This window comes from Hibiscus syriacus, unplaced genomic scaffold (genome assembly GCF_006381635.1).
Source record: "Hibiscus syriacus cultivar Baekdansim isolate YM2019G1 unplaced genomic scaffold, ASM638163v2 tig00111427_pilon, whole genome shotgun sequence".
Taxonomy (NCBI): domain Eukaryota; kingdom Viridiplantae; phylum Streptophyta; class Magnoliopsida; order Malvales; family Malvaceae; genus Hibiscus; species Hibiscus syriacus.
In genome coordinates this window covers 5,670,718-5,742,806 of record NW_024063088.1, presented here as the reverse complement: position 1 = coordinate 5,742,806, position 72,089 = coordinate 5,670,718, and the positions used below count along the sequence as shown (strand labels likewise).

Here is a 72,089-nt window from a genome sequence, read left to right as displayed (position 1 = left end):
CATTACAATTTTAAAATTTTCATCATAATCATCTTTTCAACATACATGAGATTAAAAAAATGATGCATAATCATTTAAAACCAAAACACATGCATGCTTAAAATCAAATGAGCAACCAAATAATCCAAAGTTAAAAGTATTAAGCTTAAAGGTTACCCATTCCTTTTTCATGTGTGGCTAGAGCATCTTGAATATCATCATTTTCATCACAATTGCTTCCACACACCTACAAGAGACATTTAAGTAGATTTGGTATCCAAATTGCTTTGGATCCTTGAACGTTAGTTATAATGCCCCTTGTTCCTTTTGGAACCCATACTTGACTAATTTTAAAACGTTTTTCTTTCTTCAAAGGACAAGTATGTTCCATATGACCATGATAATGGCATTGTGAGCATTTTACCATTTTTAAACATAATAGATTGTTTTTAGAAATTAATTCTTTTTCTTTTGTTAAGCTTTCAAGCTTAACTTCTAACTCAAAATTTTTCTTTTCTAAATCATTTATTTTGATTTTTGAAAGTTCTAAATCATTTTTCAAAATTTCATTTTGATTTTCAAAATCAACTCTAGCTTTCAAAATCGATTTATTTTCAATTTTGAGTTTTGAAATTAATTTCATATATTTGGAATTTATGGTCTCAAATCCCAAATACAACCTATTATAAGAATCTTGTAACTCATCAAAAGTAAATGAATTAAATTCATTTGAGTTAGAAGATACCTCGGGCTCTTCAAGAGCCATTAGAGAACCACCTTTGTTGGTTCTTCTTTCTTGTTTCCATGGATTTCATCGAGCTTATTCCAAAGCTCCTTAGCACTTGAACATGAAGAAACTCCTTCATAGATTTCAGGACCAAATGCACATAACACCATGTGCATGGCCTTGGCATTAAGTTGAGCTTTCTTCCGTTCTTTGTCACTCCGCTTCTTCTCCTTATTCTTTGGAGAAGAGTAGCCGTTCTCGATTATCTCCCATGCATCAAGATCATTGGATTGGATGAATACCTTCATTAATTTCTTCCAATGACGATAGTTGTCTCCATTGAAGTATGGAGGCTTGTCTGTTGGTAGGGAGTCTTCCATGTGGAACGAGCCGGAGATGGAAGCCATCTTCTCGATTGTGTTGAGAATTGATAGAGCTTCTTTGAGGACCGTCTCAAGGTGGTTAAACCCTTTTAACGAGTTAGGCTCTGATGCCAATAGTTAGGATTTTCGGAAGCTCAAATCGATAACCAGAACAGTTTGCAAAGAGGGGTCGGAACAGTTTTGTGTTTAGCGAGTAAGGAGATTGAAAGATAGAGAATTGTACAGTGATTTATAGTGGTTCGACTTTCTCAACCAAAGTCTACGTCCACTACCTTAGCTCCTCACCAAGGATTTTCCAACAAATTCACTAATTTGTTCTTTCTTTTGAGGATAAAGAGTAACCTTACAAACTCCCTAGTTTTTCCGGGTTAAACTAGAACATTTCCCTAGATTTTACTCGGGATTAGCTAGAACCTTTCCCCTTTACAAAAGGATAAGAAATGTAAACAAGAAAACCTCTCTAAGGTAGGTGTTTACAAGATTGAGCTCATAAGAACAAAATATATACAAGAGAAAGATGAAATAAGAATGAAAAACTCTTCTCTTGTGTTTGATTGTTTGGATAGTTGTTCTCTTGCTTCTTAAGTGTCCTTAGCTTGTATTTATATCTTGGAATATGTTTGAAGTCGTATATAGTCGTTGGGGATGTTTTGGAGCCGTTTGGGGATGAGAAACAATTAATAAAACAACTTGGAACGTGAGGGGAATCGGTACCCCCTCATGGGGAATCGGTTCCCTAAGTGCAATCTGTCTTTGACCGTTAGACAATGGGGAATCGGTACCCCCTGGGGGGGAATCTGTACCCCCTGGGCAATCTGATTTTTCTTGAAACACTTTAAAAAGAAAATATTTTTGGCTCGATTAAGGCTCGAAATACTTTGTAAAATTGTTTTAAAATAGTTTAAGTATAAAACAGAATTTTACACTTTAGTAAGGATTAAAATGAACTTTAAAAGACCTGGAGTAATATTTTGATATTCGAATAATTACATCGAATATATTTAGTAAATCTTTTGTAAAATCTTAAAATTCATTTAACTTAATTTGTTATATCAAAACATCAAAATGTTTTCAACATTCTCCATTATTTCAGTTCCTCTAATGAAGCTATTAAGGAAATATGTTACATTTGTCTGGTATGAGAAATAACAAGCTAGCTTTGAGAAACTGAAGATTGTTCTGATTCAAGCCCCCAGTGATGATTCAGCCTGAGTTTGAAAAAGATTTTTCTGTCTACAGTGATGCTTATCACTTTGGATTAGGATGTGTTTTGATACAAGATAGAAAGGTTGTCGCTTATGCGTCACGTCAGTTAAAGTCACATGATTGCAACTATCCCACTCATGATCTAGAGTTAGCTGCCGTGATTTTTACTTTGAAGATCTGGAGACACTATCTCTACGGAGAAAAAGGTTATATCTATATCGATCATAAAAGTCTGACGTATATGCTTACTCAGAAAGAATTGAATTTGAGAAAGCGTCGCTAGTTGGAGCTTCTAAAAGACTATGATTGTGAGATAGAGTATCATCCAGGGAAGGCTAATGTGGTGGCCGATACCTTGAGCCGTAAGATGATATCTGATATGAGAGCCTTGTTCGCCAGCTTAAGTTTATTTGATGACGACAGTCTATTAGCAGAGTTACAAGTTAAACCCATTTTGGCTGAGAAGATTAAGGCCAAACAGCTCCTTGATAGCTCATTGATTCCCATTATTGAACAAGTTAGGTGGGGATTGAGTTCAGAGTATACTTTGGATCTGGATAGTGTTTTGTGTTTTCATGGTCGTTACTGCGCCCCTAAAGATGATGAGTTAAGATGGGTTATTCTTCAGGAGGCTTATAGTAGTTCTTATTCTATGCATCCTGGCGGGGATAAAATGTACAAGAATCTTAAGAAGCGTTACTTTTGGACTGGTAAGAAGAAGAATATTTCAGATTTTGTGGTGAGGTATCTGACTTGTCAGCAGGTTAAGGCAGAGCACCAGCATCCGTCTAGATTGTTACATTCAATTAAGATTCCTGAGTGGAAATGAGAGCGTATTACGATGGACTTCGTTACCGGTCTTCCTTTGACTCCTTCTAAAAAGGATTCTATTTGGGTGATTGTTAATCGACTCACCAAGTCAGCTCACTTTAGCCCTGTTCGGGTTAATTATTCTTTGGACAAGCTGGTTATATTGTACATTTCTAAGATCGTTAGACTTCATGGTGTTCCGTTGTCTATCATATCTAACCGAGATCTGAGGTTCACTTCCAGGTTCTGAAAGGTTTTGCACGAGGCTCTGGGTACTAGTTTGAATTTCAGTACAACTTCCACCCATAGATTGATGGTCAGTATGAGCGAGTGATCCAAGTGTTGAAGGATATGTTACAGGGTTCTGTGATTGACTTTCGTGGTAGTTAGGAAGATTTCTTGTCCTTAACCGAGATTGCTTACAATAACAGTTACCAGACAAGTATTCACATGGCACCATATGAGGCTCTGTATTGACGTAAATATCGTACTCCTATCTGTCAGACAGATTTGCATGATAGAAAGACTTTGGGTCCAGAGTTAGTTCAAGAGACTGAGGATATTGTCCGATTAATCTGTGATCGCCTGAGAGAGGCATTTGATAGGCAGAAATCATATGTAGATCAACGATGGAAGGATATCGAGTTTGAGGTTAGGGATTAAGTTTTTCTCAAGGTATCTCCATGGAAGAATGTGTTGAGATTTGGACATAATGGTAAGTTAAATATGAGATTTATTGGGTTGTATCATATTCTGAAGAAAGTTAGACCTGTTGCTTATCAGCTTGAGTTGCCTCCCAATCTTATTTGCATTCATGATTTTTTTTCATGTATCCATGTTAAGGTGATATCATCCAGATCCAAGTCATATCACTCAGGTTGAGGAGGTAGAGTTGAGACCTAATTTGTCCTATGAGGAAGAGTCCATTCAGATTTTAGATCGGGATGAGAGAGTTCTTCAGAATAGATATATTCCAATGGTCAAAGTTCAATGGAGTAACCGTGGACCCTTAGAAGCTACTTGGGAGACATTGGAGTCAATGGAGGCTCAATTTCTACATCTGTTTACATCAGGTAAATTTCGAGGATGAAATTTCTTTTAAGATGGAGAGTTGTCGCACACCAAAATAGGGCCTAAAATTCTACGATAAGATTTTTTGAGGACTAAATTGAATTTTGATTTAATTTAGGGACTAAAGTGAAATTTTGATTAAATTCAGATCCAAATTCATAAAGTAACTAAAGGTGGATAACTTATGCATAATTTTACCATTTTCTTTTTTAGGACCCTAGGAAAAAATTCAATTTTTTTATTTACTCTCTTCAATATTTTCCTCTTTTAGAAGGAAAACTTTGATCATTGATTTGTCACTGACCGTTGCTCCATTTTCGACACCTCCCACACCATCGTGTTCATTGCGTCGTCCCAAATCCACCGGTGTCCTTCTTGTTTTCGTTGTCGCTGGCTTGTGGGGGTAAGGAATATCAAGTTTTTGACGTTTCGAAATCAAGCTCTCCATCGTTCACGGTTGTAAACCAAGTTTGGTAAGTGTCTCAAAACCCTTTACAATGCAATTAGAAATTTTTTTAAGAATTTTTTCGACCCCCTACAGCCCCACATGTGCCCCACGCGCCGCCTTTGCACGTGGGGAAATTCCACCGCCTGGTTGACTACTTGAATAAGGGTCGATCTGACCCGACCCGCTGACCCAATCCGACCTGATCCAACTGTTAACTGTTGATCGACCATTGACCGTTTGACTTTGACCAAAATTTTGAAAAATCATATTTTATGTTTTTCGACGTCCTGAGTCTGATTCCAAAGTTCGTTTTGCCAAATTCTAACCCGAAAGCCTTGAATTGAGCCCGTTAATCCGAAAATGCTTAGTATTTTTAGCATTTTTGCTTATTTATATGGAATTAATCCAAGAAGATATTTTTATGAAGGTACTCATGTTTCACCTTACTGAGGGTCAGTTAGGTCCGGTGTTTCCCGTCTGTTAGACCCATGATAAGATGCATATTAAACATATATTCTATGATATTTTCCTAATATTTGAATAATTAAAATTGCTTAAATCGTGTATTTTGATTATATTTCATATTTTTTGGATTGGGTTGAATATTTGGATAAAAACAAGTTCAAAATCTAATTATTAGCATGATCTTCACAAAATCCCCAAATTATGGAGGAAAAATCAGAATCTGAAAAGTTGGCAAGACCAGAAGAGGTTTTCACATAAGACGTGGGCACGGCTTATTCATCCTGAGCTATCGTAGAAGAAGTCTTCAGTTAAAGCGTAGGCACGCCTTACCAATCTGTACAACCCTAAATTAGGGTTACAAATTTACAAGGAAAAAAAGTTTAATGACGGCTGGAAGACTCTTTTGAATTATTCTTATCTTTAGGAAAAGATGAGGGCATTTAAAACTCCTATTTTTGTGGGATTATCTTTAAGGGAAACTTCCTTATCGAGAGTAGGAAAATCCTTATAAAAGGGGAGCTAGGGCATTCATAGGAGATATCAAGTCTTTCATTAAGTTTTCTTTAAGTTTTTCTTTTGGTGTTCTTTCAATTATGAGTAGCTAAATACTTTTGTTCCATCTGGAGGATAATTGAAGTTTTGGTTCTTCAAGGATATTGAGATCTAAATAATTTTCATTGTTCTTTTACTTATTTGCTATTTATATATCTTCTGTTTTTATTAAGAATTATTGTCTTGATTGATTGTGCAAAGGGTCGTTGTTCAATTATCAGGTTGATAAATTGCCATTTAGAACTTTAAATATGTAATTGTTTAAACGTTCTAATATTAGTGGTAAAGTAACATAGTTGATTTTGATTATGTTATGAATGTATTTAACTTAGTCTAAATGAATCGAGCTTGTGTATTCGTTGGCTAGAATTAGTAGTCCCTCTAGTGGTTAATGCTGTTGGTGGATTAAATCTTAAGAGCTTGTCTAGGGTTGTTCATTAACAAGGGAAATAATCAAATAGCTCCTCTTGATTATCGAGAAACTAAGGAGAGACAGGTTGTTATAGCTTCTCAATAACCATAACCAATTTAGTGAAAAGTATAAGATTTTATCATTGCATCTATGATCAATTCTCTGAACCAATTCTGAAATTATACCTTTAGTTGGATATTTTCTTGATATTGATTTCTCTAATTTTTTGGTTGATTTTAAATGCTTTTTCTTTTTGATTTCTTCTCGATTTTAAAACCCCTTTTATTTGCTTTAATTTTCATTAAAATAAGTCTACCCAATCCCTGTGGATTCGACCTTGCTTACAGCTACTACAAATTTATATTTCTAAAAGCAAGTATTATTATTTGTTGGATTTGACACCCACCAAATTTTTGGCGCCGTTTCCGGGGATTGGTGTCATTTAGACGTATTTTGATGCCCCGTTCTTCTCGTGCAGGTGAACTTCAATACGATCCTGAGATCGAGAAGACCGCTCGCATGTTAAGGAAAGAAACTAACTTGCGCAACAAACAAGCTTCCTCTTAATCATCCCCTGAATCGGAATCTGTACTCAACTTGGTTGATTCATCCAGTGATTCTGAAATAAAAGGAACAATGTCCAACGAAGAAAGAACACTAAGAGAATTGGTTGCACTAAATCTGAATCAACAACCGCTCTGCATTGACTACCCAGCTTTGGAGGTAGCTTTTGAATTAAAATCTGGTTTGATTCATTTGTTGCCTACTTTTCATGGTCTTGAGAATGAAGATCCCCATAAGCATTTGAAGGAATTCCACGTGGTATGTTCAAGTATAAGACCACATGGAGTGATTGAAGAGCAGATCAAATTACGTGTTTTTCCATTCTCCCTAACCGATAGAGCTAAAGATTGGCTCTTCTATTTACCCCTTGGTTCTGTAACTACTTGGGATGAGATGGTGAGGATGTTCCTTGATAAATTTTCCCTGCTTCAAGAGTCACTGACATTCGAAGGGAGATATGTGGAATAAAACAAAAAGATGTTGAGAACCTTCACGAGTATTGGGAAAGATTCAAACGACTGTGTGCAAGATGCCCTCAACATGGGATTTCTGAGCAACTTCTCATCCAATATTTCTATGAAGGACTACTACCCATGGAGAGAAAGATGATGGATACATCCAGTGGAGGTGCCATAGTGAATAAGACTTCTCACGATGCTAGGGAATTGATCTCCATCATGGCCACTAATTCACAACAATTTAGTTTTAGGCAAGACACATCTCCAAGAAGGTTGAATGAGGTAGGTTTGTCTTCCATTGAACATCAATTATCATATCTCACCTCCCTTGTTCAACAACTAGTTGTAGGAAAAACGCAGCAAGTGAAAGCTTGTGGGATATGTGCTGCGATCGGTCACCCAACTGACATGTGCCCTACATTTCAAGATGATTCTTATGAGTACGCCAATCCAGTTGGAAGGTTTCTCGATCCTCCACAAAGGAAATATGATCCTTACTTAAATACTTATAATCCAGGATGGAGGGATCATCCTAACCTTAGCTATGGACCAAGACCATCGCAATTTCAGTGTTTTCCACTTGAGCAGTCTTCTTCAAAGCCAGGTATGTCTCTAGAAGAAATTCTCAAATCACTTACAACTAATACACAACAATTTCAGCAAGAGAAAAGAACAAGCATACAAAATTTGGAAAATCAAATGAGTCAATTGGCATCCTCCATAAGTCGGTTAGAATCCCAAGGTAAGTTACATTCACAAACCGTTGTTAATTCAAAGCAAAATGTTAGTGCAATCACATTGAGAAGTGGGAAGGAGTTGAAGGAACCTAGTCCATTGACACATATGAGAGTCTTATAGGAAGAAACTGAAAAGGAAGTTGTTGCTCCTCAGACTCAGAAAGACCAACCTAAAGGACTCCAAAGCGAAAAAACAAAGGAATTTGTCATAGATCCTCCTTTTCCCTCTAGATTCGCTAAGTCCAAGAAAGAAGCAGAAGAGAAAGAAATTCTTGAGACATTTCGCAAGATCGAGGTAAATATTCCTTTACTTGATGAAATCAAACAAGTACCTCGATATGCTAAAGTTCTTAAAGAATTATGCACTAACAAGAGAAAGCTCAAGGGTAATGAAAAGGTAAGTATGGGGGAGAATGTTTCTGTTGTCCTCTAGAAAAAACTACCCCCCAAGTGCAAAGATCCAGGTATGTTTATTATCCCTTGTAAACTTGGTAATGTTAGGATTGAGAGAGCAATGTTAGATCTAGGAGCCTCAATAAATATCATGCCTCTTTCTATTTACTCAACTCTGAATGTTGGTCCTTTGAAAAAAACATGAGTGATTATTCAACTTGCTGATAGATATAATGTATATCCTGAGGGAGTTTTAGAGGATGTTTTGGTACAAGTTAATGAATTGGTTTTTCTTGTAGATGTTTATGTGCTTGATATGCAAGAAGATGATTCTTCTAAATCAACATCAATTTTGTTAGGAAGGTCATTTTTAAAAACAGCTAGGACAAAAATTGATGTAAATGATGGTACACTTACCATGGAATTTGATGGTAAAATTATTAAATTCAATATTTATGATGCCACGAGATGTCCTAGTGATGTGTCCTCTATTTTTTTCATGGATGTTATTGACCCTTTAGCACAGGAAACTTTTGATCAAAATGAAGATGACAAGTTGAAAGATACACTCAATATGAATTTCACTTCTGAAGGATTGTAGGGAATCATGAAAAAATCTGTGTTGGATCTTGATTTGCAAGATACAATCCAAGAACTAGAATCACTCAAACCCACGAGGTATGATGTATCTTATATTGAGTCACCTCTTTCTCCCACCAAGCTTCTTCCTTCTCTTGTGCAGGCACCCAAACGAAGCCTTTGTCAAATCATCTGAAGCATGTATTTTTAAGAGAAGAGGAAACTATTCCGGTGATCATTCCCAACAAACTCTCTCGTTTAGAAGAATAAAAGTTGATTCGAATGATTAGAGAATATAAGGAAACTATTGGGTGGAGAAAAATTTCTCTATTGATAAAATACAAAGTTTGGATACAGGTCAAATATTTAAGGTCGATGATCATCGTTTCAAACCTTTTTATGAAGGTTCTCTGGTGCACACTGTTGGTCAACCCATTTTGGAGTACCCAACTTAGGATGATTAAGAAGCTACGACGTCTAGCCAAAGACGTTCTTGGGAGGCAACCCAATATTTCTTTTTTTCAATTTTTATTTTCGTTCTTTTTATTTTATTTTATTTTATTTTTTCCTTGATTTTTTGGAGTACAATTAATCTTGTTTTCCTCTTTAGGTCAGAATATGAATTTTTGTAACCCGTGGGAACGCCTTACAAAAATAAAATTATTCCTAAAGTCTCTCACTATCCAGAAGATGTTTTTGTATAAGACGTGCCCACGTCTAAACTCAACACCACTTCTGAATCAGGAAACAAGATTCAAATAAACTTTTTAAATATAAATGTTCCTTATCCTTTCTTTATTTTCTGTGCTCCTTCAGAAAAATGCGCGCCACCAGCCGTCCTCTCCGCTCTACCCGACCCACGTCTCCGTTCAGTCCGAGAATCAACCTAGCCGACCGCATCACCTTCACCCTCAGTTCGTGACATATATTATGGTTGATGCTCAATATTTTCAGGGGAGTTTTCTACTCTTATTCTTTTATGGTTTTTGAGCATCTACTTTTGATACATTGAGGACAATGTATGAATTAAGTGTGGGGGAGAGTATTTCATACATGGTTTTGCTTTGAACATAATTTTGCTTCAATTTTTTGAAAAAAACAAAAAAAAAACAAGTATGCTTTAGTTCTTGTTTGTGATTTTTCTCTTCGAAATTCCAGATTCTTTCGATGTTTATCCTTACATGATTTGGATTGTTGTGAATTATCGAATTATGTTGAAGCATAATAGGGGATTAGCTTGAGTAGTTGAATTCTTATTTGCTACACACTGATTGATTACTCTTGATGACTGATTGAATAAAAAATGTGTGGGATTTAATACATGTTTACCCTTTTTGCGAGTTTTTGGGCCAATGAGCACTCATTTTCAGTATGCTCCATTTCTTGATTGAGTGATTGCCATACATAATTGATTTTTTATAGAACTTGTTTTGCTATACATGTCAAAGACCACATTTTAGAATTGGATGTATCAAGAACAATAAGGGCATTTAAGTAAAACTACTTTTAGCTTTCGTAAAGAGCCTACCCTAATTATCATCCTTAGAAAGCCAATTTTTGAGCCTACGCCTTTTTGTTTGAAATTAACCATGATACAAGCAAATATCAAATACTTTTTTGTTAATTTCCCCTCTTTTGAACCTTGAATTGGAGGATTGTATGAGCTTCTTCACATGAGAATTCAAATTATCTTGAGAAGATCGGAAGATGTTGGAATACAGTGATTCGAGTTGCAATCTCATTCATTGAGAAAAAAAAGAAAAAGAAAGAGAAAAAATCGTGCAAATGAAAGAAAGAATAAGAGATTATGCAAAAAAAAATGTTATGTGGCTTGAAGAGAACATTTGAGATTGAGTTCCATGTGGATAAGTTTGTATAACTCCTTCAATAAAACAACTCAAATTCATTTCCTACCAAACCTCAGCTAAGCCCCATTACACCCTGTTTTAGACCCTAAAGTTTTTATGTATTCAATTCATTGACTAGTGGTGGGGCTGTGATAGATTAGCAAGCTTATGGTAAAAAATTTCTATGTTTTGGCTTGAGAGTTTATTGACACCCTAAACACTTCGAGCGTATTGAGTGAATCCAATGTGAGGGTATTAGATCCCATTGCATTTTGATTTCGAAAAGATTGATGGAGTGGTTATTCATGTGTGTTGGTTTATGAGAATTTCTTCTACGAATTGCTCGTTCCTTACTTGTGTCTAGATTTGAGTCTTTAAGGTATGACAATTTTGATTTTGGAAGGATAAGCACAGGAAGAAGAATGATTGATGTTGAGAAGAGTTATGAATTTGAACTATTGTATGCTTGAGGACAAGCATTGGTTTAAGTGTGAGGGAATTTGATAAGATGCATATTAGACATATATTCTATGATATTTTTCTCATATTTGAATAATTAAAATTGCTTAAATCATGTATTTTGATTATATTTCGTATTTTATGGATTAGGTTGAAGATTTGGATAAAACAAGTTCAAAATCTAATTATTAGCATGATCTTCACAAAATCCCCAAATTAAGGAGGAAAAATCGGAATCCAAGAAGTTGGCAAGACCAGAAGAGGTTTTCGCATAAGGCGTGGGCACGGCTTATTCATCCTGATCTATCGCAGAAGAAGTCTTTAGTTAAGGCATGGGCGCGTCTTACCAATCTGTACAACCCTAAATTAGGGTTACAAATTTACAAGGGAAAAAGAGTTTAATGACGGCTGGAAGACTCTTTTGAATTATTCTTATCTTTAGGAAAAGATGAGGGCATTTAAAACTCCTATTCTTGTGGGATTATCTTTAAGGGAAACTTCCTTATCGAGAGTAGGAAAATCGTTATAAAAGGGGAGCTAGGGCATTCATAGGAGATATCAAGTTTTATCAAGTCTTTTATTAAGTTTTCTTTAAGTTTTTCTTTTGGTGTTCTTTTAATTATGAGTAGCTAAATACTTTTGTTCCAACTGGAGGATAATTGAAGTTTTGGTTTTTCAAGGATTGTGAGATCTAAATAATTTTCATTGTTCTTTTACTTCTTTGTTATTTATATATCTTCTGTTTTTATTAAGAATTATTATCTTGATTGATTGTGCAAAGGGCTTGTTGTTCAATTATCAGGTTGATAAATTGTCATTTAGAACTTTCAATTATCAGGTTTATCTGATAACTAATTTATTGTATATTTTTATATGATCTCTAGATTACCGTATTTTCGTATCTGATTTCTGAAAATGGAATATTATCATGTTTTAATGGATTAAACTACAGTTTTCAATCAAATACATACATGTTATTTCTTTTATTGAGAGTATTACTGGAGGAAATATCTCAAGCTTAGTCTATGACTTGTAAACCCTTACCGTTTTCCGCAGGCTCCTCGGCTTTGTGCTCAGGGTAAGTCCTTACTGAAGGCTCCTCGACTTTATACACATGGGACCTTACTGCAGGCTCCTCTGCTTTGTGCATAGGGTAAGTCCTTACTGGTGTATGGTTCTAGGGAACCTATATATTTTGGTGATCGGAAGGGGGTAGTGTTTATGTTTGTAAAACATGGTTGATAAACCGATTTTACTGAAATATTTTATTTGTATGTTTTTATACACCGTAAGGAGCACACTGAGATTTTTAGCCCTGTCCGTAAATTTTAACCTTTTCATGCTAGGCTAGTAGACTTGGCATCAGGAGGACCAACTTCTCCTAATTTTGTATCACTGTATATTTCTATATATCTTTATGTTATATTTTGGTGACATGTGTTTTGCTACCGTCTTGATATATCTGTATTACCGGTATTTTGTTCCGTAAATATTTTATATTGTTTTCTGCGGTATTTTGATACGTATATATTTTATATAGTTTTCTGACATATATATACATATATGTTTATCATATGAATCTTTTTTATGGATTTTAACGTTTTTTAAATATGAAAAAAAATTAAATGCGATAAGTGACCGCCTAGATTTAGGCCTAATATCCGGGCCGGGTCTAGAGGTTACAAGATGGGCCAAAAACCTTTAATTTTCAAAATAATGTGGTTATCAACTTTAATAACAGAACCCTAATTAATCATGCTTTATCAGAGGAAAGTAAACATGAATCAAATGGCTATACTTTGTCAATCTATTATGCCCCATAAACAAATTGCCAAAAAGGTCACAGTGGCAGTACCTAATACTTAGAATGGATCAAGTGGCTGACACAACTCATAAATTGTATTGTTAGTGAAAGCAACACATCAGATTAAGCTTCTGATCCACATACATTACTATGAGAGGTATACTTCAAGACAGTCATCCTATAAGAGATGGACCAATCGTTCTTGAAATTTTTTAAATTTTATTTAATTTATATTTTTTATTAATAATCTATTTTTATTTTTTAAATTTTTTAAAAATTTATTCTTTTAAAATTTTATAAATTTACCTACAATATAAAATTTAAAATTCTACGGGGGGAAAGAAAATAAAAGTGAAGTTCATAATAAGGAAATGGCAAGCTAAGATGCTCCTATAGACTCCTATGCGGACATAGGCATAATGATGGTCCTTCAAAGAAAGGGTATACGTGTAAATTTGTCACTAAATTATACGTGAATATTAAAATTTGTCACTTTATCAACTTTAATTCTTTTAATTAAATTAGGTTATATAACTCAATTTTATTGTGATGATTTGAAAACAGTTTAAAAAAATATTCCATATATTTTATTATAATAATTAACAATAAATTAATTACAAAATATTAAAAATAAAAATAAACTTAGAATTAATGATTGAGTTTAATTCAATTGACATGTCGTCTATATAATATATAGGAGGACATGATATCAAGCTGTTAGAATTTAAACTTGACTTGAATATTTATGAAATTTTGATGGATAAGATAAGATCTAATCAAATTTGATGTCATGATGATAAGGTGGCTTGGATTGATGTAAAAATTATGTTTTTTTAACAAAGAAATTACATGTTAAAGGAAAAGGATACGGCGCACGTCATACACCGTAACACACCAATAAAGTGACACACCGAAACATATTATAAAAAAATATTTTTATTATGTAAATATTAAAAAATATAATATTTTGTTGAAAATTAATCATTTATTAAATTTTAATTTTAATTTTAATAAAATTATGATTTTTTATTTAAAATAATATTTAATTTAATAAATATAATTAGTTTAGAATTAAAATATCCAACTTATATAAATTTAGGGCTCATCCCAATCAACCAACAACCACCATCACCAACCACCGCCGACCACCTTGTCTCGCCGGAAAATCGTTTTAAACACCAATCACCATCACTTCGTCTATGTATCTTAAACAGTTCATTATCATCAACAAAAATTATTTGATAAATAGAATTTGAACCGATGAAGTAGTGAAGTAGCTGGATCTGTAGATGAACAAAGAGCGAAAAAACCCTTTCAATAGTGCTACTTATTGTGTGTCTTGAAACTTAAAATGAACTGTGTCTTAAAGCTCTGAACCAATGAAGGAGGGACTAGTGGAATTTTTTCTGGTGATGGGACTTCCATAAAAGTAATTAAAAACAAATTTTCATTAGCAACTTGGAGTAATAGATCCCCAAATTGTTTATTTTTGTCCTAGCATGTTACAGTATGGTTCGTTTGTTTGATGGTCTATTGCCTGTTTAGATATTCATTTTGTCCAGGTTGAAGTCTCGGATCAGCAAGTTTGCTTTGGAAGAGGATGACGATGTAGGAAGAAACTCGAAACTAAGTTTGTCTAAAGAAGCGATCGAAGCAGCCGCTGCGGCTTCGGTGAATGCTGCAAAAGCTAGTTTGGAAATGTTGCAGTCAATGAAGAATTGTTTTATCCATTCTTTTAGTGTGTTTTGGTGTGTCGTTTCGATGGTATATTGTGATGTATGATGTGCACTATAACCTTATCCCATGTTAAATATATATATGTGTGTGTTGGACTGTTGGTATTTCATGAAAACTTTGATAGTAACTAAAAATCTTTAAGTTGGCGTAATAGACCTGTAAATATAAGTTTTATCAATAAAAATAAATACTAATATTAATATGACATATTATCAATCAATTAACTGATCTTTTACAAATAATTATAAAATACATAATTATAGGATAAACTACTAAAAATATATGTTCACTAGTGATTAGTACAATATTTATTATTTTACTTTTAATATGAAAGATCATCACCACAAAACATTTATATATTTGACGAAGTTTATTATATTACTTATATCCTTTAGTATGAGAGAAAAATGTCACTGAAAATCATATATTTGGCTCATTTTCATCTCTTTGTTACTTTAGGTGACAGCTTTGTAACTAGATCATTACTTGTTGAGTTAATCGATCGACGGAATCGGCCAAGAGGGGGTGAATTGGCAATTAAAAATTTCGTGGAAGCTTTTGCAGAAAATTGAAAGTAATTGCACAGTGATTTACAGTGGTTCGACTTTCTCAAACAAAGTCTACGTCCACTACCTTAGCTATCCACACTAAGGATTTTCCAACAAATTCACTAATTTGTTCTTTCTTTTGAGGCCAAAGAGATAACCTTACAAAATCCCTCAAGAGTATACCCCAACTCTTGAGAACACTCTTTTTTCCCAAAGAGAAGATTACAAATTTGCAAACTTACAAGAAAACCTCACAAGGTAAGATGTTTGCACAATTCTAGAACAAAGAAAAGAACACTCAAAGATAAATACAATTGAGTACAAAAGTGTTCTTGAAAGCAAATGAATATTGGATGAAAAATAGGCTTGAAATGCTCAAATTTGAGGTTTGATGCTTTCTCTTTGATTCTCTATGATTTCTTTTTGATCAAGGGCTTCAGAACTTGTTTAAATACACCTTGAATCACTTCTGAACGTTGGGGATGATTAGTGAAGATCATATAGCCGTTTAAGTGTGAAAGCAATTAATTTTTCTAGGTGGAGCGTCTCATGCATCGATGCATGATCAAGGATGCATCGGTGCATTTGTGTAAAATTCAAATATTTTGACCGTTGGGACACTTAGTGCATCGGTGCACTAAGGATGCATCAATGCATAAAATGCATTCGATGTTTGAAAAATAGCCTGGTGCATCGATGCATGGCTTGTGCATCGATGCATCAAATGCATTCGATGTTTTGAAAATATTCAGAGTGCATCGATGCATGGAGAGTGCATCGGTGCATGGAATGCATTCGATGTTCAATTAATTCATCTATGCATCGATGCATGGACTGATGCATCGGTGCATGCCTTTGAATAATTGATTTAAGGCTTGTTTTTGGTTCAAAATACTTTGTGAAAATTGTTTCAAAAATAGTTTAAGTACAAATCACAATTTTACACATTTAGTAAGGATTAAAATTGATCTTGAAAAACTTGGAGTAATAATTTGATATTCGGTTAATTGAATCGAATATAAATTTGTAAAATCATTTGTAAAATCTTAAAATTCATTTAACTTAATTTGTTATATCGAAATATCAAAAATGTTTTCAACAATCTCCTCCTTTTTGATATAACAAAACATTTGAGTAATTTTAAGATTTGTTTAAGAAATTATTTTTGAAATCGATTTTGAAAAACTTACTCCCCCTTACTATAGCACATCTTAAATTTTCTCCCCCTTTTTGTTAAATCAAAAAGACTCTATAAAAACGTTTTAAACAAGAATTTTGAAAAAACATTAGCCAATTGATTTATTAATAATAGGCTGCTAAGATCACAATCAAAAGAGATATTAGCCATTAGTTTTCATAAACAATATTCATAATAAAATGTGAAATGGCATAATTTGGTCATAAATTTCTAATGATGCAAATTTAATAAACAGAAAGCGTTAAAATGTCAAACCAAATATATATAATAAGTTCAAGCATCCTCAAACAAACATCCAACAACTAATCAAGTTCAAAGTACCAAACAAAGCACAAAAATCAAAATCAATCTAATTTTTAAAAACAAGAAAACATGACAAGCAAGTCTACCCCATCGGAGGATCGGGAGGAGGAGGATAATGAGCTCGAACTTCAAGAGTCAGAGCATCCATACGATCATGTATCTCCCTCTGAAACTCAGAAATCGTAGACTCAATGGAGGCAAAACGTAGATCAAACGACTCTAGAAAAGATCGGAAATAAGGTGGCGTTTGATCATCTTGCCGAGCTGGTACTTCCTCATCAATATCTCTCATAAGCCTTTGAAGCTCTAGATCATCATCAGCGTCAGGAGCTGGAGGAGGAGGAGGAGCACGAGAAGAACTAGGAGCAGCTCGTGAAGAACTAGCTCCCGGGGTTTGCTTACCGGGTCGAAAAGACCATAGTCCGGTGTTCTCATCCAATTTCCAATCCGATTTCTTTAAGGATGTGATATTGATTGGGTTTTGGAGCAGGATAGGATTGTCAAGGGAGACATCTATGCCGAGTTTGATAAACAAATTGCTTAGTAGACAACCATAAGGTAGGGTTTCTACATGCTTTGAGGGAATGATGTTTATGATATCGACAAGCGCGCTAAAGACAATATGTGGAAAATTGATTTTCTTTTTGTTCTTTATACAGTGCATCCACCATAAGTCTGTAGTACGTAGTGTGGAGTACCGACATGCGGATGGTCTAAACCACTAAGAGATCATTAAGTGAAGAAATCGATCGTGGTGGGACCTAAAGGTACTGACACTAGCATTAGGGAGATATGGATATTCCACATCTTCCTTCTCATTAAATAAACCCTCGTCATCTAAACCAAAATGAGATGCGATAGATTCAGAAGTAATAGTGATATATTGTCCTAAAAGATAGGATCTAATCGCTATAGTACCACACTGAGTTGTGTTCTGAATACAAACCGCATTGGAATAAAAGATGCGGACAAGTTGGTGAAAGACGATGGGTTGAAGAGAAAAGAGTTTATCAAACTTCCATCGGCGAAGAATTGAGAGGTATTCAAATTCAAGTTTTATCATAGCTTGTAGAGAAGGAATACGCTCTTCCCTAATATGATAGGATTGGAAGGAGTTCATGTACCTAGAGTACAATTCATCCATACGGTTTTCAGGCATGTTAAAACAAGTACTAATGAGGGATGAAGGAATATTGGATGGATTTTTAGGTCTAGGAGTGGGAGGACGGTTTTGGTGAGACCGACTCGAGGATGACCTAGGGCGTTTGGGATTAGACATGGTTAGGGAAATCGGAAAAGAAATATCACCTGCAATTTAAAAATACATGTATGCACAAAAATCAATCCCAAAACTCAAATGAGTCCTCAATAATTCAAGGTTCTCTAACATAATCCTAATGGGCAAAGTTTTGAAAACTATTTTAAAATAATATCATAATATGTATAGTTTTCATGAAAACAACACAATTAAATCCAAACTATCACTTAATTTTAATTTTTTTTTAAATTCGAAATTTTAATTTTGAAAAATTTGATGAAATTCGTTGTAGAAACTAGTTTATAATCATCATATAACCAATGCCCGATAATTATTTCAAACTAGAACTAATCTAAACGAGTCCTAAGTTCAAAAATTAATAAAATAGAGTTTTTGAAAAATTACCTTGAAAAATTCGGATTGAGGGGAATGTGGAGATGTTTTGAGCGATTTAATGATTGTAGCAGGTTTGTAGGATAAAAATCTTGAAGAATCCGATGTTTTCCCGAAGATTTTGAGCAAAAATAGAGATTTTGGAGAGAGAGGGGTCGAATGGCCGTATGTTTTAGTGTTTAGGGTTTGAGAAAAATGAAGAAGATGAGGATTTTAAACCTAAAACCCGACGGATGCATCGGTGCAAGGTCTTATGCATCGATGCATATTCAAGGGGATGCATCGATGCATTGTTAAATGCATCGGTGCATAAAGCACAAAAATTTAAACACTTAAAATGCTAAATAATTTGGCTCTAATGGTATTGGCAACTCATATATCACAAATTAATTATGTTCAATCAATCAAATTAATCTTCAAACTTTATTTGAACATAAAATTAATTTTAACAGAGAATCACTAACTCCCCCTAACTAATAGCAAGAATGCAATCAAAAATTATTATTATAAGCATTTTTCAATATTATTTAAAAGTGCTAAAATATTTTAAACACTAAGTGAAGATAGGTCAGTTAAACCTAATTCTCTCCTAAGTGTCCAAAATCTTTCTTTATCTAAGGGTTTTGTAAAAATATCCGCTAATTGGTGCAAAGTATCAACAAATTCTAGAACTACATCTTCCTTAGTGACATGGTCCCTAATGAAGTGATGTCTTATTTCAATATGCTTAGTTCTAGAGTGTTGGATGGGATTTTTAGTGAGACAAATAGCACTAGTATTGTCACACTTGATAGGAATGGTACCTACTTCAATTCCATAATCAAAAAGTTTTTGTTTCATCCATAAAACTTGTGCACAACAACTACCGGCTGAAATGTATTCCGCTTCAGTGGTAGATAATGCAACACAATCTTGTTTCTTTGAAAACCAAGAAATCAGCATATTTCCAAGGAATTGGCAAGTACCAGAGGTGCTTTTCCTATCTAATTTGCATCCTCCATAATCCGCATCAGAGAAGGCATGCAAGCTAAAACTAGAGTCTCTAGGATACCAAAGACCTATACTAGGAGTGTCCTTAAGGTATCTAAAGATCCTCTTAACGGCTAGTAAATGTGATTCTTTAGGACATGATTGAAACCTAGCACACAAGCAAACACTAAACATAATATCTGGTCTACTTGCGGTTAGATAAAGCAATGAGCCAATCATGGATCTATATAATTTAACATCCACACATTTACCTCTTTCATCTAAGTCAAACTTTGTAGAAGAGCTCATTGGAGTGGCATAAGGCTTCCCATTTTCCAATCCAAATTTCTTGAGCATATCTTTGACATACTTAGCTTGATTAATGAAGATGTCATCTTTCCTTTGCTTGATTTGGAGTCCCAAGAAATATGAGAGCTCCCCCATCATGCTCATCTCGAACTCACTTTGCATTAGCTTAGAAAATTCTTGGCAAAGAACATCATTAGTAGAACCAAATATTATATCATCAACATAAATTTGAACTACTAATAAATCTTTACCTTTTCTCTTTAAAAACAATGTAGTGTCAACCTTTCCTTTTGAAAAACCTTTTTCAATTAAAAAATTTGACAATCTTTCATACCAAGCTCTAGGAGCTTGTTTTAAACCATAAAGAGCTTTTGTCAATTTTAAAACATGATCCGGAAAATTTGAATCTTCAAAACCTGGAGGTTGTTCCACGTACACTTCTTCCTTTATAAAACCATTTAAAAATACACTTTTAACATCCATTTGATATAATTTAAATTCATTGAAACATGCAAATGCTAATAACATTCTAATTGCTTCCATCCTAGCTACGGGAGCGTATGTTTCATCATAGTCTATGCCTTCTTCTTGAGTATAGCCTTGAGCAACAAGTCTAGCCTTGTTCCTCACTATATTACCACTTTCATCAAGTTTATTTCTAAAAACCCATCTAGTACCTACAGTAGATTTATTACTGGGCCTTTCAACTAATGTCCATACTTTACTTCTCTCAAATTGATTTAATTCTTCTTGCATAGTCATAATCCAATGTTCATCTTTTAATGCTTCTTTGATGTTCTTAGGCTCTATGCATGAAATAAATGCAACATAATTACAGATATTTCTAAGAGAAGATCGAGTAGTTACCCCTTTTGATGGATCACCTATAATTTCACCATCCTTGACATAGTTGTACTCTCTTGGAAAAGATACTTCCCTTTCTTCAATGGTTGGATTCTCGAGGGGATCATGAGTTTCCTCATCCTTTGTTTCTTCCTTTGATGATGATTCTCCAACATCATGTCTAACGTCATTTGTTTGTACAATACCTACATCATCATTAACACAAGAATCCTTCCTCGGAAGGAGATTATCATCGAAAACAACATGTATAGACTCTTCTACAACTAAAGTTCTTTTATTAAATACACGATAAGCTTTAGAATTTAAGGAATAACCCAGAAAAATTCCTTCATCACTTTTAGCATCAAATTTGCCAAGGTTTTCTTTACCATTGTTTAAAACAAAACATTTACATCCAAAATGATAAAAATAGCTAATGTTAGGCTTTTTATTTTTGAGAATTTCATATGGAGTTTTCTTTAAAATTGGCCTAATCATTACTCGATTTACAACATAACAAGCGATATTTGTGGCTTCCGCCCAAAAATATTTTGGCAAATTATTTTCACAAGGCATGGTTCTAGCCATTTCTTCTAAAGTTCGATTTTTCCTCTCAACAACTCCATTTTGTTGAGGGGTTCTAGGTGCTGAAAAATTATGGCTAATACCATTAGAATTACAAAACTCAATAAATCCAAGATTTTCAAATTCAGTTCCATGATCACTCCTAACACTAGTTATAGAGTAACCTTTTTCATTTTGGATTATTTTTGAAAATGTGATGAAATGTTCTAATGCTTCATCTTTAGTACTTAAGAATAGAACTCAAGTATATCTAGAATAGTCATCTACCAAGACAAATGCATATTGTTTTCCACCCAAGCTAGTAGTTCTAGTTGGCTCAAAAAGATCTAAATGGATCAATTGTAATACTCTACTAGTTGATACATCATTAATAGATTTAAAAGAAACTCGTTTTTATTTTCCTTTAGCACAAGCATCACAGATTTTATCATTATCAAATTTAAGCTTAGGCAACCCTCTTACTAAGTCTCCTTGAATTAACCGTTGCAAAACACTCATACTAGCATGACCTAGTCTCCTATGCCATAACCAACTATCATGCTCATCCTTAGCAACTAGGCATAAATTAGTCATATCAATAGAATCTAAATGCACCATGTAAATGTTTCCTATTCTATGACCAACAAGCATAATCCGATTAGATGCAATGTCAATGACTTTACAATCATTAATTTCAAATAAGACATTGAATCCTTTATCACACAATTGACTAATACTCAAAAGATTATGCTTTAATCCATTCACATACAAAACATTTTTAATTTGTATGGAAGAGGTATTACCTATAGTACCAATACCTTCAATATGACCTTTTGAATTATCTCCAAAAGTCACTTCTCCTCCATTTTTGGCGTTAAGCTCTATGAACTGGCTTTTGTCCCCGGTCATGTGTCTCGAGCATCCACTATCAAGGTACCATGAGTTTGAATTTGTTTCCCGTTCCTTGTAGAAATGCTCCTTTCCCTTAGAATCTTCCCCGAATGCCATCAAGCACAAGTTTGCTACTTCTTGTTCCTCTTCATCGGAACTTTATTCATCGCTCCATGTAGCCACATGAGCCTTGTGCTTATTCTTTGATTGACCATTTTTCTTCAATTGTGGGCAATCATATTTGACATGCCCCGGCTTTTTGCATTCATAGCAAATGATTAGGTCCTTCTCTTTTGGTTCATTTTTTAGGCCTTCGTTTCGTTTGAATTTTCTTCCTCGGTAAGGTCTCATCATTTTTCTAAACCGTTTGGCAAATAATGCCATTTCCTCGTCATCATCATCATTATTAGAATCACTCTCATCTTTTGTGGATTTGAGAGCAACTCCAATGTTTTTCTTCTTCTACTTCTCCTTTGGTGTCTTTTCAACTTTATCAAGGTCCACCTCATCTTCAAGCATCATCTCATGAGTGAGGAGTGAACCGATAAGTTCTTCAAGAGTTAAGGACGATAGGTCCTTAGACTCGATGATTGACGTCTTCTTTGATTGCCATGATTTTGGGAGGGAGCAAACTAACTTCCTCACAAGCTTTTCATTTGAGATGATCTCTCCATACGATTTAAGACCATTGACAATCGTTGAAAATCTATCTGTCATAGCTTTGATGTCTTCATTTGGTTTCATCCTGAAATTTTCATAGCTATGCGTTAGAATACTAATTTTTGATTTCTTTACCTCATCTGTACCTTCATGTGTGACTTGAAGCTTATCCCATATTACTTTGGCGGTTGTACACGATGAAACTCTTCCGTATTCATCTGGTCCAAGAGCACAGAAAATAATATGGATGGCTTTGGAGTTGAGCTGGAGCATTCTTGTGTCTCCTTCACTCCACAACCTTGGATGAGTGAGAGGCTTGATGTATCCTTCTTCTACGGCATTTTATGCTCCCATGTCACTTGCTTGAATGAAGTACATCATTCTATTCTTCCAATAGGCATAATTAGCCCCATTGAAGAAAGGAGGCTTGTTGACGGGCATCGAATCGAGACCGGAGTCGAAGTTTGAAGCGGAGGCCATTGATGACTTTGATAATCGATATAACTCTTCCCGAATCGACTCTGAATTGCTGATAGTCGAAGTTAGGCTCTGATACCAATTGTTGAGTTAATCGATCGATGAAATCGGCCAAGAGGAGGGTGAATTGGCAATTAAAAATTTCGTGGAAGCTTTTGTAGAAAATTGAAAGTAATTGCACAGTGATTTACAGTGGTTCGACTTTCTCAAACAAAGTCTACGTCCACTACCTTAGCTATCCACACTAAGGATTTTCCAACAAATTCACTAATTTGTTCTTTCTTTTGAGGCCAAAGAGATAACCTTACAAAATCCCTCAAGAGTATACCTCAACTCTTGAGAACACTCTTTTTCCCAAAGAGAAGATTACAAATTTGCAAACTTACAAGAAAACCTCACAAGGTAAGATGTTTGCACAATTCTAGAACAAAGAAAAGAACACTCAAAGATAAATACAATTGAGTACAAAAGTGTTCTTGAAAGTAAATGAATATTGGATGAAAAATAGGCTTGAAATGCTCAAATTTGAGGTTTGATGCTTTCTCTTTGATTCTCTATGATTTCTTTTTGATCAAGGGCTTCAGAACTTGTTTAAATACACCTTGAATCACTTCTGAACGTTGGGGATGATTAGTGAAGATCATATAGCCGTTTAAGTGTGAAAGCAATTAATTTTTCTAGGTGGAGCGTCTCATGCATCGATGCATGATCAAGGATGCATCGGTGCATTTGTGTAAAATTCAAATATTTTGACCGTTGGGACACTTAGTGCATCGGTGCACTAAGGATGCATCGATGCATAAAATGCATTCGATGTTTGAAAAATAGCCTGGTGCATCGATGCATGGCTTGTGCATCGATGCATCAAATGCATTCGATGTTTTGAAAATATTCAGAGTGCATCGATGCATGGAGAGTGCATCGGTGCATGGAATGCATTCGATGTTCAATTAATTCATCTATGCATCGATGCATGGACTGATGCATCGGTGCATGCCTTTGAATAATTGATTTAAGGCTTGTTTTTGGTTCAAAATACTTTGTGAAAATTGTTTCAAAAATAGTTTAAGTACAAATCACAATTTTATACATTTAGTAAGGATTAAAATTGATCTTGAAAAACTTGGAGTAATAATTTGATATTTGGTTAATTGAATTGAATATAAATTTGTAAAATCATTTGTAAAATCTTAAAATTCATTTAACTTAATTTGTTATATCGAAATATCAAAAATGTTTTCAACATTACTGTTTTCTTTTAAATTAACTATATCATTATTATTTTTTATTAATTTGGAGTGAATACAAGGTAATATTTATTCAATGATTCTCAATCATCTGACATTAAACGTATGGATGGACTTAGACGAAAGCGGTCGCCCCCTGAAAATTTCAAAATTCTATATATTTTATATATTTTATTTGTATTTTTATTGAAGATCTGTTCTTGTCTCCCTAAAATTTTAGAAGTTTATCTCTCCTTCAAATTTTATAAGTTCGACTCCAACATAAAATATTGCGTTCGTCCCTGATATTTAAACGTTCATATTCTTGCATATGTGGTGCTCAAATTCAGGACCTCAAGAGATAACAACAATAGATTAACTGCTGAGATAACTTGATTTGTGTAATTATATGTTACTTTAAATTTAAGAAAAGGTAACAATTTTTTTTCCTATTCCATGACGTTTTATTTTACTTTAGCGACGCTTTTTAAACATCACATAATAATCGATCATTACGTTTCAATTGGTCAGCATGATGAAATAAAAATATGGAACATAACATTTTCTATGATTTTTATTCTCGGTGATGCTTAAAATTGTCGTCAATAAGATTACGTTGTGACGGCTTCAAAATGTTACAAGAACCTCTAGTTATGTTTTACGTACGTTTGAAGCTTGTCTACATTTCTAAAAAAAACGTCACAAAAACTAATATATATATATATATATGACTTTGTTTGTACATGTACCCACGTTTTATAAATGATGGAAGAAAATAGTTTAGTTGTCATGAGAAAATAATCTAGTTATGTTGGATTTTTTGTTGACATGAACTTAATCTAAGATTTATATTTTTCACTTAACATTCGATTCAAATTTAGAAAAATTTTCACTCAATTCAAAATTCAACTTAAATTTTAGGATAAAATTTGACTCGTCTCGAATATAAAAAATTCTCATTTTCATTCGGTAAAATGAGGACCTAATTAAAAAATATAGAGAGTGATATTATAGCAATCATTGTTAAATATATAAAGATCAATTATATTATTAATTTTAGATCAGATATTTTTCATCTTAAATTTGAATTTGGCTCGACTTCATTCTCTACAAAATCCGACTGAACATAAATTTCAAATAAAAATCTAATCTTATAAGATGAATTAATTCATGGACTATCCGATTATGTATTCAGATGATAAAAGCCGTGTCCTTCAGCCTAAGTTGCCTAGGACTCTGCCCTTCAAGTTTGCAGAATCATAAACTTTCTTCTTGGCGTTGATAAATTACATCTTAAGTGTAAATAACGAAATCACATTTTTATTGCTTTATCTAAAACTAAAAGATAATAATAAGTTTTAAAGTCAAAATTGAAACAACTTCTAAATTCTAATGATATTTTAATTTTTTTCTAGGCAATAGAATTTTATTAAAAGAGGACTAATCTTAAAAAGAGGAAAATAGTACATATAATTAAACAATACATAACACGCAACAAAACTAGTCTAATGATATTTTTAACCTTCAAACTTTTAAAACAACTTTTAAATTCTTAAGCCTTTTTTTTCATATTTTTTTACCTTTCGAACTTCTAATTTTTCTTTAATTATTATTTTCAATTCAGGAATATTAATCACTAAGCATAAATGCAATTAGATAATCCATTAAAATTTTAAAATATAGTTCTAGAAAAGTCAGATACATGTTTTCATCAAAAGAACAATACCCTAAAACTAATATTGATTAGATATGATAATTAGGAAAGCTTAGAGACACAAAGTTACTTTAAACAAGCCCTAGTTTTTAGGCTAGCAGGCAAGACTCAAGTCTCCAAATCCACCAGTCTCTCACCAACTTTGTTCTTGCATGTAATTTTCATGCATTATCAATTTGTTCCTGCAAATTTTCATACAACCAGCCTCAGCCCTTTGCCAAATATCTAGAACCGAATATTTTTACCATCGTGTGTATGTATATATAACTTTTTAGTTTTACACAGATTTATGGTCGTTAGATGAACTTAAATAGACAATGAGATTAACCGTACGAATATATATATATATATACATACATATGATTTACTTACATTTCTGCTGCTTCCACAAATAGATGATGATGTTGGAGAATTTGGGATGTACCTAGCCCACTGCTTCCATTTTCAGTAATGAGAATCAGAATCCAAATTGCCATCAAATTTGAAAGAAAATTAAGCTATGATTTATTATAAACAGTGGGGTTCTTCAGTTTTTTTTTTTCAGAGATGAAAAAAGCAAACAGATGAAACAGTATATCTTACATTTTTAGCTGCTGCGCTGAAAGCTTCTCGATGTGGTATCTCAGGGTTTGCTGCTTTAATGCGCTGTATTTCCTCCCTTTAGATGTAAACAAAAAGATATGAGAGAAGGAAAAAAGAAAATATAGTTTCATAGAAGAATTTCATTACTTCATAAACCGATTGTAAGCAGATGGAAGCCTGTGTTTCTTCTCAGGGGCTACCAACAAAAAGAAGAAGAAATTATCAGTTCCCCATTAATCCAAGCATAACGCATCAACAATGGTTGAAAAGAGTAATTTACAATAAAGGGTTTTCATATACATACGTTTTACGACAAATGGTGTTTTAGGGGATGATGGCTCGCTCGACGTTGACGAAGATGAGGATGAAAACTGAGCACCTTTCCTGAAATCACCGCAGAAACTCTGCATCTACTTCACATGAAGCCACACTTAATTCCATTGCTACTTGTAATTTTATGTTACAAGCTAACAGCTGCATGAACTTGATTTTGATTTTGATTTAGTCTTGGTTTAAAAATGGAAAACGCACCTGGAGAGTGAGGCTTGTTTGGGGATCAAGGCATTGACCTTCAAGTGGGGGCCTGGTGCTGAGAAAGGAGAGTTGACTACAATGACCGCATTTCACTGTTACTGTTTCCAGCAACCTTTTGCCCGGGATCTCAACCTAAAAAAGTTCTTTTGCTTGTTAACATTGCGTGGTATTTGCAAAGATAATAATTGGGCTGCATACTTGAAAGGCAGTGTAAATGAAAATATACCGCAAGAACAGTGTTGCAGAAGTTGCAGCGGACATAGCAAAGATGGTCGGGTTGTGGAACCAAGTCCATTGCAGCTTTGCCGTCAAGGTTCATATTATCAAAGGGAAGGGAAGAAAGAGAGGATAAGATTAGGGTTTTGATAGGGCTATTGCTAGATGGTGGGTCTGCCTTTTGCTTCAAAAGAAGATGGGGGATATGGAGGATGAATCAAGAGTCAAAAAAGAAAACCTAGCGGTTTAAGTTAATTTGATTTGATTAAAATTTGATTAACGTTCAATTTGAGTTGAATTGATTCGAACTCGAGCTTAACTCGATACCTTAACAAGTTGAGTCAAACAAGGTTTAATTTAACTCGATAAGTACAAGAACAACTCATAAACTTATGAGTCTTGAGACGGTTTATTAGATACTTGCATTCACTCTTGATATATATATATATATTGAATTGTGATAAAATCAATAATTAATGTGTTATCATGTTCTATTAGTATGTTTTAATATTGATGACATTTATTATTTTTCTGTTGATAATAATATTTATTTGTATTTCTTATCTTTCTTAAATTATTTAATTGAATTTTCTAACCTTTTCTTTGCATAATCCTATTTTATGAAATAAATTGATCATATTAAAATATATATTGTATAATATCATCTACAAATATGTTCTCATGAATTCTTATTGATCCGAATGTTGATCTAAATTAAAATAAATCGAGTATTGAACTTAATTGAAGTAATGTGTCAAAATTTAGACTCAATTGGATGTGAATTGAACTCAATTAGATGGTTGCAATCACCTCGTCAGACCTCAATTTAGCATGTTTATTTAATCAATATATTTATGGATAGTTTTATGTAATTATTAGTTTCCTATTTATTACTTTATTATGAAATCATTAAATTTATTTATTATATTAACTAAATTTTTATAAAGTAAAAAAATTAAGTGTTCTATTGCACCATACAAAATACAAAAATGCCTTGTGAAAAAGGAAAAGGAAAATTCACAAAAGCTGAACAATCTCTTTAATGGAATTAAATTAAGAAAAAAAATACCTAAGAAGTAGTCACAGTTAGTCTGCTTTCTTCTTCATCTTTATAATCGACGACAACATTAGCTTTGGCGCTAGTTGCGGACTACCATTATTTATTGTTTTTTCTTTACTTTAATATAGCATATCTTTGTGTTTTTTTTCTTGTTTTAGTTTATCTTTTATTTTTCAGGATTGGATTTGACATTGTCATTACTGATCAATATGACATTTATTTGTTATCATGGCGATCTTCCCTACTTTGAACCCTCGAATTGAATTTGGATACACGATTTGCGTTCATGGATAGTATTTTCACGTTGCTCAATTCTGATTTGTGGTTTGTCGATGATATTTTGCTAGTTTTATCTCTTTTTGTGGTTTGTTTACCGATGCAGACAGATTTGTTTGTATCTACCTTTTGTTCGAGTTTAGTTGGTTAGATTTTTTAAACTTTTGTTCGAGTTTATTTAGTTGGATTTTTTAATCTTTTCCTTGTATGGTCTGTGTGTGATCTTAAGTTGTTAGTTTTTTTGTTTCTTAAAATATCTTTATTATATGTTTATTTTACAATTGTGGTTGTAAACCTTCATTATAATTTATTTATTTCTTAAAATAAAATTAGCGGATTCTAAAAAAACAGTTCTACTTGTTATCTGATGGCATATTCCTCACCAATGTTCTACATTTTGACAACATTATCTATAAGATATATGTAAATTTATTCAAATAGAAAAATAAACAAATATTATAATAATATTACAAAGAGAAAATTAAGAAAATACCCAAATAACCAAACTTCAAAAAATAAAATCCAATTAACCAAAACGATTAAGCTTTCAATTTTAAAGGTATCATAGTTTTTTAATTAATCACTGGTATCCGATTTATTAATCGACTAATCAAAATCAAATACTGTTGAGATAAGAACGATCCTCCCAAACCAATTTAATCCATTAACAAACACTCTCAAACAGGGGTATAACCACGAAGACGATAAAACTCTTTAAGTATTTAATGATGATATATTTTTAAGAATTTGAATTTGAAATTTTTATTAAACTAGAATAACATTTGTTAGTTAATTCAAACTTTGATGGTAAATAATATTAAATTAAATGCATGGATTTATTGTTTGCTCCAATTTTCCTTATTGTTCGGTTTGTTTAACATAAATGTAAGATTATGATGTTTGGTTAGAGGAATACAAGATTATTAGAACGTATATTTTATCAAATTATCCTTGTTATATCATATATGATCTTTTCTATAAGTTAAACTTTTAATATTAAATTACAAGTATTTGCATGCAAGTTAATAGAACTAAGAAAAAAATTATATTTGAACATATAATTAGTATATAAAAGTTATATTTTTAAATATTTTTTTATAAATATTATATTTTTTATATAAAATATAATATATTATGAAAATATTGTTATGATCTTGAGTGTACAAAGATATTATTTTTTAATATATGAGATCCATTTTTTAATTTTAATAACTCAAAGTTAGATTTGATTTCAAATTTGATTGTAAGATTAGATTAATTATATTATTTAATCTGTCTATATTATAGGAACATGTGATATATATTTTTTATTATCGGTTGTTAGAATTAAATTTTTTACTATTAGTTATAATAAAAATATAAAAGTAATTTTATTTTTGAGAAAACGAATAATCTTAACTTCAACAATATTTTCTTTTAAATACCCAAAAAATTCTTTTATTTTTTTCTAGATTGAGAGAAATACTTTTTTGCGCAATGATGGATTTATAGTTTAGTAAATAAAAGAACTAACTTACACTAATGTAAATAAGTATTGATAGTTCAGTAAATGAAAAAAAAATTAACTTATACCGACGTAAATAATTTACTCCAAATTTTATTAACTTTATTGTATGTAATGAATAATTTTATATTCTGTCAATATATGATAATGATAATTTTTCAAAGAATTTGAAACTAAATTTTATTAACTTTGTTCTAATACAATAAGATTATTTTCTCACCTCAAAAAATTATAAACGATTGATATACAAAATATTAAAAATATAAAATAATTTTAATTACCTAAATTTACTAATATTTTAACTAAATCAAACTCTTTGCATAATAATAATAATAATAATATATTATTATTATTATTATTATTATTTATATAAATTTAAGTAAAGTACAAAGAAAAAGAAGATTAACATAACATATTCAAGGACGGAGCCAGGATTGAACTATAAAGGGTGTAAGTTGTTTAATTTTGAAATAAATAGGATCTCTAAAATTGAACAAACCATAAAAATTAAAGGAGTTATAGTTTAATATAATTAAATTTAAAATTGAAGGGTCTTAAAGAGTAATTAAACCAAAAAAATTAGAAGTCAAAATTTCATTTTTTTAACCAAAAGATCCTAAAATATAATTAAACCAATAAATTTGGAATGGGAAACGACTAAATTGTAATGGTTTCAAATATATAGTGACCTAAAACTGATTAAACCATCAAAGTTTGGGTGGGGCAATTGCCCCTCACACCTCCCATTTAAATCCATCCATGAACGTATTGTTTTAGGGCAACTTTGTCTAAAATTCCATAAATTATCAAATACCTAAAAATTTGAGAATGATATTTTCGCTATCTTAACAAAAAAAAAACATTACTATCGATAATAAGTTATTAACATCCGAGGGAAAAAGATAACAAATCAAATGTGAAAATACAATTTCGAAAAAAATTATTCTCTTTTAGACTGAGATAATCATATCTTATTTACATTTTTCTGATTGACTCAAATAGAAGACAAGGGACCAAGTCCGTTGAGTCTGGAGCATGTATGGTAATAGGAACCAAGTCATGGAAACACACATCTTGAAACCAATTGTTTCCATTACAGCCAGGCAGTAGTTACTAGCTACCCTAGTTTAGGACAGAGAGTGAAAAAGATAGTGAAGATATGGGGTCCTGCCCAAGCATTCCATCTTTTGTGGGTGCCATGTAAAACAAGGAAACCTGAAAGAGACCGATGCTACAATCACATGTCAATGTCTCACACTCACACCATCGTCGATGGCCACAAGTACTGGCGTACTAAATACAATGAGATTTATAGGGTTCCTTTGTCTTGTAGTGATGGGACCATTCCTCAGTTACCCAACTCGGAAACAAAGCTGGTTCGACACTCGGTTTCCTCACCTTTCTCTGCTGGTATAACTCGACTTTCCCAAGATCAAAGGGTGCTTTTGCACTCAAGGCCCTTGCTTTTTCATTTACTGCTCTCTGCCTAGGGTTTCTCTCGCATTTGTTTGTTTGCCACGAGATTTCCTTGATATCGTTTACCATTATTACTTCATGACTCATTCAACACCTATAGAGTCTAACTGATTAACGAATTCGGACACAATCATTGGATCTATCGTCACCCTCTTTCTTACCCATATCAGGTAAATTTTTCAACTCCGATTTGACGCCTCTTTGACAGTTACTTCCCAAGGCTAGGTTTAGATTGGTTCGGATCAAATACTACAATAACTGGTTCACAATTACATGACACAAATCGAACTTACTAATGCGCCTTCTTATCATGGACTGATTGCATGAATCATGCAAATTGTTGCACGTGATCAGCAATTTTACCTAATGGATAATTCATTATAGGATCTTTTTTGTTAAGAACTTATCATAATTTTACCAAACTTAATAAAAATATTGGTAAACTACATGTTTAGTGTCTCAACTACCACTTTTATTCCGTTTTGATCACCCAACTATTATTGTTTTTCAAAATCATACTTAACGTTATATTTTGGTCTCATTTTAGTCACTCGTCTTTAAAAATTAATAGAACTACTGATGTGAAATTACATTATGGCAACACGCCACATCACCATTAATATTTTAACGGTGAGTGATCAAAATGAAAGCAAAACGTAATATTATGTATGATTTTAAAATAAAAAATAATTAAATGACCAAAACAAAACAAAAATAATAATTAGAGTACCAAACATATAGTTTACCCTAAAAATATTTGCCACAAGGACAAGCATTGATATATAGTCAAGGTTGTTATGTTGCTGTCTGTGTATATATATTCCATTTCGGTTCATAGACTATGCTGGTTAATTTTATGGGTAAACTATATTTATGACCACTTAATGACTATTCCTTTTTATTTTAATTATTGATATTTTAATTTTATCAATCAGATTATTTAATTATTTAATTATTGTCAATCAAATCAACTAAATGTTAACATCTAAAAGAAGAATGTGGTGTAAAGTTAAAAACTTCAGTATAATTATACATTTAATTTATATCACTTATATATTCTATCAGTTTGATCATAAATTAAAACAAATTTAGCTCGGTGCAGTGATTGAACAGTGGTAAGGGAACCAACTTGTATGACTTTTACAAGTACTGATGAACCAGTTAAAGTGCATTGTAGCGTGCTTTGGATCACGTCTAATATCAAAGAATAATGGGGTACGAACAGATAACAGCTCAGGATTGACCGAGCATAATAGTCGAACTTATATCGTCAGTAATAAAAAAAATATTGTTTTCCTCAAAGGATTTAAGTTTAAGCAATTATATCTATAAAATATATGTACGTTATTAACTGGCCCAATCAAACACCCCCTAGCTTATTGAAGATTAAACTCTAATGTTTTTAATAATTATGAGTGATTATAAGATAGTATTAATTTAGATTTTTTTTAACTTATCAAAAATACAATTTTATAAATATGACTGTTCGAACTCAAATTTTTTAAGGATATGACATTTTATATTTTCATTAAAGTCATTCAATAAGTCAAACTTTAATGTTTTTGAACAGATAAATAATTGATCATGAGATATATTTACATATTTAACAATGAATAAACACCAATCATATGTTTAAGTAACTTAGAGGGTATATATTCAATATATATAGTAATTAAGTTGGAAACTGAACAACGCCGAAAGTGCCTAGGTACTCAGGTAGGGCAGCGAGGAAAGACATTTTCTATTGATTTTTTATTTTCTCAACCAGAAAGAAATTGATAGTATTTTTAATATAATTGAATGACATAAAATCATTGTTAAATTGATATAAAATAATTATTAATTATTATTTTGAATTAATATAATTATTCTTATTTTTCTGATTTTGGCTCCTCAAATTCTAGAATTTTTTTTATGGTTTTCTATATATTTTTAGTTGACCATTGTTAAACGGATATTATTTTCGATTTTTATAAGAATTTAATGATTTTTATTAACCATTTAGTTCAACTAAGAATAGGTGTTCCGAACAATTTATCCATCGATTGGAGACAGGTGGAGAAGATCGTCTCCTAAAATTTAACAATTTAATGATTTTCAATTATTCTTAATGATTTTTTTATTTAACATCTAGATATAGACTGAGAGGATTGGTGAAGAAGATCACCTCCTAAATTTTTTAAATTCATTTATATTTTAGATGTTTTCTTTGTATTTTCTATTGAAAAATTATTTATGATCCTCTTAAAATTTTAAATTAAAATTTTATAAGTTTGTATTACTTTAAAATTTTATAAAATTACCCTCTTAAAATAAAATCACGTGTTCGTGCTTGTTAACACCCTTCTTTCAAAGATGATTTCAATTTAAGTTTCAAGGTGAACCTATCGTATTACAAAATAAAATTTCAATTTTAGTGGGATGGAAAAAATGAATTATTTTATTATTTTTTTATAAGTTTCATATTTAATATCTTTTATGTTTTTTTCTTTACAATTTTAATTGTTTAAATGCATGTTGCAACTTTTATTATTTAATAATTATTGCTGTCTTGTCCCTTACCAATCCCATAATTTAGGTCCGGAGCCCAAAGAGAACCTTGAATGTAATCGGACCAGGTTGCCAAGGCCCTGCCTCTATATACGGCCATCTCAATAGGGTTGATGATGATAGACAAGTGGTGCGCTGACTAATTATATTTTATAATTTAAATTTTATTTGAAATTTTTTTGACTCGATTCGATTTATTTAAACTTTATTATATTAGAATATTAACATCTATCTATAGTGAAAGAGCCCCATCTAGTTGAGAGCATACATATGTCCATCATGAAATTTGAATTTTCTTCGATTAATTATATTTTTATTAACGGTGGTCAGAAATTGATTCTTATAAAAAAAAAGGAAAAAAAGAAGATTCCTTTACATTTTTGAACAAAATTGATTGTGTTTTTGTTAAACATCCAACCCAATTCTGGATTTTTCTTATAAAGCTCTTTAAAATCTTATCTTCTTAGAATATGCTACTTTTTGGAAGCAGTACAATAATGGTGTTGTTATGAACTGTTTATATTGTACTACAAATCTGTAGCTGAAGATAGGGTTGTTTATTCGGTTAAAATCGAATCTAATCGAATCAAATTAATTATAATTGAATTAATTAATTTTTTTTAACCGTTAACCGAACCGAATTTTTTTTCAAATATATTAATCGAACCGAATAAATTTCGGTTAATTCGGTTAATTTTTGAATTAACCGATTTTTTTTAAAATTTTCTAATTTATATAAAAATTAAATGTTTTTTAATTAAAAAAAGTTTATAATTAATTTAAATAATATATATAATTATAAAATAAAAATTTCAGATAAATTTTTTAATTAATTAATATTGATTTAGGTTTAAAAGTTATTGGATCTTAAATTATTAATTGAGTTTTAAATGGTTTGGGCTTAGCTCATATGTTATATATAATATATATAATATTTTTTAATTAAAAAAACAGTTTACAATTAATTTAAATAATATATAATTATAAAATAAAAAATTTATATAATTTTTTTAATTAATTAATATTGATTTAGGTTTAAAAGTTATTAGATCTTAAATTATTAATTGAGTTTTAAATGGTTTGGGCTGAGCCCATATGTTATATATAATATATTTAAAATTTAAAATTTAATTTCGGTTAATTCGGTTAATTAACCGAATTCGAACCGAATTAACCGTTAACCGAATTTTAAAAATGTTCTTAACCGTTAACCGACCGAACTAATTCGATAACCAAACCGAATTAACCGAACTATTTGGTTCGGTCGGTTAACCGAATTAATTCGGTTATTTGAACACCCCTAGTTGAAGATCTTCAACTGAACATATACCTACTTAGGGATGTGAACGAGTTGAATTTAAGTAAAAAAGTTAAAGTTGGGTTCGACTCAATTCGAGCTCGAAGAAAAAAATTTGAATTCTAAAAATTCGAACTCGGTTCAAACCAGAACCTTAGTATATGGAAATCTTATATTACTTTTTAAAAAATAACATATAAATATTAATATTATTAATAAATTAATTTAAAATTTATAAATTTAATATATTAATTTTTCCAGTTACTCGTAAGTTTTTTGAATCGAACATCAAGTAATTCATTTTGATTTATTAAGAACTCGAGTAAAATTCATTCAATTTAAACGTTGATTAAATTTTAACTGAATTAAACTCAAATAACTTAGTATATGTCTTGTCTCATTTACATAGCTATATCAACTACTTTCCCTCCAGCAATAAGAACTTAAAGTTACTGCTTTTGCTTGAATGACATATCTAAGAAGTGTGGTGGAGGGCACTTCTCATTTAAAGTAATGATTTTTATTTGCCATCTTACAAAAATTGTATGTTACACGAAAGTACGCTCGATTTTATGAGAGTGAAGTTATAAAATTTTAAAAAGAAACTCATTTATAAAATTTTAAGAGTGATAATAAATTATCAATTAAAAATACGAATAAAATATTTAAAAATTTTATGAAATGACGGTCTCCGTCCACTCGCCCGCTCGGTCCATCCATAGAATATGAGACAATGTGTGGAATAACTACAAGTTATAATCCATGTTTACAACAGATAGATGGGACTTTGATCCATGCAAAAATGGAAATTGCTACATTTTGATTATCCATGTCAGAAGAACCTGAATAAGCTTGCATTAAGACCCCAACTTTTATTACTTTCCCCTTTCCTTACAAAATGGATTTCAAACTTCCCACCTCAAATATAAACGAGAAGACGAAAAACCAGAGTAAAAAACATAAAGCAACAGGAACTAATCGAGGACGACGATCAACATGTTAACCCTCCTACTCCCTACTCGGAGAATTGAAGACCATCCAGTTTCGATGCAGCTAGCTTGTCCAAAAACCATATCAACTTCCCTTTCGTTGGTTGGACTAACCGTGCAGGGAGCAATGGGCGGTGGTGTCCGATATTATCGATTGCCCAATGCACGGCCTCGCCTTTGCTCTCACCGGTCACGACCATTGCCACATTTGATGCTGAATTGATGACAGGCAGAGTGAATGTTATCCTCTCAGGTGGAGGTTTGGGAGAATCGATGATGAAAGTTACCCATTCGTTGGTCTCGTCAAGTGCCGAATGATTAGGGAATAGCGAAGCAATGTGACCGTCAGGTCCCATGCCAAGAAGGATAAGGTCGAACTTGGGACAGTCACTAATGTCGGAAACACTAACCATTCGTGTTTTCACCAACTGCCGGATAACAAACGTGTAGTCATCAGCGGCTTCCTCTGCCGAAACTGAATCGTTGATAGAATGAACATGGCTGGGAACAATCGGCACCTACAAATACAAGGCAATGCCATAAGAACGCATACATTAAGACCTAATTTGTCATTCCAATCTATCCATTGACGAAAGCACTGCTGACATAATAACCTGAGCTGAATGAAACCAAACATCTAAATCAATCGAAAACAACATAAAAAATACTCGATACATTCATGTCGAATTTGATACCGGATCAAATGAATTCAAACAGAAAACAAGGGTATCACTGAAAACAAGGAATCCATAGATGAATAATCAGATGAATGCATATCATAAGTAAACTAATATTACCAGTTAACACGACCTTCTAGCAAAGGCTAATATTTCAAGATCCAAAGTGTGGATCAGTCTAATCAAAGAACAATAAAAGAACTAATATGTACTTTATGCATTAACTAAAGAAGAGGTGTGCCTATCGAGCTGAGCAGTGATCGACTCGAAAACTGTTCGACTGTGCTCAACTAGACTCAAATGGGATCAAACAAAGGTTGAATTGAGATGCTAACCTTAGAAAGAAGGCCATCCTTTGCAAGTTTGTAATTGCTATCAGAATGGTTTTTGGCCACAACACGTTCATCCGCCCAAAATATATACCATTTAGACCAGTCTACAGTCTTGTCATAAGGGGCTTCACAGAGTTTTCTGTCCCAAAAAAGAAAACAACTTTAAAGGAAGAACACCAAAATCACAAGGGAAAAAAGGACCGAAAGATGGAAAAGGGAATGCATTGATACCCCATTAAGTCAATGAGAGAACCCCCAGACAATGCAATAGCAAAGACGCCTCTCTCCTTCACTGCTGCCTCTGATAACTCAGCAATATAATCAGCCAACTCGGTCCTTAGTTCATCCAAATTTTCAAGAATCCTCAATTTTCCTCTATCATTATTAACATCAGAAACATCCATGCTTTTCACAATTTTACCAAACCTATTGTCAAAAAAAAAAGTTCAAAAATGTAGCAGCAGCAGCAGCAATAAAGCCATTAACTTTTGGAGCTCACAGCAATGGGTTAAAATTGATCAAAACATAAAAAAAAAAAAAAAAATTAGATCATGCCAAAAAGTTTACAGAATCTATGACTAAAAAGTAAGAAAAAAAAATCAATAATACAGCTCAAGATTCATCAAACTAAACCCAAAAAAGGGTCACAATAGGACACAGAAAGTGGAACAAACGGATATGATCATCTCAATTCAGAGATCAAGAAAAACCAAAAGTTTTAACTAATTCGATAAGTCCCATACAGACGAATTTAACAAGAAAACCAGTCATACCCAGAACTTAAAAACAGAAGCTTTGATCAAAGAAAAGTAAAATAAAAAATTATACCAAGTTGCAACAAACAAGTGTAAAAAAAAGGGAAATGCTTACAAAGAAGAAGAAAAAAGAAAATGGGCTGCAGAGAGGCAAGAAATTGGTGAAGGAAGGAAGATGAGTAATCAACGACATATGAAATAATTTAATTATATAACACTAACACGAAAACAGATAAATGTAAAATACAATTAAAAACAAAAATCTGTTTCAGAATAGAAGTTGAGGAGAATTTACCTTAAGTTCAACCAATGAAAGTGACATAACACACCAGGAAAATAAATAAATTTGTGAGGCAGTGAAAAGTAAACGGATAATATTTAATATAAATGTAAAATGAACAAACCCAAAAACAAAAATTTATCTTCTTCTTCTTCTTTCTCTTCAAGGATTAAATTCATCATTGAATAATCACTCTAATTATAGGATATTTTAATTTGATCATTCATCTATTAGTTTTATTAATTATGTCATTTAATTATTTAAAAATTATCTACAATTAATAAAGGTTTAATGTAGAAAAATATTCAAATTATAACTTTTTTTTATTTAGATACTTTAACTGTTTTCAATTATCGTATGTGCATAACGTGATATTTATAGCTTATTATTTATATATTCTATTATTTTTGTCTTATTTTAATTTAATTTAATAAATTTAATCATTCAATCATATAATAACTTGAATTTTAGTTATGCCAAATAAAGAGTGTTGTTTTCTTATTAATCGAGTAAATATAAGATAATATTTATTTAAATATTTTTAATATTCTAAAAATCGAAAAGAATAATAATAAATTATTAAGTTTAATTCGTATCAAAGAGTGGAGTTAATAAAATACTAAAAAATTATTTTAATTATTAGATGCTGTTTTTGGAAAGAAACAAAAAAAATAAAGTCCTTTGAGATAACCAAACACGTGTCCAGTCACGATTCTGACAAATGTACCGATGGTACTTTTTGTCTTGTAATGCTAAAAGTCTAAAACAATGTTTATTTTTAATTTTTAATTTCTATTTTATTATATCTTTCCTTTTCTGTCCCTTCCACTATGCTTGTCTTATTTGTTTTTTTTATCAGTATTATTTTTACCTATTTTTATTTCACTTGGTTTTTCAAAAAAAATAAATGAAATCTTGCCATTTTATAAAAAGAAACTTTGCTCTCTTGAATTTGATATAAAATTTGATAGTGATGGTCCGTCAAAAATCAGCTCATTTTGATACATGCTTGTATAGATTTGTGTACCTTTGCAAATCATCCGTATTGATCCCATATCTTCCTCCACCATACACGTCTATTGAATTGAAAGTACAATATGTTTATTACAATGACTCGCTATAAATGATTTGTGTGTATATATATATATATATATTTGCCTATAAATTTGTTGATGTGAAAATTCGGGATATCATAATTGTTGCGGTTCATTTTTTCTTTAGTTTAAACAGTAAGTTGAAGTCGATTGTTTTAGTGAGTTGAAGAAGATAATAAATTATACGGATATAGGTTTAGGAAGAAAATGAGAGTTCATGAACTTTTCTCCACCCATACATGGTTTATATACTAATCATTGATATTGGTGTGTTATGATTGTTATTCGTAAGTTGGCATGACGAATTGAATGAAGGAGTGGTTGGCACGATTTGAATCTGTGACCAACAGGCATGGGGAGTCAGGCTAGCATTGAACCAAAATCCCTAAATTTTTTCTAATTCTAACCGTCGACCTCCACGATCTTTCTCGCTCCTGCCGTTGTTGTAGTGCACCGTCTCCACCAATTGAACCGGCATCACCAATTGAACCGGCGTCATCCGACAACCTGATTTCGACCCTCGATTTACCCGTAACGACTGTCGTTCGTCGCGATGAAGTGAGGAAGATGTTCAACTTGCCCCACTATCGATCCCGTTCGTTGATTGTCGATTGTAGTCACTGTCGGCCTCATTAGAAGCTTCGTCGAAGCCCTGCCAAAACCCCTAAGATCGATCGGTGCAAGCTACCGCCGTTCGCCGTGGGGAGCTCACCAAAGTCCATCGAATCCCTAGTCTGTAACTTAGTTTTTCGGCAATTTCGATCGCCTCGGCTGTCCTCCTCAATTCGTAGCTCCTTCTAGAAACAATCCAGGTGGTCTGAACCGGCGATCTGAATTGGGTATGTTTGACCCGAGCGAGTCAAATCGGATCGAACTGAGTCAACCTGAACCGTTGACCAGACCAATTGACTTTAACTTTCACTTTGACCAATTTGACTATTGACTTTGATAAAAAAAAAGTCAAAATTTTCAAAAAGGTATATTTTATGTTTTTCGACGTCATGAGTCTGAATCTGAAATCTGTTTTGCCAAATTCAAACTCGGTAAGCTGCTTTTCGACATTTTATATTTCGATTCAATACGAATTTTCACGTTTAAGTTTAATTCTAATGTAATTGGTTTTGTCATGTATCCAAGACATTATGGGACGTGGAATTAAAGTTCGAGGGCAATCAAAGGGAGTTTAATTGGTTAACCTTTATGGCTCAAAAATCGATGTAATACATTACTACCTTTTGCATGTTTTATGGAACATGTTGGCATTGGTTACTACATGGATGAATATATTTGGTCACATGAATGTAGTTGATCATCTCTAAACTCGATCCAAATACAGTAAAAAGTATGTCAATTAATAAGCCTTGGATGACTCTATCAGAAATAAGAAGTCTAGCAATAAATAATTCCAAGTTCGGTGATTAATCAGTGCAGCGATTAACCACATAAACCTTAAATTCTGATTATTTTCGTTAAAAGTTTTAATATTGAAATCACCTGATTAAGAAATTACGAAATTACCCTATGAGGTAAAATTGTCCAGATTAACCCTGATAGTGAAATTACCTTGAGAATTCGTATTTATCTGATAAAGTATTGATTCACCTGTTAAATTCCTAATATGTTCGGAAAGTCATTAATAATCAGATCTTGTTCAGAAAAAATAAATTAAATAGAAAGATTAGACTAAAGAAAATGACCAAAATACCCTTGAAATGTAAAATTACCCAAAGTACCTTCAAGCTCTGGAATAGTTAAATACACTCAAGCTATGAAATGAATAAATCAACATTGAATACCAAAATGACCTAAACACCCTCATGACCCTCCCAAAGATGGTTTTGAAGGTGATCAATTTGATTCTGCAGTGCAGCCAAATTTAAGAAATGAATATTCATGAAGTTTTCCTACGTGTATAATTGATGAGTGTCGCATTTGTTGGGAATTGTACAGTACGATCAGAATTGAAAACTTATTAAGATGCTTGGAATTTGGAATTTTGTAAATCGCTACAGACTCTTATTAAATAGATTTATCAAATTTCTCAGGAAATAATCGACTCATATGTCCTTATAAGTTTGATTGATGTAACCACTTTAGGAATGCCTGAATCCTAATTAATTATGATGTAATAATTCATGAATACCTTGCTGATATATATGAATACTATGATCTTGATAAATTACTTCCCAAATGACTGATGAATCTGTTAGCTATCAAACTCTCTTTTTTATAGGGACCTCGTTCTGAAATTCAATCAATTTACAGAAATCTTGTGGCTCTCTACTTGATAAATACTAAGTACCTCCGAAAAATAACTGGATCCTCTAGTGTGTTCCCTGTGAGCTATATAATTATTTTATATGGCCTGAAATGTGATTTACTGAAGTTATTGTTTTACTGAATATTTTAACTGTTTGATATTATGATTTAATGATGTATTGGTTTACTGTTTATGAACTATGGCTACTTGATATTCGCTATCTGGTTACCTGTATTCACTGGAAAATAAAATCGTTCCTGATTTATGGATCATGAATTCTACTGGTTATTACTTGAACTGTTTTATTGGGACACTATCTGGGTAGGCTGAAGTATGGAGGTTCAGCTCTGATTAAGCTGGTAATTCCTTACGGACCTAAGGTATTCATTGGGTAGGCTCTAAGGCCCCAAGACACTCCCTTAGTAGGGGACTATATTTTGGTGTAAGGATGGAGGACATTCATGTGATTTAAATAACTACATTGTTATTTTACAACATTCGATTGTATCATGATTTTGATATTAAGTTACTACTCAATTTGATAACTACCGGATACTATATGGGTAGGATTATGGAGTATGGATGTTCAATTGTGATCAAGCTGGTAATTCCTTACAGACCTAAGGATACTTTTGGGTAGGCCTATAGACCCCAAGGTACTCTATTAGGGTGGCTCATTCATTGTGTGCTTAGGGTAAGTCTTTATTGATACAATTCTAGGGATCTGCATATCGGTGTTCGGTTTGAGGGTATTACTGTGATTTTAAAATATGTTTTAAACTACTAATGTTTTTAAAAAACCTGTACACACTTCTTTGTTTTGTTGGAACACATTAGACTCTCCAAATCAATCTTATGGACCTGTCTCTCTCTGAATACTTCCTTCAGATCGTAAATTATTGTTTGTAATTGAAGACTTGGTTAATGGAATCTAAATTCACCGCTAGAATTTGATGATGACTATCCCGCTAAAGAATTTATGCTTTACCTTATACTCGATGACCCATTGCATTCATCTGGTAGTTCTGTATTATTGAGTTTTTCAAAGCTCACTCTGTTACTTACCATTTCAGGTTAAAGAATTTGATCATGTGCTTTTAGCGACATTAGTAAAGGAGTTCCACCAGCGTTGCTTGCGGAGTACGATGCATGTAATTAGGGGACATGTAGGTTGTATTTTATTTTTATATTCGATTCTGAAACTTGTTTACTACTGGATATTAAAGGATTTTATTTTAATATATAAATGATTTTATGAACTTGTATTTTATCTATAAATTATTTTAAGGTTTTTTAAATAGATTACGAACAATTTTAATTTTTTTTTTAAATTTTTACTGTGGGTCACTCTGATGACCCTAATATAACACCTCATATCAAATCAAATCACTCGTATTAATATGAGGGTGTTACATCCTTAGTTACCCCGAGGCTTCAAAACTTTTAGTTATTCAATGTTCAAATAATATTTAATATTTTGTTACTTCTGCAACGCCCAAAAACATTTACCAGGATAACATTATCTTTCTATACTTATATTAATATAGGGTAAAATACACAAATGATCCCTCAACTATATAATGTTATTTTATTGAGTTCCTTAACTATTAAAAGTTATAAAATATTCTTCTAATTATAGGGCACTATTATGTTGAGTCTCCGACTATTAAAAGTTACAAGATGGTCATCCGACTATTTATATGTTCCAAACTCGTCCTTTTTTGTTTAAAAATTAGTGAATGTCTCAGCTAGACGTTAACATGTTGACTAAGATATGATTAAATATGATCTCAAAACCTTTTAAGTAATATTTTATGTACGGGTGTGCAAAAAGATTTGATCTGATCAATCTGATTTAAAATTTTAGATATACAATCCATTTTTTTATTTTTGGATATTTCAGATTGGATATTAAAAAAATCAAATAATCGGATCAGATAAATTCCAATTTTGGATTATCTAAAAAATCTGGAAAAAAATTGGGCTATTAGATTTTAGATAGTCTTTAGCCCAATAAATGAGTAACCCATTAAAGCTCTAACACAATAAAAATTATGATATTTAATTATTTATTGCGTGTGAATAATTAAATATGTATATAAAATGTAATAGAGGTATCAAATAAATTACATTAAATCACAAAATTTAAAATTATTTTTTGTAAAATTAAAATTTATATTCAGGTACAGATATCTGGTTATCCAATTTTTCGGATCGGATATGGATCATAATTTTGGGTATCCGATCAGATCGGATCAAATATGATTTCCAATTTTTCACACCCCTAATTTTATGGATTGAGTCTTCATTTACATTATGTCGTTTAGTCTGTTCTTGAAACATTATGTTATCGAGCCAATACTTGAAAGCAATAACGGTGGCCATAGACATTATTAAAATATGATTTTTTAACATATCTCACTTAATAAGTTAATGTCTAGCTCAGACGACTGTCAATTTTTTAACGAAAAGGATGAGTTTGGAACATATGGATAGTCTGGTGACCACTTCATCACTTTTAATACTCGTGGACACAACAAAACAATACTCTGTAATCAAATAATCATTTTATAACTTTTAATGAGATTCAATAAAGTAATGCGCTATAGTAAAGACCATTTGTTTATTTTACCCATAAATATAAATAATTAATATATATTTGTCTTTAGATAAAATTTAGTTAATATCTGGATTAGAGTAGTATGAAAAATCTGTTTTTTTTTTGTGTAAATATAATTTTTTGAAAATGATTTCATGAAAAATTTTGCTACATTTAAGCTTTATAAAAATGGAAAAATAAAAAATTAATCACTTATATTTTTTACATAACATAATGCTATTTACCAAATTCATACTGATAATATTATTTTCCGGAAGCAAAACCACATACAAAAACGAAATCAACAACTGTGTAGTGGTCAGCTGTCCTATGATTAACACAGAGAAAACATTAAAGAAAATCTATCCGATTAAATATAATATTATGAATCTCAATCATAAGGCACAACATATTCAATTACATGAATGGGGGCAAAGCTAATCTAAGTTGATTAATGGACTCCAATCAACACTTATTTTTATAATAATTAGTATTTGATCTATTAATCAATTAATCTGAATCATGTATTACATACGCGAGGACGATCCTTCTAATCCAATTTGTTCAATTTATAAATTTCAAGATTTGAATCTCTGACCTACCTTAAGACATCTAGTGTCTCATCATATTAGAATAACCAGTTTTTAGTCCCATTATTCAAAAACTTTATAGTAGAAACAATGGGACAATTAAAATAAATTTTATAGACAAAATATTAAAATTAGTCGTAAAGTTATTAAAATGGTCATTTTGATTTTTATTTTTTAAAAAGTATGTTTAAAGGTATCTAATATTTGATTAAATAATCATTTTAATATTTATTCTTTTTTAAGACACTTTGACCCTAAATATTTTATTATTTTACGTAAAATACCCTCTATTTTAGAGCGTTAATAATTTCCATTCATAAAAGGATATTTTCACCCTATAATAAAATATCAAGGTCAAAATACTTAAAAGAAATAGAAGTATTTTTAATAAATATTGTAGGTTAATTTTTATATACAAAATAAATATTGCAGGTTAATTTTGATATTATATATAATTACATTACTTTGATTTTTTTTTTCTAGAAGATTTAAACCGAACAAAGCTGTTTGATGGGACAGTCTTAGGCAATCCTAATTTTTGAGTTGTATCAATCTCTTTCTTTTTCTCAAACTTTTAAATTTAGAATTTTCATTTTATGATTTCAAATTGGTTCTCACTTCTCAGCATTGTAATACGTTGAACGGAAAGTGCATTACCAGAGATTCTTTTCTTCATCATCAACAATGTTGAATATTAACAATAAGTTAAAAGACAAGAGAATTAGATTTTTGTTGTAAAATTGATTCAACGTCATTGGATGAATATGAATAGATAATTGAAATATATAGTTAAAAAAAAGAGAAAAATTGTTTGTCAACTCGAAGATTTTTCATTTTCATCTCTAAAAAGATACTTTTTTTTGAGAGAAAAAAAAATTTAAAAATGGGTTTGGAAAATGATAAAGTTTAAGTTTTGATGGGTTATTTGAATATTGAAATAAGATTCCCTATTGAGATGTGAACAAACTTAATGTTTGGATAGGTAGATGAAAGGGACCCTCAATGCTCAAGCCAACAAGTTGGGTGACCTAGCATTTGTCAATTACCCACAAAAAGATATGTCTAAATCACATGATAACATGAGCAGCAAAATTAATTTATTTTTCTTAAAGAAAAAATGAAAAAAAAAATCCACTTACTTACATGCGAGTGGTCTACTTACCTATTGTTATTGGCCTTCTTGATAGTACCTTAAGGTATGCCTCGAGATGGAATTGGATGTACCACTATTCCTTTCCACTGTCAATTTCTATTCTACTCTTATTACTCTATCTGAAGATCCGGATTCGAACTGTTATATTTATAAATATATGTACGTTATTAATAATTAAGAAAAATTATAAACATATATTATATTGTAAACGTTCTCAAATAATTAAACAAAAACTTTAAGAGTAAAGTACACAAATGGTCCTCTGACTATAAGGTACCGCTTTATTGAGTCCTCCGATTATTTAAAGGTACAAATGGTCTCATAGATATAGGAAGTTGCTTTATTGAGTCCCTCGACTATTAAATGTTACAAAATGATCACCTAACTATTCATTATGTTCCAAACTCGTCATTTTCTATTAAAAATTTAACGGTCGCCTGAGCTGGACGTTAACGTGTTACTGAGATATGATAGTCGTTTGAGATTATGTGATCAGATTTTATTATATATCAGTCATCATGTTAACGTTCAACTGAAACTGCGTCAATTTTTAACGGAATAGGACAAATTTGGAATATATGAATAGTTGGATGACCGGTTAGTAACTTTTAATAGTTGATAAACTCAACAAAGTAATATCTTATACTCAGGGGATAATTTTAAAACTTTTAATAATTAGGAGATTCAATAAGCAACGCCCTATAATCGGTACGCATTTGTTTACTTTACCCAAACTTTAAATACTATACAATTCTATCATATTATTTATTGAAAAATGAATTCGTAGTTCATTTTAAAATTTTTAATATCATAATTTCAAATAGATTTTAAACTTGTAAGCACCTCAAGGTTAAATTGGATGTAACCCTAAGAGAAGTGGCCTAGAATGAATGAGTTCTAAAGGGTGATTTGACATAACTGACACCCTTTGACCCTAATACTTCCTATCTAACATCGATTGACTAATATTTCCCGAAGTAACACCCTTTCGGCTGAGGTAGCACAAAGGCGCATCCCTGGGGACGCGCTTTACCTGGGTTTTGCTGAGTCGGATGCCACGAGGGTAAGGCGCATCCCCGGGGACGCGCCTTTCATTAAATATCATAAATGCCCATCCGTTTTCCCTCAACTACCACCCTCCTCCTCCCCTATATAAACCCCTTCAACCCCCTCATTCTTCACACCAAAACATCTCTTCCCCTCTTATATAACTCAAATTCTCCTTTCATTTGAGTTTTAAATTTCTTATTAGTGGTAATAAATTTTTTTTAAGTTAGTATTTTTTTAAATAGTTGTTATATTTTTATTATTATATTTATATAAATATTATTTTTTTATTAAACTAATATTTATATAATTATTATTTATTTTAAATTAATTAATTAATTATTATTTGTACTAATTATATTTTTTTGTCTACAATTATAATGAAAGCGAAATGCTGCTGCGATTAGATACAAACCATATCTCCAGATATTTTAGTGACATGGTAATAATTTTTTTAATTTATGTTAATATTTATTATTATTTTTAATTTAAATTTATCTTTAATTTATATTAATTTTAAATTTTTTGAATACTTATTAATTAGGAAAATGATCGTATTTTAGAGACATTTATTAAAAACACACGTATACCGACACCAACACGTATTTTGCCATATTTGTCTTCTAACGGGTTCGGGTATATTGCACATATTATTGGCGGTTGCAAACTCGAACCTGTCATGATTTCTGTATTGATTGAGAGGTGAAGGCCCGAGACACACATTTCATCTTCCATGTGGAGAGTCTACAATTACATTGGAGGATGTCTCTATGCATCTGGGGCTTCCCGTCGACGGAAATATTATGTTTTGTATGGCCGATGGTGATTGGCAGTAAATGTGCATGGAGTATCTTGGAGCTGCTCCGCCAGAGTTTAATGGAGGTAGAATAGCTTTATCATAGCTGAAAGCTAATTTTGAAGTTTTGAATAAAAATGCTTCTGATGATAAAGCAAATGCATGTGCTCGGGCTTATATTCTACGAATCCTTGGAGGAATATTGATGCCCGACAAATCTCGCAACTAGGTGCATTGTATGTGGTTGCGTCATCTGATTGATTTTGATGAAGCTGAAAGATATAGTTGGGGCGTTATAGTTTTGCCATTTCTCTTTAGAGAAATGTATCGTGCAACGAATTATAAAAAAACTGTTATCGGTGGATGTCTCATGCTTCTGCAATCATAGGCGTGGTTCCACATGCATTTTTTATGCCCGATTGTTAATGAGCCATATGTATTCCCCTTATTATTGAGGCAATTTCTAAACTAAATTTTGATTTAAATAGTTTTAATTAAATAGGGTGATATTTAGTTTATATTATATTTCATAGGTGGTCGATGAAAAGACAAAATCATAGAGATATCCCTACTGAACTAGAGGAAATCTATTTACTTATTGATACAAAAGCTGGGTCTGAGGTATGTTTTTAAATCTGTTTAAATATGAATATTTTAATTTAAAATGCTAGATATAATTAGAATATTATATTTATTTGAATTGTATATTTATATTTCAGTTTCAGTGGATAACGTATGCAAGCGATGAAGTAAAAGCTTGCATCCCACCCCACCTGAGTGGGTCATTAGATGTTTGGATGTCAGTTGTACCTCTTATATGTTATGTGATTGTTTAGTGACATCCGGCTGATTGTGTGCTCTGTCAGTTTTGTTGTACGCAATATATTCCCGGAGCAAATTTAGACGACATGCATAACATAGACAGACGAGGAAAGAAAGAGGTCAACTGGGTGGCGAGACACAGAGATTGGATTGCAATTTGGGAGAACCGGTATGTACAGTTTCCCCTCGATAATTTTACGCTGAAACTGGGCATATGGTTACGGATAACTATATGGAGTGGTTTAATGAAAACGGAAAACCGTTTCTACTTTCGGCGGAAGCATGAGGGGTTAACATTCATAGGTGCCAAGATAGACGCCCACTGTCTCAATATCATCGTCCCTCGACTCGTGGATGAAGAGAAGACGCTACCGGTTCAGCATCAGTCCCACCGCAACATCCATATCCACCGATGATGATGCCACAGGGGTACATACCCAGCCCTCCGGTTCAGATGCCATCTCCGCAAGGGTATATGCCAAGCCCACCAGTTCATATGCCATCTCTGCAGGGTTACATTCCTAGCCCACAGGGTTACATTCCTAGCCCGCAGGGTTTTATGACACCCTATGAAGGTGCATATACGGCTATGTTTAATGATCCAACATATGATTCATATACTTCTTATTTGGATGGTGGTGCTTCTCCACGGACACCTCAATCTCCATCTGGATCATAGACATCGATGTCAATGTTTTCACAGTTTTCTCAATTCTCTATGAGCGGTGGGATTGTTAGTAACACTCCTCCAGGGTCGTTATTTTATACAGGCCTTACAGCGTCATCTACGCCAAATGAAGAAAATGCCGATGATGATGATGATAGTGAAGATGAGGAGACTGAAGAACAAGTTCCATGAAGAAATCCTCAGCGAAATAGACAACCACCGCCATGTGGAACTTATTCGAGAAGACGACATCGGTGATCCAGTTGTATTTTAATGTTATTTAAATAGTTATATTTTAGAAACTTATGTAATTTTGTTATGTTATTTAAATGTTTAATGATTGTTACAACAATATTTTTAATTTTATTTTTTATTCAAATTTAACATTAAATATTTGTTAAATGTTTTTAAAATACAAATCCAAATTCAACTTAATATTCCAATTGAAATTTAAAATTGTATTCGAAATTAAAAGTTATATTACATTTATAATTCACAGTACTTAAATTGAAATTAAATTACATTGTTTTGTAAAAATTATTTAAAAAATAATTCCACAGTACTTAATGAGCATCATTATAAAACATATACATTAAAACCCACGTGTTATAATCCTATTAACAAAGGCTCACAATGGAAAATAATTCGTAAAAACATTTCAATGCTCATTCCATACAATTTCAATGTCATAACCAACTTATCACTTCACATTTATTCAATTTATCCATAACATTTTATCCAATTTATTCAAACTTCACATAACGTTTTAATTTAAGTTATGAACTTAAATTTATCCATATGTATGATTTTATCCTTAACTTGCTGAACATCTAAAAAGAACTTAAATTTAGGTTATAATTTACCCAATTTCACCACTTTGTTGCGTCTCCGGGGATATGACTCACATAATAGGGCAATTATAACATATTCTCTTACATAACAATCGAAGGCGCCTCCCCGAGAACGCGCTTTCACCACTTTTCTAAGTCACCTCAAACATAATAGGTACTGACATGAATAGTGCCCCTGAGGGACATGAGTGACATAATAGGGCAATGATAACATATTCTCTGACAAAATAATGGAAGGCATCCCCTCGGAAACGCACTTTCACCACTTTGCCAAGTCCCCTCAAACATAATAGGTACTGACATAAATAGTGCTCCGAGGGACATAAGTGACATAATAGGGCAATGATAACATATTCTCTGACAAAATAATGGAAGGCGCGCCCCCGGAAACGCGCTTTCACCGCTTTGCTAAGTCCCCTCAAACATAATAGGTACTGACATGAATAGTTCCCTCGAGGGACATGAGTGACATAATAGGGCAATGATAACATATTCTCCAACAAAATAATGGAATGCGCCCCCCGGAAACGCGCTTTCACCACTTTGCCAAGTCCCCTCAAACATAATAGGTACTGACATAAATAGTGCCCCCAAGGGACATGAGTGACATAATAGGGAAATGATGACATATTCTCTGACAAAATAATGGAAGGAGCGCCCCCGGGAACGCGCCTTCACGTGAATAGTACCCCATTTATATACACTATTATATGCAACGTATTATAAACTTTCAAAACAAACTTCAGCTCCTAAGCTTTCAAATTCTCAAACTCTAAATTTCTCAAAAATCTCAATCCTCTATTCTCTAAAAATGAGTCGTCTTTCTACTGTTGTTTTATATGATAGAGAAATTAAGGAAGCTGAAGAGGGGGGTTATTTTTTAATCAGATCAGTATATCCCCTTAACCTTGAAGAGAAACATCACTCTTGAGGAGTTAATCACAAAAGTTTCGTTAAAGATTCGTGTAGCAGGCCGGAGAAGACTATCTTCACTTCAGTATAGATTTCCTACTGAACTTTTTCCACTCACATATACATCATTTCAGCTTTCCAACGATGATGATGTTTCTATGATGGTTGATGCTCATATGGGAAGTTCACAATCTCTTATTGAAATGTATGTCACTTTTATTGAGGTTTGTGCTTCTCGTGGTCTCTCATATTCCTCTCACTTTGGCATTGCATATCAAGTTGATCAAGTTAATAGCCTGACTGTAACATCCGTAATACCGGGTTAGTGAGCAAATTGTAAAGTTTCAGAATTTGGTGACTAAAGTATAAGAATGAAATAGTTCAATGATTATTGGATATATATATGATGAAGGTTATTTAGTAATTATTAAAGGAAATAAAGGGCAAAAGGGTCAATTGACCAAGAAATGAATTAAAAATGGGATTGGTAAGGATAAATGCACGTGGAAAGGGAGAGAATTCTCCAGAGTTCTCTCTCCTTTCTTCTTCTTCTTCACGTGGAAGCCAAGAGCCAAAGGTAAGTTTAATTTCAGTTGGTTAATTCTTGAGTTTTAAGCTTAGTTTTGATTCTTTGGGTATTAAATAAGCTTAAGGAAAGCTTATATGGGATTTAAACAATAAGATAAAGGAATTAAGAAGGAATTTGTAATATGAGTTTTAAGATGAAATTTTGATATGGTATGGTTGTTGAAGTTTTATGGATGAATTTGACTTGTCATCAATCTAATTAAGAAGTATGAAGTGTTAGAATTAGAATTAGAACACATTGAAAATTTAGTGTGATTCTTGAATGCCATGTAAATGATGGAATGTTGGGTTTAAAGAAGTGATTATGGAATAGAAATGAGTTTAAATATGTGTATGGAAGTTAGGAATATTAAAGGAAGTAAAATATGAAGGTTTAAGCTGAAATGAAGTGAATTTCGAGCTCAAAAATGTGATTTCTGGGCAAGGGGAATCGGTACCCATTCAAGGGGAACCGATACCCCCTCAAGCGAACCAGAATTACAGAATGTCAAGGGGGAACCGATACCCCCACAGGAGGGAACCGATTCCCCCTAAAAGAAAAATGTGAATATTGGTGTAATAAGTTTGTTTAAGTTGCTAGTATCCAATTACAAGGTGTAGGTATCTAATGATTGCCTCAAAATATACATTAATGTAGATTCTGCGCGTAAAGCAATTCCGGAACATTTGACAAGTAAGATCGATCAAGGGAAAGATAAGAGATTGGGATTGACTAGTGAGACCAAGGTGAGTGCATATTAGTATTATATGATGTTAAATGGAAATAAGACTTGTGACAAAGTCTATTTCCATAGTAAAATGCATGAATTCATAAATAGAAGTATATATGTGTATGATTTATATGTGTTGACATGTTATTATATATATGTATTATATGGTTGATATGAATATGTGATTATGAATAGGTAGAAAGGAACCAAATGATGATATAAGAATCTATTATAAGATATATGATATGAAAATATGATAGTGAGCTATGTGAAAGAACTATGAGATATATGAGTTATATAGAAAATATATGCGAACAAGATATGACATCTATGTTTATATGAAACAATGCAAGGTGATATAAGCTATGTGAGATATGAATATAAAATCATATGAGAAGTGAAAAGAATTACATGAAAATAGACTAAGTGATTACATGTATATGTGAAAGAAGCTATATGATACGATCTATGTGATTACATGCAACATATGATATTAGATATATGTTTTCACATACATGTGGTATGTGACAGAAGAGAAGGAACATGTGATTATGAGATCAATGATTACACGTACATGTGATACGTGACTGAAAAGAAAAGATATGTGTTTATAATAGAAAGAATATGAATAAGTAATGTGAACTGTTATAAATGATAATGCCCATGTTATGTGATATGAGAGCTAGGGGTATAGTTGGCATGCCAAGGGTCGAGGGTTTACCTATGTTCTTCGGGACATATGGACTGTTTACCTATGTTCTTCGGGACATATGGACTATTTACCTATGTTCTTCGGGACATATGGACTGATTACCTAGGTTTTTCGGAATCTATGGACTGGTCCTTCGGGACATTGATCGAGCTGTGGTGACAGCATATGTGTGCACAACCTCAATGTACTCACATACCTTAAGTTCTCACTAGTGTACATGGGCTAATAAAGTGATTAAACAAGCATACTGAATGTGATATGTATACGATGGGTTTATAAATGATTATCAAAGGTAAGTGGTTTGAAATGTGTTACATGAACCATATGATGTTATGTGTGTTTCTTAATGATAATGATAGAGATTATGATAATGATGGTATATGTTTATGTATGCTTTATGTTATATGAAATATTATATGTTTTATATGCCTCACTAAGTCATCGACTTAGCGTGTGATTGTTTCACACGTAGGTTTGGAAAGCGAAAAGAAAAGTAAAAAGGAACAAGACAGGTCAGTTACTTCTTACCGAAGATCAGATCAGAAAATATCTCTTGAATTAGATGTATTATGTACATTGAAAATAGTTGGCATGTAATTAATGTTTTTGAATTGTATATGCTCTGATCGGTTTTGTCAAAAACATTTAAGCTCTGAATAGTTCTGGAAATATTTTGAATAAGTTACATGTACAAAAGTTTTAAATTACTCACTATTTTATACGAGTAAAGGTTTTTGAAAAGTCAATGTGACACTTCGGACTCGTATCCTGGTCGGATACGGGTTGGGGGTGTTACATTTAATGGTATCAAATCTAAGGTTTAGCCGATTCTCGGCATAAACCGAAGTTCAAAGTGTCATAAAATGTGTACATGCCAACATAGAGTGAAAAAAAATTCTGATCTGATAGTGTAAGGAGTATGTTGTCTTGTTAATAGAACAAGAATAGTTTAATACAGTAGAAATCCGATCGTGATAATTTCGAAGTAAGTGAAAGATGATATTCCTGATTGTGATAGCTATTCACCTGCCCTGGCCAGGCAGGATGAAGAGCGGACACCTCAGGAAATGCCTAGTAAGATCAAAAGTTGATTTCAGAAAGCTGAAATCATATCTGAATAATGATAGAAAGTTTTCATTGTTTTGAATCGGAAACACGATATAGAGTAGTTTTGTTATTATGTGGATAAGATGGAATACGGTGAACGAGTGTCACCATAAGGATGTTAAAAGATCAAGTGATGCAGTTATTGTTTGTAAAAGAGTTTGTATTCTAGATGGAAAGAGTTAGCATTGGCTAACAAGAGTATGTGATGAAAATGTAATGGAATTATAATATATTGACCGGTTATGATAACCAAATATGAAGAGGATTTGGATACAGTTGTATAGTTTGATCATAGTAAGGTGTTGTGGTGAAGAAGATAAAGATTTGTATGTTTGAAGGAAATACAAGTACAATAGATGATAAGAATGAGGTTCTGTACAAGTAAAGTTGACTATCAAAGTTATGAAAAGATATAGTTTAGTTATGTTATAAGAAGATTTTGATAATGAAAGGATTAAAAATGATAAAGGATTATAAGGAAGTGCAGATTATAAGTTTGATTAGAAGTAAGAAAAGTATGTAAGGTTATATGAAGAGATTATGTGTATCGTAATACAGACAAGGATGAAAGAATGAGTAAAAGTTTGGATTGTGGTGAATTAATTAGAAAATGAGGAAAGAAATCAATTGATTGATTTTTGATTTTGAGTGATAAGAATTGATGTTACTGTCTACAGGATAAGTAACATTATATGAATGAAATCAGAGTTATGAATTTGAAACAAAGGGATAGTATTGTGTATAAGAAAGAGTGTGGAGATGATAAGGATTTGTACTTTAGAATGAAAGAGTTAGCGTTGACTAACAAGATTTTGTGATGAAATTGTATTGGATATAGTTGTATATTTTGATTACGTAAATGTGATATAGTGAATGAAGTGAGGATTTGTATGGAAGTGTAAATGATAAGTTCGATATAGAAACACGAAAAGTGTGCAAGGTGATGTGAAAATATTGTTTGACTCCTTAAAGTATATGTTTAATCATAATTGAAGAAGATTTAAAGTTGTGTTTTGGTCAAATGATGACGAAATACAAGTTTGGTGTGGTTATAAGGTAATTAGAGAGTTATGAAGAAATAGATGGATTTATGATATAGAGTGATGAGATGGATGTTACTGTCAACGTGATGAGTGACATTATATGGAATTTTAGAAAGGTCAAAGGAAAAATGCATAATCGAATGAGAGAAAAGACAACAATGGATTGGTATTACTGGTTATTGTTTATATGATAAGCAACAGAAGATGAATGTATAAACGAAAAAGATAGTTGGAAAACTAAAGGATTGCAAAGTAAGTTTCTGATGATGACAAGAAAGAATAAGTCAGGGAAGCAACATAAGAACATTAGAAGATATGTTCTTATCAAGATGTCCAGTGAAAATTCGAGGACGAATTTTCTTAAAAAGGAGGGGAGATTTGTAACATCCGCAATACCGGGTTAGTGACCAAATTGTAAAGTTTCAAATTTGGTGTATAAGAATGAAATAGTTCAATGATTATTGGATATATATATGATGAAGGTTATTTAGTAATTATTAAAGGAAATAAAGGGCAAAAGGGTCAATTGACCAAGAAATGAATTAAAAATGGGATTGGTAAAGATTGCACGTGGAATTCTCCAGAGTTCTCTTCTCCTTTCTTCTTCTTCTTCACGTGGAAGCTAAGAGCCAAAGGTAAGTTTAATTTCAGTTGGTTAATTCTTGAGTTTTAAGCTTAGTTTTGATTCTTTGGGTATTAAATAAGCTTAAGGAAACCTTATATGGGATTTAAACAATAAGATAAAGGAATTAAGAAGGAATTTGTAATATGAGTTTTAAGATGAAATTTTGATATGGTATGGTTGTTGAAGTTTTATGGATGAATTTGACTTGTCATCAATCTAATTAAGAAATATGAAGTGTTAGAATTGGAATTAGAACACATTGAAAATTTAGTGTGATTCTTGAATGCCATGTAAATGATGGAATGTTGGGTTTAAAGAAGTGATTATGGAATATAAATGAGTTTAAATATGTGTATGGAAATTAGGAATATTAAAGGAAGTAAAATATGAAGGTTTAAGCTGAAATGAAGTGAATTTCGAGCTCAAAAATGTGATTTATGGGCAAGGGGAATCGGTACCCATTCAAGGGGAACCGATACCCCCTCAAGCGAACCAGAATTACAGAATGTCAAGGGGGAACCGATACCCCCACAGGAGGGAACCGATTCCCCCTAAAGGAAAAATGTGAATATTGGTGTAATAAGTTTGTTTAAGTTGCTAGTATCCAATTACAAGGTGTAGGTATCTAATGATTGCCTCAAAATGTACATTTATGTAGATTCTGCGCGTAAAGCAATTCCGAAACATTTGACAAGTAAGATCGATCAAGGGAAAGATAAGAGATTGGGATTGACTAGTGAGATCAAGGTGAGTGCATATTAGTATTATATGATGTTAAATGGAAATAAGACTTGTGACAAAGTCTATTTCCATAGTAAAATGCATGAATTCATAAATAGAAGTATATATGTGTGTGATTTATATGTGTTGACATGTTATTGTATATATGTATTATATGGTTGATATGAATATGTGATTATGAATAGGTAGAAAGGAACCAAATGATGATATAAGAATCTATTATAATATATATGATATGAAAATATGATAGTGAGCTATGTGAAAGAACTATGAGATATATGAGTTATATAGAAAATATATGCGAACAAGATATGACATCTATGTTTATATGAAACAATGCAAGGTGATATGAGCTATGTGAGATATGAATATAAAATCATATGAGAAGTGAAAAGAATTACATGAAAATAGACTAAGTGATTACATGTATATGTGAAAGAAGCTATATGATACGATCTATGTGATTACATGCAACATATGATATTAGATATATGTTTACACATACATGTGGTATGTGACAGAAGAGAAGGAACATGTGATTATGAGATCAATGATTACACATACATGTGATACGTGACTGAAAAGAAAAGATATGTGTTTATAATAGAAAGAATATGAATAAGTAATGTGAACTGTTATAAATGATAATGCCCATGTTATGTGATATGAGAGCTAGGGGTATAGTTGGAATGCAAAGGATCGAGGGTTTACCTATGTTCTTCGGGACATATGGACTGTTTACCTATGTTCTTCGGGACATATGGACTATTTACCTATGTTCTTCGGGACATATGGACTGATTACCTAGGTTCTTCGGAATCTATGGACTGGTCCTTCGGGACATTGATCGAGCTGTAGTGACAGCATATGTGTGCACAACCTCAATGTACTCACATACCTTAAGTTCTCACTAGTGTACATGGGCTAATAAAGTGATTAAACAAGCATACTGAATGTGATATGTATACGATGAGTTTATAAATGATTATCAAAGGTAAGTGGTTTAAAATGTGTTACATGAACCATATGATGTTATGTGTGTTTCTTAATGATAATGATAGAGATTATGATAATGATGGTATATGTTTATGTATGCTTTATGTTATATGAAATATTATATGTTTTATATGCCTCACTAAGTCATCGACTTAGCGTGTGATTATTTCACACGTAGGTTTGGAAAGCGAAAAGAAAAGTAAAGAGGAACAAGACAGGTCAGTTACTTCTTACCGAAGATCAGATCAGAAAAGATCTCTTGAATTAGATGTATTCTGTACATTGAAAATAGTTGGCATGTAATTAATGTTTTTGAATTGTATATGCTCTGATCGGTTTTGTCAAAAACATTTAAGCTCTGAATAGTTCTGGAAATATTTTGAATAAGTTACATGTACAAAAGTTTTAAATTACTCACTATTTTATACGAGTAAAGGTTTTTGAAAAGTCAATGTGACACTTCGGACTCGTATCCTGGTTGGATACGGGTTGGGGGTGTTACACTGACGCAACTGATATGTAATGATTTCACATCATTAATGGCGAATCCAACGCCAAATGCCATGTCATCAAGTTCAATAAGAAGGCATTCATCAGCAACTGCTTATGATCTCAACCCATGTGACTTCACCAATAATCCATATGGCAACATTTCTTCTACTTTAAGAGGCAGACATTCACCTGCCACTGTTTTTGACTTACACATGAAAATGTCATCGAGACGGTAATCTTTTCACAACTCACATGATACAATGGCCTCAAGTTCAAGGGGAGGACACGCAAGAAACAACTTCTTTGACCTCAACATTGGATTATCTAAGGAATCCTCATCTCCACCAGAAGAACCTCTTCGGGAGCCAGGTGCAGATGGTGCTGAAACGAGATTATTCGTTGAACCTGACTCACCACAGTTTAACGTACACTCTAATGATGATGAAGATGACGTTCTCATAAATACAACACCAGCCGAACTTCTTGCACATATGTATGAGACTGATTATGATGCAATGTACGAGACTGTATTTCCGGATCTCCCTGATGTTGGCAACTATGGACTTCAATCATCAGTCAATAACAGTGATTTACATATTGGAATGGAGTTCGCATTGAAAGAGGAAGCAATGATGGAAATAAAGAGTTACAATATTCGTAACTCAATTCAGTCCCGAGTTGATCGATCTACCACGGAGAAATATGTCTACTACTGCATCCAACGTGACAACGGATATAAATGGATGGTCCGTGTATCAAAGAGGAAGAACAACTTATGGGAACTAACCAAATAAAACTGTCCTCATACATGTTGTGCAAGAGGTATAAACCAGGATCATCCCAACTTGGACTCCAACATTATTTGCCAAGCAATCATGCCCATTGTAAAGCAAAACTCTCATATAACTGTTGCAGTGTTGATTTCTGCTATACAGTCACAATATAGGTACACCGTCTCCTATAAAAAAAGCTTGGTTGGCAAAACGAAATGCCATTGTCAAACTTCATGGAGAATGGGATTCCTCTTACAACGAGCTGCCCAGTTGGTTTCATGTTATGCAGAGACTTAATCCCGGGACAATTGTTGAGTTCAAAACTCAACATCATTACGTGAATGATTGAGTGGTTCGCGATCGCTGCCAATTCTATCGTGTCTTTTGGACTTACCCTCAGTGTATTAATGCAGTGAAATATTGTAAACCAATTGTCCAAATTGATGGTACTTTCTTGTATGGGAAATACAAGCAAGTTTTATTATTGGTTGTGGTCCAAGATGGTAACCACAATATTTTTCCTATTGCGTTTGCCCTCGTTCAAGGAGAAGACGCTGAGTCTTGGGCTTTTTTCCTTAAAAATTTACATTTACATGTTGTCACAAGGGAACAAGTATGCATTATTTTAGACCGAGGAGCCGGGATAAAAGCATCAATGGTCTCTTTGGGTCCAATGTGGAAATCTCCACTGTTCAACATCGTTATTGTGTCCGTCATAATGCTGCAAACTATTACGGAAAATACAAGAAGAACGATGAACGTAGTTAGTCGTGCGTATGGGTACGTTACTTTTTTCCAATTTTTCAATCATTTTCGTATTACTTATTTATACTTCATATTAACTATTACATATTCCTAATGGCTTAGGTTACGAACTCTTACCTCAAAGGTTTGAGTCTATGCTACAAGAATTGTTTGGCAAAAATTAGAAGGGGTGCGAGTACATTATGGATATTAACAAAGAAATGTGGACAAATGCGTATGACGGGAGGTATCGCTACGGTCATATGACAACCAACTTGGCTGAAGCAATCAATTCAACCTTAAAGGGGGCGCGTCATTTACCAGTCACGGCGTTGGTCAAAACGACTTATTTTTGTTTGGGTCAACTCTTTACAAAGCTCGGTGGACAAGCTCTTACTTGGATGTAGAACGACCATATTTACCACCCAAGAGTAGTAGCTTATTTACAGAAAAAAGTGGCTGCATCAAATGAGATGTTGGTTACAAATTTTTCTCGCACCCGTGAATTGTTTCGTGTAACCGAAATGCCACGTCCGCTGTAAGGGATTGAAGCTAACTCTTTCAGAGTTAATCTGCAAGAGAGGTGGTGTGATTGTGGTTTCTTTCAAACACTCAAATATCCATGCTCTCATGTCATTACAACTTGCTCACATTCGCATTTGGACTACAAAAATTATGTTGATCCGTATACCAACTTTCACAAGTATTCAAGGTATATGAATTTGAGTTTCCGCCCATAGGTAACGAAAGAGACCCATATGAGATTCAAACTTGGTTTACAATTGTACCAGATCCGTTGCTATTGAGGGACTCAGGTCGTCTAAAATCTACTAGAATATATTGTGATATGGATATTTGGGAGAAGTCAACATAATAAAAAAGATGTAGGCATTGCAAAAACATCGGCCACAATAGAAAAAAAATGTCCAGCTCTGTTATCATCACATAACCGTTAACCCTTATGTAATTAATATTTTATTTCAATGAATGTTTTTGTTTCTAATATTTAAATGTAATTGCATTTTCTATAATTTTCCAATGTATGTACACCTAAATAAATTATATTTTTTTAAAATTAATATTTAAAAATTATTTTATGATATTTGGTTAATATTATATAAATTATTTTTTATCGGTAATTTTTTAAAATGATTAATTATAATTATTGAATATAATAATTAATATTATTTATTATAAAAATTTATTATTAATTTTAAAATATTATAATAATTCCACCTTCTAATTAGAGAAAAAATATTAAATTAAACAAATTAAAAGTTAGGAAAAAAACTTTATGTATACGATGACACATTTCATGTTCTGATTGGAGGATTAAATTTATTAAATTAAATTAAAATTAAGACTAAATTGATAAAACATGTAAGTATTGAAGATTAAATATGTAATTATACTAATTTTATTAACTGGTGCATCAATATTTTCATTAAATATTGACAACATATGACTTGATTGATAGCATTTAAATAATTAAGTGATAAAATTAATAGATCGATAATCCAAATAGAAAAAAATAATAGATAAATAACCATACGTGTAATATTATAATTTCATACATTTTTCCTATAACTACAATACGATCAAAGCTGGTTTTCATCAATTGTTCCATTGTCCGAGAGTCGGACACCGTATAGTTCCATCCAATTAATGTCGCGTGGAATGGGTGAATGTCAAAGTCCCTAAAACATATAATACTTTAACCTAAATTCACTCCACCTTTAACACACATTTAAAAAATACCTTCGATAATTCTTAAATTATAACCGAAATACTTTACATAATATATTATTAATTTATAATAACAATAAAAAATAAATCTTTATTAAAACAAAAATCAACGTGGCATTCGATTAAGCAAAACCCCGTGAAAGCGCATCCCAGGGATGCGCCTTACCCGCGTGGCATCCCAGTAAGTTAAAACCCAGGTAAAATGCGTCCCATGGATGCGCCTTTGTGCCGCCTCAGCCGAAAGTGTGTTACTTTGAGAAATATTAGTCAATCGGTGTTGGATAAGAAATATTATAGTCAAAGGTGTCAGTTATGTCAAATCGTCGATCTAAAGGACCAGCAAGCAAAATAGTGTAGGCTAGGTTTGCAGTCAGCCGTGCATCGCCCAGTGTCGTAGCAAAAACTTGCCTGATATAAGACGCGAGTGCTGTGGAATGTTGTTTCTAAACAAATACTTTTAACTTCCAAAACGCTCTCCAATTCAAAAGCAGAGCACTGCATCCCAAAAAAGAATAATTTTGCAGTTGGAAGCAAAAAAATTAATGTTTTACATGAGAATTTTTTATAGCCACGAAATCTATCATCTGCTTTCAAAAATAGAAGCAGCAACATATTTTCATGACAAATACCGATGGAAAATTGTACATGGTGAAGTTTTTTTATTCTGATACCATTAAGTGCTTAGATAGTCCAGAAAATTGCAGTTAGTGGATATATTCAGGAAAGAAAACTTGGGGGTGGAGGGAAAAGTGCTGCTAGGATATCAAACCTGCTACTACGCGAGTGGTTCTTGCCTAATACATTATTTAGGGGCAGTAGGAGCTGGAATTATCCCCCATTTCCTTCGAACATCCTCCAAATCTTCATGAAAGTGCTGCTCGTAATATACGCACATGAGATCGGTACACTGAAAACCAGCCTTGACAGCCCATGGGAAATAATGCTGGAAGAACAATGTTCTTTGTTTCTGGTTAAACCTTGATGTCCCCCCCACAACTGAAAGAAAGCACATTGGGAGATGCATTTGCTCAAACTCGATAACCTTCAATGCAGATTCGCCAATCAAGTTGGTAGGAAGGCCGAAAAGGGTATGCCAGAAGTCATGCACCTCGCGAGCCCGCATAGCCACGTATGCAAGTTCATCTGTGTCCATGAACCGCACTGGTGGCCTGTCATCGGGCGAAAAATTCCTGGATCCCATGAACCTTGCATATGCAGCACCAAAAGTGCTATCCGGTAGGTCCCATGCATGACCTACATTTGCAGATATAACACGTGGCCGTTCAAGGAGCACTGCCTGTTACATAAACTCGGTGGGTGAAAGCTACAAGATGTCATTCATGCCAGCTTAAATATGAGTCGAACATGGACAGAACAATGTGGATGAGGATGACCAATAAAAACAATGCGCTTGAACCATCAAGCAGCTTACTGACCAGAAAAGAATGCAATGGATTAATATCACAAGTAAACTCCGAATTCCCTAAAATGAAATCAGAAGCTTAAGTTTTATCAAAAAAAAAAAAAAAAACGGAAGCTAAAGCTCTGAATTTCCAAATTGGACATGGAATTTGCATATGGGGCAAAACACAGCAATATACCACAAGACATTAACGAAAGGCTCTATTATATAAATTAACAATTAGGAAAAGAATAGGTAAAAGGAACAAATATACCATGTACATAAAAAGAAAGGAATTGCAGTCCTTAGAAATGATGTCAACATAAGGATACTACTAACTTCACTAAGCCAGTAAATTTGACTGTATGCAGTCTTTATTCCCGTTTTTTTGTTTAGTTCTGAGAGTCATTACTCAAAAACCAAAAAAGAAAGAGAGTATCTATGCACAGGGATGGACCGAGGGGGAAGTAGGAGGCAGTAACCCCTTAAAAATTTCAAATTATCATATACTTTAGATATTTTATTTGTATTTTCTATTAATAGTATGTTTTCATCATAACCCTCCTAAAATTTTATAAGTTCGCCCATAGCATAAATCCTAAGCTGTGACTATGAATCTAGAATTTCTCACTAAATTCCAAGGATAATTAAGCAAAATATATCACATTGATCACATCCATGGATTAGCTTTTAATCTGAAACACTGATTAAAATTACCATTTTCCATGACCAGATTCCAAGGCTATTATGATTATCTCTTTAAATCATATATCTCAAAGCATAGCTTTGCAAGTCCAATGCCTAAAACATAAAGATTCTGCATTGAAGGCATCTTAAACAATTCCTACAATCCATAATTTTTTTTTCTAATTCAACATTATGAATTCTCAAACAAAATCCATCACAATGCAAAATTGATCAAGTATATATATGGAGTCATAAAATCGGCTATTTCAAATGATTTCATATCGTGAAATTTAAGGCGTAAATGCATAGGATACGAGTAATAGAGAGACTAACTCTGCCTTCGGGGCTTCTTTTCATTCTTGCTAGAACCTTTTCAAAAGCAGGCTTTCCAGTTGTTTCCCCTAGAGCAGCTATTAAAACTGCCCTCCGTGGATCGAGTAACGCACCCATCGCCGAACCTACCGCAACCGCCGCCTGCTGCCATGGTCTCAGCTTAATTAAAGCACTTCCCGTCATTCCTAATTATTAAAACGTAAGCGAAAAAGAACTTTTAATCAAAGAAATAAAATGGGATCGAACAGAGAAAAGGGGCGTTATGATTGCCGCCGGCGGTGGAGGTCAGGTTATTCTATTTTCATATTAAAATTGACCAACTTTCTAATCATGGGCCAAATGACGACAGTGGACATGCAAAGCCCATCTATTATTATGATTTATGCTAATATATTATAAAAGCCCTTAAGCTATCACACTTTGTTTAAATAAGTTCTTATATTTTATTTACAGTTATATAACCTCTATTCTATGAATTGCTCATTAAAGTCATCTATTTTTATATTTATTTTACCATGTCATATTTTTATTGGTTATGAATATTTTACGGGTAATAAACCTTGGTGGTCCCTTATACTTTTGGCTTGTTTGATTTTTGCCACCAGTTTTGCAAATTTTGGTTTTGGTCATTTTTGTTTTTGATCCGTCTTATTTTGATTAATGGGCTGTGAACTTCAGCTTTTTTGCTGACATGTCACGTTAGTAAAAGTAATTAAATTTTAACTTGATTCATAAATTTTAGACATAATGCTAATTTGAACTTAAAATTTATATAAAATACTAATTTAATACATAAAGTTTATATAAAATATCGATTTGGCCCTTGAATCAAGTTAAAGTTCACATCGTTGGATGCCACTCATCATCGTCTCTGGTCACCTTCAATTTCCATCACAATCACCGTAGACTGTCACCGTCGATGATTGTTGGACCCAAAATTTTAAATTCATTCATTTTTTACCTCCAAATGTGAAATCCAATATTCCTCTCACCAAAAAAAAATTAATATAAAAAATGATTTTTTTGTAACCATGTTAACTTTAACTTTTTTTATATATAATATAATAATGATTTTCATGATAATTGAATTTTGTAATAGATGTTTGTGCATGTAATCTAGAAAATTATTTGATTGAGTAAACCAAACAATATATACAATATTACACCCAATGAGAAGGTAAGTTTTCACTTTCATTGCATATGTTATAAGATGGAAAAACAACATTCAAAATCCATGGCCTCCCTAAGAATCAATAAATAAAATATTTTTATTATTTAGATATACCGAGACATACCATCTCTAAGGTCCCCAGCATTAATAGTTTTTAATTTTTTTTTTTGAATTGATTAATAGTTTGAAATTTGAATGAAGGAAATAAGATTTGCTTTGTTATCAGTTCTTTATTTTTTTTCAAAAAATTTATTTTGAGGAAATTTAACGCTTGCCTGTAGCATAGTGGTAGTGCGTTTGCTTCGTAAGCGAGAGGTCGCGAGTTCGATCCTCGCCGGGGGCTTGTTTTCAATGCAGAAATATAAACACTACATGTTTGTTTGTCGCCAACATATTTTGGAGTCAAATAAATCCAATGGTAAAACAAATATTGGGCCAATAAAACCCAATCATAATGATTTATTTTGGAGTCAAATAAATCCATCCCTCTTTTTAGTAGTATGCTTTTTTGTATTGATTATTTAATAATAAAAATATCAGATGAATATGAAAGAAACAAATATCAAAATACATTTTGGTGCTAATAATTTGTCTTCTTGATTAAAGCATGTATTTATGAATACATAGAAAATAGTAAATTTCATAATGAAGAATGAGTAATATATAAATAAATGTTATAACTCTCCTGATTTTCTATCAAGCTGTTCATCTCTTTTTCTTTTGTCTTTATTGATCGACAATGGCATCAATTTTAGTGTTAGTTTTTGATCGTCGGTATTTTATTGTCATTTTATTTTCTTATATTATATCTTTATTTTCTTTCGTTTTTTAGTTTCAATAAGTCTGCCTGTATGACACATTTTCTTCTGTCTTTTTACACGTTTTTCGACCGTTTGGTTGTTGTTTTCACTTATACTTTTCTAAGGGTTGATTCAACATCGTAACGACCGATCAAGATGATGCTTATCTTTTATATTGTTGATATTCTCTACTTTGGACCCTCGGATTTGATTTGGATACCCGTTATGCGTTCGTCGATACCTTTTCACGTCGCTTGAGTCTGATTTGTGGTTTTTTGGCGGTCTTTTAATATGTTGATCCCCTTTTTTGATTGGTTTGTTGATGCGATCAGATCTTGTAACATCCTCCATGCCGGGTTAGTGATTAATTTGCAAAGTTTCAACATTTGGTGATTAAAGTAGAACAATTATATAGTTTAAAAATAAAGGTTGGTAAATATGAGATTAAGGTGAGGACCAAATGGTCATTTGCAAGGGGAATTTTTAATTAAATAAAATGCTATGGGGTATATGAGAACACGTGTATTCCAGAACCTCCCATTTCTTCTCCCTTCTTCCTCATTTTCTTCTCTTCTTTCTCTCAACGTTGGGCTTGCATTTAAGGTAAGAATCTGAACTTGATAGTTTCTTTGATGTTTTATGATTGGAAATGAAAGCTTGGATGTTATATAAACTAAAGGAAAGCTTATATGACATTAAAACAACAAGATTAGGGTTTTAGAGATAGATTTGGAAAATGAGTTTATAGATGAGATTTTGATATGGATGAGGTTTTGATGTTTGAATCAGAATTTTGACTTGTCAATAAGTTAATTAAGAAGTATGAGGGGTTAGAATTCAAATTAGAACATATTGGAATTTGAGTTGGATTCTTAAATGCTACATAGAGAATTAGATTTCTAAGTTTTAGAGGTATTTAATGGATAATAATTAGTTTAAGTAAGTGTATGAGAGCTAAGAGTAGTAAAGGGATTGAAATATGTATGTTTGAGTTGAAATTAGATGATTTTCGGGCTAAAAATAGGATTTCTGGGTTAGGGGAATCGGTACCCATTCAAGGGGAACCGATACCCCTTCAACGAATATGATTTCCAGAATGCTAGAGGGGAATCGGTACCCCCAGGGGGGGAACCGATACCCCTCATCGTATATGAATTCCAGATTGCTTAAGGGGAATCGATACCCCAGGGGGGGGAACCGATTCCCCCATGAGAAAAAGAAGAAGAAAGAAAAGAAAGCAAGACTAAGCTATTAATTCTTTTAATTAGTAAGCTATTAAAGCTTAAATTTCAAGACACAGACGTCTGATGATCATCTTAAAAAAATTATGTTTATGTAGATACCGAGCCTACTCGAGTTCGGGAACAATCTACAAGTAGGATCGATCGAGGAAAAGGCAAAGAAGTATAGGTGAGTGCATATGCATAGCATGAATACAGTAGTATATTCAGTTCTAGACTTGTGATAAGTCTAGATTCCATATTTTGACACATGATTACATTCCATATTATGATACATGACATGAATTTGTATTAAATGTATTACATGACATGAATTCATCTTATATGTATTACATGACATGAATATGCAGAAAAGTTCTATGCACTATGTGATAAAAGTATGTAAATGATATGCCTATGTGTTAAAGGTATGGAAATACTATGTCTACGCGATATGAACTACGGGAAATGTATAAGCCCATGTTATGTAGATGAGAACTATAGGTATAGTTGGCATGCCAAGGGTAGAGGGTATACTCGGTTCTTTAGGACATATGTATATCCTTTGGAACCTGTGTGAAGTCTTGAAAGACACATACTTGATCCATAGTATATGTATATGATTCTTAAAGGATTCTACGTGGTCCTTATGGACAAAATTCTACGGGCACTTCGGTGCAATTCTACGGGCACTTCGGTGCAATTCTACGGGCACTTCGGTGCATTTATACGAGCTGTGGTGACAGCATAGTGCACAACCTCACATTACTCAAATACCTTAGGTTCTCAATATGCTATCATGGGCCAATAAACTTATTAATACTGAATAATGAATGTTACAGTCATACGCTTACAGGTATGGATATTGTTAAAGTATACTACATTGATTAGTTACATGTTTGCATCTCATCTCATATGATCCTGACATATTCATTACAATACATTGCCTTATTATTGTTGCCTCACTAAGTCGATGACTTAGCGTGTGAGTGTTTCACACGTAGGATCCGAGGAAAATAGAAGAGACAGGTGAAGCAGCTTGACAGTATTACTCCTGCAACCATCAGATCAGAAGCAACTTATCAGTAGGTTATTTTGTTATGTAAATAGCAGTTGGCATGTAATTAAAGAGTTAAGTTGTGTATGCTCTGAATATTTTTGTAAACTTATATTACAGTATGTATATTATTGTATTTTCTTAATACAAGTCCCAATATTTTACTATTATTTATTAAGAGTGTGTTTTAAAGTCAATGTAGTATCTCTGACTCATATCCGGGTCGGGTATGAGTTGGGGGTGTTACATTTAATGGTATCAGAGCTATGGTTTAGCCGATTCTAGGCATAAACCAGAGTCTATGGAGTCTTTAAATGGAATACATGCCAACAAATGGTGATAACTTCTGATCTGGTATAGTATGAGTATGCTGTTTTGCTAATAGAACAATGTGTATATTCTTATTAGATGTCCGGACATAATAGCTCCCGAAGTGAAGCGGAAGAAGATAGACATGCTGAAAGCAGTAATTCACCTGCCCTGGCCAGGCAAGGTGAAGAACAGGCATCTCAAGGAGTGCCTGTGCAAGATCAAGATACGTTCTTCAGAACGTTAGACGCTATTCTGACGCGTCTTCAACCTCCTGCTCCACTAACTCCACGAATTAATGTAGCAAAAGAATTGAGAAGTTTAGGAGCTCCCGAGTTTAAGGGAGAAGCTGATGAAGGTCCGGTGTCAGCGGATCTTTGGTTGAATGATTTGAAAATCATGTTAGATGGTCTCCACTGTTCCGAAGTGGAGAAATTAGATGGAGCTGTGTCTTTACTAAGGGGTCAGGCGAGGATATGGTGGACGAATGTCACCATGAGGATGTCAACCGACCAGTTGACTTGGTCTTTGTTTTAGAAGAATTTAAAAGCAAGTACATTGGGGATCAGTTTATCCGCCAAATGAAGCAGGAATTTATGAGTTTGAAGCAGATGAGCCGCTCTGTGTATGAGTACGAATGTGAGTTTAATAAGTGAGCAGGTTTGCAGCCGAGCTTGTGCCTACTGAGAAAGATGCTTGCGAATGGTTCGTGGAGGGCTTGCGCCCTAGGCTTAAGGAAATGTTGATAGTATTAAACTTGTCCTCGTTCCAGGAGGTGATCAATCGTGCAAAAGCTCTTGAAAGGGCTCAGAATGAAAGATTTGGGGACTCAAGGGTTCAGACATCAAAAAGGACGACTACTTATTCTGGTTCAACACCAACAAAAAGGGGAAGAGACTCGGGATTTCGATCACAAATTAGATCAGAATCAGTTGCATCGTCTGCTAGGGGAGCAAGTCAGGCAAGACCTAGACAGACGCAGTCAGTAGAATCTGGTGCTGGGAGATCTACTCCGGGTCAAAGGAAACATTGTGAGCACTGCGGGAAAAATCATTATGGGGAGTGTCGTATGGCAGCTGGGACTTGTTTTCGATGCGGGGATGCTGGACATTTTGTCCGGGACTGTCCCTTGATGGTTGGGGAGCCGGCACCATCTGGAAGAGCTGGTTCTTTTTCACAAAGAGGCCGAGGAAGAGGCAGAGGAAGGAACCCGTCTGAATTCTCTGCTCAACCTGAAGTTCGATCCACTGCTCGAGTATACAACCTAAAGACAAGTGAAGACCGTGATGACCCTGATATTATAGCAGGTACTTTTCAGTTGTATGATAAATTGGTATTGGTACTGATTGATCCGGGTTCTAATTATTCTTATATTACAAGTAAGTTAGTAAAGGAGTTGGGGATTCCCTTAGAAGCTACGAGTAATGAGAATATAGTAACAACTCCGTTAGGCCAGAGTGCCGGGTGAATAAAGTTTGTAAGGGGTGTCCCATAAAGATTCAGGGAATTGAATTCCCTGCTAATCTGATGGAATTACCCTTTGACGAGTTTGAAGTGATTCTGGGAATGGATTGGTTGTTTCGGTATTATGGAGATGTTAGTTGCAGATTGAAAAAGGTAACTCTGAAAAGTCCAGACGGAATAGAGATAAGTGTGAACAGTGAAAAGTTTAATCCGTTAGCAAATGTAATATCAATGATGTCTGCCAAGAAATTATTGCTACAAGGATGTCAGGGTTTTCTGGCAAATGTGATTGATTCAAGAGCTCAAGAGAAAAAGTTAGAGGAAATTCCAATAGTTCGAGAGTTCCCTGATGTTTTTCCTGCTGAATTGCCAGGATTACCTCCGGATAGAGAGGTAGAATTCCAAATAGAAATAATGCCGGGAACAGCTCCGATTGCAATGGCACCTTATCGAATGGCTCCGAAAGAATTGCAAGAGTTAAAGCATCAATTACAAGAATTGCTAGAGAAGGGATTTATCCAACCAAGTGTATCGCCTTGGGGAGCTCCGGTGTTATTTGTTAAAAAGAAGGATGGATCAATGCGTCTTTGCATTGACTATCGACAGCTCAATAAGGTGACCATCAAGAACAAGTATCCCCTTCCGCGCATTGATGATTTGTTTGATCAACTAAAAGGAGCTTCGGTATTTTCGAAGATCGATCTACGTTCGGGTATCATCAATTGAAGATCCAGGAGAAAGATACTCCGAAGACAGCTTTCAGAACGAGATATGGTCATTATGAATTCATAGTAATGCCATTCGGAGTAACGAATGCACCTGCTGCTTTCATGGATCTTATGAACAGGATTTTTCAGCCCTACTTGGACCAGTTTGTTGTTGTCTTTATTGATGACATACTGGTGTACTCGAAATCCCATGAAGAGCATAGCACACATCTGAGGATCGTCTTGCAAATTTTAAAAGATAAAAAGTTGTATGCCAAATTGTCCAAATGTGAGTTCTGGTTAAGGGAAGTAATTTCCTGGGGCATGTGATCTCGGCAGTTGGGATTAGAGTAGACCCTCAGAAAGTTAAAGCTATAATGGATTGGGAAGTTCCTAAGAATGTGTCTGAAGTTCGGAGTTTTCTGGGACTTGCCGGTTACTATCGAAGATTCGTTAAGAATTTTTCGATGATTGTGCTGCCTCTAACAAAGCTAATGAGAAAGAACGTACCATTTGTTTGGACTTCCGAATGTCAAGAAAGTTTCGAAGCTTTAAAGAGAATTCTGACGGAAACTCCGATATTGGTTCAACCGGAATCTGGCAAGAATTTTGTAGTATACAGTGACGCATCCCATAACGGGTTGGGGTGTGTACTATGCAAGAAGGAAAAGTGGTAGCGTACGCATCGAGACAGTTGAAAACACATGAAAGGAATTACCCCACACATGATTTAGAAATGGCTGCGGTAGTATTCGCTCTCAGGATTTGGCGTCATTATCTTTATGGGGAACGTTGTTACTTATATACGGATCATAAGAGTCTGAAGTACCTGATGACTCAAAAAGAATTGAATTGAGGCACCGTAGATGGGTAGAGTTCTTAAAGGACTACGATGTGATAATTGACTATCATCCCGGAAAGGCTAATGTGGTCGCAGATGCTCTGAGTAGAAAGACGTTTGCAGCTTTACGAGCTATGGATGCAAGATTATCTTTAACGGGAGACGGTGGTCTTTGTGCAGAATTAACCCTTAAACAGCATGGTTGGAACGAATAGGAGAATTGCAAGGTAAAGATGAAATGTGTTTGAAAAGAATTGAGCAAGTAAAGAATCAAGAGATTAAAGACTTTGAGATTAAGTCAGATGGAAATATATATTGTAAAGGAAGAATTGTAATACCTGACAATGAAGACTTGAAGAAAGAAATATTAACAGAGGCTCATTGCAGTCCGTTAACGATGCACCCGGGTGGAACCAAGATGTATATGGATTTGAAGGATCGATTTTGGTGGTCAGGGATGAAGCGAAACATCACAGAATTTGTGTCTAAATGTTTGATATGTCAACAAGTCAAAGCCG

The 72,089-nt window shown here is 33.0% G+C and overlaps 4 protein-coding genes and 1 non-coding gene across 5 annotated transcripts; 2 read left to right on the top strand and 3 right to left on the bottom strand.

Moving 5' to 3' along the window:
• Positions 1–6,689: 6,689 nt before the first annotated feature.
• LOC120163199 lies at positions 6,690–7,085 on the top strand. Its single transcript, XM_039173192.1, has one exon. The coding sequence runs from the start codon at positions 6,690–6,692 to the stop codon at positions 7,083–7,085; it is 396 nt and encodes a 131-aa protein (XP_039029123.1).
• Positions 7,086–26,290: 19,205 nt separating this feature from the next.
• On the bottom strand, positions 26,291–27,482 carry LOC120163198 (protein CRABS CLAW-like). The gene is made up of 6 exons (XM_039173191.1): positions 27,327–27,482; positions 27,098–27,232; positions 26,871–26,970; positions 26,714–26,762; positions 26,567–26,642; positions 26,291–26,416 (listed from the first exon to the last, which is right to left on the bottom strand). The coding sequence occupies exons 1-6, from the start codon at positions 27,417–27,419 to the stop codon at positions 26,291–26,293; spliced, it is 579 nt and encodes a 192-aa protein (XP_039029122.1). The 5' UTR covers positions 27,420–27,482.
• An 8,880-nt stretch (positions 27,483–36,362) lies between these two features.
• Positions 36,363–38,473, bottom strand: LOC120163027 (probable 6-phosphogluconolactonase 1). Its single transcript, XM_039173059.1, has 4 exons — positions 38,348–38,473; positions 37,709–37,903; positions 37,481–37,616; positions 36,363–36,986 (listed from the first exon to the last, which is right to left on the bottom strand). Exons 2-4 carry the CDS (start codon positions 37,879–37,881, stop codon positions 36,495–36,497), a joined length of 801 nt encoding a protein of 266 aa, XP_039028990.1. The 5' UTR covers positions 37,882–37,903; positions 38,348–38,473; the 3' UTR covers positions 36,363–36,494.
• A 23,753-nt stretch (positions 38,474–62,226) lies between these two features.
• On the bottom strand, positions 62,227–64,259 carry LOC120163015 (ubiquinone biosynthesis protein COQ4 homolog, mitochondrial-like). The gene is made up of 2 exons (XM_039173051.1): positions 64,003–64,259; positions 62,227–62,877 (listed from the first exon to the last, which is right to left on the bottom strand). The coding sequence occupies exons 1-2, from the start codon at positions 64,183–64,185 to the stop codon at positions 62,383–62,385; spliced, it is 678 nt and encodes a 225-aa protein (XP_039028982.1). The 5' UTR covers positions 64,186–64,259; the 3' UTR covers positions 62,227–62,382.
• Positions 64,260–65,442: 1,183 nt separating this feature from the next.
• On the top strand, positions 65,443–65,516 carry TRNAT-CGU. The gene has a single exon. It is a non-coding gene; the product is annotated as a tRNA-Thr (tRNA).
• The last annotated feature ends 6,573 nt before the right edge of the window (positions 65,517–72,089 follow it).

What these genes read in the sequence shown, in the direction of transcription:
- LOC120163199 (XM_039173192.1), top strand. Translation starts at nt 6,690, where the DNA reads ATGTCCAACGAAGAAAGAACACTAAGAGAATTGGTTGCACTAAATCTG.
- LOC120163198 (XM_039173191.1), bottom strand. Translation starts at nt 27,419, where the DNA reads ATGAACCTTGACGGCAAAGCTGCAATGGACTTGGTTCCACAACCCGAC. An exon ending in TCTGCAACACTGTTCTTGCG is followed by an intron (nt 27,233 to 27,326) that starts GTATATTTTCAT and finishes GAACTTTTTTAG; the next exon opens with GTTGAGATCCCGGGCAAAAG. An exon ending in AAACAAGCCTCACTCTCCAG is followed by an intron (nt 26,971 to 27,097) that starts GTGCGTTTTCCA and finishes AAGTAGATGCAG; the next exon opens with AGTTTCTGCGGTGATTTCAG.
- LOC120163027 (XM_039173059.1), bottom strand. Translation starts at nt 37,881, where the DNA reads ATGGATGTTTCTGATGTTAATAATGATAGAGGAAAATTGAGGATTCTT. An exon ending in TCTCTCATTGACTTAATGGG is followed by an intron (nt 37,617 to 37,708) that starts GTATCAATGCAT and finishes TTTTTGGGACAG; the next exon opens with AAAACTCTGTGAAGCCCCTT. An exon ending in AGGATGGCCTTCTTTCTAAG is followed by an intron (nt 36,987 to 37,480) that starts GTTAGCATCTCA and finishes TTGTATTTGTAG; the next exon opens with GTGCCGATTGTTCCCAGCCA.
- LOC120163015 (XM_039173051.1), bottom strand. Translation starts at nt 64,185, where the DNA reads ATGACGGGAAGTGCTTTAATTAAGCTGAGACCATGGCAGCAGGCGGCG. An exon ending in AAAGAAGCCCCGAAGGCAGA is followed by an intron (nt 62,878 to 64,002) that starts GTTAGTCTCTCT and finishes TTTATGTAACAG; the next exon opens with GCAGTGCTCCTTGAACGGCC.